Here is a 60,948-nt window from a genome sequence, read left to right as displayed (position 1 = left end):
ATCTCAAACATGGAGTGTGATCACCGTGCACTGGTTATACAAACCTCGCAATGAATTCTTGTTCTGTTTATGAAGACGTCAATAAATGTTTGTGGCAACAAGGCACATTCTTCCAAAAGCGCAGCTTTTAATTCCTGGAGGGTCGGGGGTTACGCTGTGCAATGGCTATTCTAAGACCATCCCATACATGTTCAACAGTATTGATATTCAGGAGAACTCGAAGGTAAATTCATACAACAAATATTCTCTTCTTTAAGAAAATATTTACAATCTGAGTTTTGTGTGACAGCACTTTATTGTCCATGAAAATGACAATATGCATCTAGGAACAACTTCATATAGACTTCAAAAAACTCATCTCTTTAGTGGTTTACGACTGCCAATCTAGACAAGGATTCCTTTAAACACCAAATTTGTGAATTTCTTTGCATAAGAGAGGTGATTCGCGAGCTCCTCGTGCTCACCAGATGAAGATTTGACCAAAATCACTCTATGTGGTGAATCTTCACTCATCACTGAAAAGAACAAGCCTTCATTCTAATTGTGTCCAAGACTGATGTGTTCGGTTACACAACAACCGAGCTTTTCTATTGGATTTAGTCAGAGACATGCATGACTAGACGCCGGGCGTAAAGGGCTCTCTCTGCTAAAAGTCTATATACTATTTGACTACAAATTCTCATTTCAGACACAGCAATAAGATCGAGAGCAAACTGAGGAGCCGTTGCCAGCATATGTAATCGTAGCTAATGCTAAGTAGCGATCCTTATGCTGTGCAGGTATCGTTGCTTTCTGTTGGCCAGTCTTTCTGGTGACAGTATCTTTTGCTTGGAATTGACTCCTCAACCTGGATACCACTTGTAACCATCAAGCCACCTGCATTCGAACGGCTCCCATCTCAAAGAATCATCTAAACAATTATCAGAACTCATTCTCACTGCTAACAGGCTAACTTGGTTGCTTTAATACAATATTCACAAAACTGCAAGCAAAAAATTCCAAATGCTTAAGAGATAATTCTTCAAAAATTAATAACAAACAACTTCTTTTTCTAAACTGAAGTTTGAAACTATGTTACCCTTTTGTCAAAATACATAAAATGCAAATTCTATCAATTTTACTGGCAGCAATTCAGAATTATATTGAAAAACATGTTTGCGACCTTATTCTGAACATGAATGCAGAATACAGTTTCTAGTTATGCTCATACTTATGTGCATACTATTGAAATACTTCTCCATCATATCACAATGTAAAACTACGACGCTCAACTAAAAGTCTCACATTTTTTTAAAAACTTCAATTATTTACATGTTTTACAGTTCGGCTTTTAATTTGGAACAGGGGAAAACCATCAACAATAATCATTAAACACGAATTGAATGCAATGTCATTAGAACTCATTCGTCTTGCGAAACAATGCTTGTTAATTGAATAATTTTTTTACATTTTGTTATACAAACCATTCGTTGTGAGAAGTGCTCATTAAGCGAGTTTTGACTATAGTTTTGTAATATTTTGTTCGTAGTAAAATTCTTTTTTGGCCAAAAATAAGAGAATGGATTTTAAAAATTTATATGAAATTTAATTTTTGATTAAATCAAATTCGTGAATATGCAGATTTGTCCAGGAGCACCTGAGAGTTAGCAGGTAAGAAATTTCATGCTCTTTATTGAAATTCCCTCGAACTCAAACTCGGAATTTAGATGAAAATGCTTTTATTTGTGTATCATATTTCAAAAATCCTTTTATGACACAAATAACTGTTATATAACATAAAACTACACAGTATAGAATTTAGTGGGCATAAAATATGAATTCTAAATAATGTACATATCTTACTGAATATATGCATTATGTATCATTAACATGTACATAGTATAACTAAACACTTGAATCTAATTTTAAGAAAGCAACATATCGATTTTAGATGTTGACACAGAATTCTGAGTGGATGTTGATAATATCTGATCTCGGAACTGCGATATAATATCAATTCTTTTCGCCAGTTCTAAAATTTTGCCATGTAGCTTAGACTGCAGATCTTTATGCTAAAAGCAAAGGTAAGTTTGAATTATTATTATGGACAAAAATAAATATTTTTTAGAAATACAAATACAAATGTTACATATTTCTCAGCAGCTGTACTCAAAGATATATATTTTAAAACAAGCAAAGATAATTAGAATTTTTATTGGTATATTGTTTGATTCATTTAATTTTGGAGAAACAGACAATATTTTTGTAATTAATCAAAACTTTTTATAATGACCCCAAATTTTGATATAAAAATATACCAATGGGTAGTAATCCAATCATACAGTACTAGCAATATAAAAAAAATATTGCTAGTTAACTTTTCCTTAAAAAATAGGAAGAAAAAAAAAAAAAGATACAAGTAATAGTTATAGGACACAATATTATTTTCAATACAGAAATATTTTTAAAAAGCATATTTCAGCAGTCTAACAATTCTAGCATAAAAAACGTTGAATAATTCAAGCAAAATAGAAGACGTTTGCAAATAGAGATTGCAATACCAGCATACCGAATACCGGTATTTTGAGCCATTTGTACAATTTTGTAATACTGGTATTCACAAGTTTAAATACCGTTTTTTCAGTATTTACTAGAAATTTTTTAAATTGTCTCCACTATATGTTCAGGGATCACCAACATAGCTAAATAGTATACGTTTTTGTTTTTATTTCTCCTTAACGGGCGAAATTAATTAGACTGTGAATACAAAGTTGCATCCTACAATCAAAAGATGTGATAAAATATTGTTTGACAACGGATTGTAAAACCCTCCACGCTTTGACGCACGCGTTATGATGGATTTAGTTCGACAAAATAGGGGTGAGAGGAAAGATGAAAGCAGGAGATGTTTACATTTAACAATAAGACTCGCGGTTTTATGAGTTGTAAACATTAGAGATAATTAGTAATACAGAAGGAAAAAGGTACTAATGCACAGTAAAATATTTCAGGGCAATTTTTATTTAATATAAGTGTCATAAACATTAAATTATGAAGAATAAATGAAAAATCCTGTTCTTAAAATTTGGTAATTACTTTTTTACAAAATAATCATCATCTTTTATATATTAAAATGTTTCTTTTTTATTCCAATTCTTACCAATTCAAATCTGATCAAGTTTATAGTAAATTTTCTTAAAATTTTTTACCCACAACCCTATCCACATTCAGAAGAATTCGGTTCAATTATCGAAGATTATGATAACACTAATGTCGTTAGTGAAAAGGAATAGTCTCTTGAACAAAAATTAGAATTAGCGATAAATAAAAAAAAATTCAACAAATCAAAATACAATACAGAAATCAGCTATATCAAAGCCGATCCGACGAGAAATTGATTTATTTGAAGATGAGGGATTTAGAGGTAAATACTTGGAAAAAGTATAACGCGCATTGCTAACAGTACCACCAACTAACGTAGATGCCGAAAGAGCATTTTCGACAGCTGATAATTTTTGCACAAAATTACGTTCCAGGCTTAATAACAGTACAATTGTACAGCATTATGTTTTTTAATATAACATTTCAAAAATTTGTAATAGTACCACAGTCTGAATAATGATATTTACACTTTTTTGTGATTTAAATAAATAAGACGTTCCTTTACTTTTTTTGTGATTGGTTATATAGTGTTATAAGTTACAAATTATTTTTTGTTTTATTTACACTCTCTAATAAAACTGGCAAGTAAAACAAAGAAACACCTGTTTTTTTTCTTTCTTTTTCTAAAATTTCTACTACCGATATTAAAACCCGTATCCCGATATTAAGATCTAAAAAATACCGAATACCGGTATTAAACTTTTGGTCCGATATTGCAATCCCTATTTGCAAGCAAAAGACGTTTCTTTATGTTTAGTTTAAAATTAACCCTGAATTTTTGAATTTTTATAGGAAATATCAATTTATTCATCCTAAAATATATATTTAGCACATTATTTTCCTGAAATGCTAAAATTTATTTAGCTAACATCCTTAGCAGGAGCTAATCATAACAATTGCTAAAGGACGTACTTTAATAAAAACAAGCAAAAATAAATAAATAAAAAATCCTGGAATAATAGCTTAAAAAATATTGTAATAAATCATATGGAAAAAGTAGATTACTATCTAAATTTTTCCCAAACAGCTTTTACTGAATCTTTAGATGTACCTATGTCATTAATGGAGAATAAGTTAAGTACTTGAACACAATTGTTCTTGAAAATATGTAATTTTCAGGTAATTATTACCTTAGGTACTTATTATTATTATTACCTTAACAATTTTATATAAAAAAAAATGTTAAAAGCCACTTTTTTGTCCTATGAATTTGATTGAAACTTTTAGATAACCTCATTTTTCTATTGCTTATAATAAAAATAATCAGTGCATTTAGCAGATAAATTTTAAAAGTATATCAATAATTGTTATTCTATTATGACATTTCACTGACATGTTGAACAGTGAAATATTAACAAGCCATAATCATTCTTCAGTAGTAATAAACCATTTCTAAAAAGCGTTTTTTTTTTTTTTTTTTTTTTTTTTTCTTATTGCTAGGAATTTTGAATAATTAGGAAATCAATTGATTGAGACTCCTCTTTTAAATGTATCTATTTATTTTAAGCTGTTTCTGCTTATTCTTATTTCCTGAACTTCTATAAATTTTCTTATTTATTCTTAATGCCAGAGGCTTTTTTTGTTATTTTACTTAATATTTTCAAAAAATCTTGCTCAAAATTTTGAAGGGGGCATTGCTATATCTCCTCAGCTAATACCATACCTTCAAATGATAAGCTGAAATAATACAATATATTACAATACAAGCTGAAATAAAGTTTGTAAAATTATAATTATGCAACTGAACTGTATGAATTACACATGTTTGGGATTTATTAAATTTTATAAACACTACTCCTCTATTATGTATTTATTAAATAACCCGAACTAATTAAAAAAAACATAGCTAAAAATAAGAAAACAGTTAAAGTAAGGAAATTCAATACAAACATATGATTAAGAAATTACCACTTACATAAGTTTCAATTCCTGCAGCATTTTTACTTCGATAATTTTCGATATTTTCTACTTGCTGTTGCAATTTCTCCATTATACTTTTTGCTATAGTAAAGAATTTCATGACTGCTCTGTAAAAAAATATTTGAAGAAATAAATAATATTTATTTATCAGATAAATGCTTGATAATATATAGGATAGAAATAAACTCATGATTTCATTTCTTATAACACTGTTATGTATTTTTGAATTGAAATTGGCTATTGCACCATTGAGACAATCAAAATAATGGAATTTTTTTTTCTTTTTCTAAAAATATACAAACTTATCTTCTTGAAAAGATAAACAGAGATTTACACAATATTTTAAAAATTGCTCCCCTCCATGATTCTATTGCATTGTATTTTGAATTGGTAAAAACCAATTTCCTAGTCAGATTACAATTAAGATAAATAATATATATCTGTAAATAATTATGATGAAAATATCAAGTCTAAAATACCGTAAAATAGAATAATTTTAAAATAATTATACAAAAGATTACCTAGGTGTATAAATTTAGAATGCAAAGGGAAATGCATACACAATTTATGAGCCTTCTTTTCTAGGAAGTAAAAGAAATTTGATAAGTATCAATCATATTCAGTAATTATTTTTAAAAAGAAGACTACGGCTGTAATTAATATTTGACTTGTGTGTCCAAAATTAATGTTCCAACCCATTTCATCATCAGGATATTCCTATCATCTGCATAGCTTAACGTAAACCAAATGCTTTGACATGTTTTAAGATATTACGCTATAACAGCCAGAACATAGGATCTATGAAACCACTATCAATAATATGAAAAAGCAATCCTTATACGAAAAAGCTCCTGGCTGACCATACATCAGTGTGTGTCTTTAATGAAGATATCATGACAGCACAATGACATAGAAATGATTTTCTTGAATCTTGTGCAAAGTTTTTCTGAGTGAGCAACTACAGATGACTTTTCTTAACACTAAAAGAGGGAGTTAGAATTTCTAATAAAGCAAATAATTCTGAAAATATTAGGTGCTATTTTTTTTATTTAATTTGTATATTTGAAAATTTTTTACTAATATTTTGTTATATCACTATGCTCTGACACTTAATATTAAAAACGCAAGAACAGAATTAGAATAAATCAATTACATGTTTCATGCATATAATCGTAATTTCAAATACCTGCATAATTTATTATACAAATTCACTCACAAATTTTAACATCGTTCGAATATCATGGTTTTTTTACTTACTTCTGACAAGACGGATTAACTTTTAAAGTCCTTTCACATGGTTTTTCTTGTAACACTTGCTGGATTTTATACATTTTATCGCATATTAACACAATGTGATCTGTGGTATTATTTATCTCTTCAAGTACTTTGTCTGAAAACAAGAAGTTAAAATACAGATAGCATGAAATGATTTCAGATGAATAAAGAATTATCTTTCAGATTCAAGTATTTTAAAGTTTAATAAAAAAACTAAAATATGTTTGAGTAAATTAAATAAAGAATGAACGTATTTTTTAAAATTGTCTAACATGTTTATTGTCTTAAAATTATTCCTTATTCAAAATCCTATTATTGTAAATATACATCCAGTATTTTGTTATATATATATATATATATGTGTGTGTGTGTGTGTGTGTGTGTGGGAAGTGCTGGCAGATCCCGTATCCTGTATGGCGCCATGTTGGCCATGTTGCGTCACGTCATTAATCACGTAATGCTTTCCCGCCATTATTGGAAGACGAGAGTTGGGCAGTGAGACTGCAAGACGTGCAGCTCACGCTCATGTATCTTTTATGTTCTATGTAGTAATGTTTTATCTTTTCTCCTTTAATCTTAATAAATAAATTTCACATATTAATGCTGGTCGTTGCCTTCCCCCCATATATATATATATATATATGGATATTGATGCAAATGAGGATATCTGTTGACCTGATCTACGTCACATCTTCTGTACTTAAACGTCGTGTTGGAAACAGCACTGGCATTAGTGGTACGCAAGATGACACGAAATTCAGAGCAGTCTGACTTTCAGAAAGGCGTAATTGTCAAATATCGCCTTAACCATAAAACCTTAAGGGGCATATCCAGTGAATTAAACATTCTAAAATCAATAGTGGCTTTTGTGATTAAGAAGTAGAAGGTGAGTGTTGATTGTCGGAATGTGCTTCAACCCGACAGATCCTCGAAACTAAGAGAATAGAGACCGACGAGGATTGTTCAAAGAAATTCAGAGAAACCGCACCAAACCGATGGTCCACATACTCCAGGAGTTCCAACAAGCATTTGGGACCATCGATAAATACCATTTGGAAGGAAGCACATTTGCTTGGTTTCCATGGTCGTGTTGCCGCCCATAAGCCTTTGATTACAAAATCCAACCATGGTGCTCGGTTGAGGTGGTGCAAGGCACGTCGAAATTGAACCGTAGATAAGTGGAAGCAAGTTCTCTGGAGTGATGAATCAAGATTCAATCTCTACCAGCCGGATGGCGGAGTCTGGGTTTGGCATATGCAAAGAGAGAGCCTTTTGCCAGAATGCATGATACCTCCAGTAAACTTTGGCAGAGATGGAGTTATGGTTTGGGGATATTTCTCATGATACGGACAGGGACCCTTGATCCCAATTCCTGCCAAGCTCAATGCCGACTACTAAATCACTATTCTAGATAACAATGTGCTTCCTACCCTGCGGAAATTTTACTGAATGGATCATTGTTATTTCCAAGACGACAACGCCACTTATCATGTTGTGAGGTACGCTATGGATTGGTATGATGACAATGAGGTGAACCGACTGGATTGGCCTGCTAAGACTTGAAACCTTTAGGACGAGTTAGATCGCCGAAGATCGATTAAGTGTTGCAGTAACCGTCCAAATTCGGTGAAAAACACTTACATATCATCTCCAAGCTGAGTGGAAGAAAATACGACTGTCCATTCTCCAAACAATTGCGGAAAACATGACTCGAAGTGTTAAGGATGCATTTGTCTCAAGTGGGGGCTCTACCAACTACTGATTATGAATAAATTGTCTTTATCTCTTTTATCACAGGTGTCCAATTACTAATTGGCAGACAGTGAATACATATATTTAAAAAAATTAAAGAAAAGATATATATATATTAAGCAGTTTCGTGGTTGAAGATAAAATTTTAAAATTTTGCATTATTTCATCCCTTGAGGCATAATTTATATACAAGTAAGAAGCGAGTCTCAGTCCAGGATACAAGAGAAAAGCGAAAAGAGCACGAAATATTTTTCAAGAGTGATTTTATACTATGAAATTCTGATTCTTTGACACGTGTAAACTTAGGATCTTTAAAAAAAATTTGCTTAGCATGACAGATTTTTATCTCTTTACTTGCAGCGTGTGAAAGTGCTGATTAAAGCATTTTATAGAGCTCGTGTAACATTAATTAAATAAAAAAGGTGGAGTTGGATCAGGAAATAAGAAACTATTTTACAATGAAGTTAATAAGGGTTAAATTAAGATAAAAGTTAAAAAAGTAATTAAGTTTAAATTAGATTTAAAATATCATTACTTACTTACTTACTTACTTACTTACACACACACACACACACACACACACACACGCGCGCACACACACACACACACACACGCGCGCACACACACACACACACACACACATACACACGAGACATAATATATTTGACATCTAAGCATAATATATATGAGATTTTATAGAGCTAAAAATAATCAGTATCAATATATAACCTTTCTTTAAATTAAATTATTAATATATTATGTTTAGCAGAAACACTACAAGAAGAATTATGAATTACTAATTATATATTAATGAATTGAAGAAATATTCACTTTGTTGCTATTATATTTTTAGTAAAATTCATATTGATCTAAGTTTCATTGAAACATATAATATTATAAATTAACCATAATAAGTTAGATTTCAAGAATGTTTAATTCCTTTCATTTTATCAAAATAAAATATTCAATTTCTTTATTAAATAATGAGCTTAGTCATGATATTAGGTATATAAATACAAACATTTAAATTGATTGTATGAATTGAAGTTCGTATTGCTAGTCTCTTCAGGCTACTTTTATAGAATAAGTTTTATAAATATTGTATTGACTTTTGATTATTATTGAATATATAAGTATGAAAATATTTCATTATACAAATTTTAAATTTGAGGGCATAGAGAAACAATTTCTATTCTTAGTAAAAAATGCACCATATGAAAATAGTTTTACTCTCTATTTTCGTGTATGAATACGATGTGTCTAACCTATACAGAAATTCCAGAATCTCCAGGAATTCTGGCGAAAGGTCCATTAGGAGGGATTTGTGATCTTCCGTCTAGAACCTTCTCTGCTTTGTCACGAACACCATTTAAAACGGGATGACCGAGCAGAAGCCAGTCAGATGAATCAAGCTCAAGCGATTAGTCAGTCGTGAGTCAAGAAAGGGGTCGTGGGCCGAATCTTGTAATCAAGTACTGAGGCAGCATCGAGTCGTGAATGAGTTGAAATCGCATGGTCAGGTCAGTAGTGAGCCGGCAGCTAAGTTCAATGAAAGCAAGCAGACGTTTGAAGTGTGTGAATAATCGTGTGAAGTCTCTCTTCTTGCGGAGTTCTCTCTGAACATTTTGTGCTATAATGGTTGCGTAATACTAATTTTCTGCTTGTACACTGATGCTTATTGTGCTGTTCTTGTATACACTTTGGTTACTTTTTTGTTATCTTTGAAATTGTATTGAATAAATGATGTTCTTTGTTGTTGTTGGACTCTGTTTACCGTACATCCACTACACTGAACCCGATGATTTTGTGGGCGTTCGGATTACCGTTATTCAATTATTCGCAACATTTGGTGTCAGAAGTATGATAATGGTTTTACTGTATAAAGTGATGACGAGATCCTAAGCGAAGAGGACTGAAAACATTGATCTAATTGTTTTGCTACTTAAAAAATGGACAAGAAAAATATGTGGAGGGCATTCTAGCTGAACAAGAGAAAACGCAAGAGAAAATGAAGACATTCATCGAGAATCATTTCGGCGGAATTAAAGATCATATTGAACAATTTAAAAGAAGAAAATACACAAGAAGTGAATGAGACGTTCAAGGATGCGAAATCTAGTGTGAAAACTTGACAATAGGCTGCTTTTTTTTATGGTGATGTTGCTGCAAGAGGGAAGGGACAAAAATGCAACGACTGTTATCTTGTTAGATATCAAATCTTCGAGAGAAGACTGTTATTCTTGAAAATTCAAATGTAGTGCAGACGGTAGTTACTCCAGCAAATGGGGTAAACCAAGAAGGATGTGATGAAAATGCCACCAATTGCAAGACAAACGCTTTCGGATGCTGTGATGCCGAAGTAACTTACGCCCAAGGTCTATTTAAACTTGGAAGCACAGATAATGAAAAGGAGTGATGGTGGTGATTTGACATTTTCATATGAAGAGACTATCTCTGGATGTTGCATGCCTGAAGACTGTTCCAGTTTAACTACTGATTGTTATCCTGATAATGCAATTTCTGCTATAGGACCATATGAGAAAGACTGCTTCTCTAAAGGCTGTTCTAATAGAATTTTTGGCTGTTGTCCACAATGTGCAGCTTCGAATAGGAACCTTTCGCGTAAGAGCCAATTCGTTCTCTAACCGACCCTGTATTGAGGGCTGCAGACAATATTCGGGTGCCACGGAAGAGCCCGGAATTGATGAAGATATTGTCATGAAAGTTTTGGCGACAATAGCAGAGGATTTTTTGCAAATGAAGCTAATTGCTGGGGGATCTTGATAATAAACTGATTTTATGGAGGAAGTTGAAAGCGGTCAATAGACCAGCTAGGCAGGATTTCGTTCCAGAGAGTCCTATCACGATCCGATGTTTAGCTCCTTAGATCTTACATTTTAAGAAGCGTGATCAAATCTCTGGATAAACAATCCGAAGCGATGGAAACGTCTGAGCCGAAATTGTGACAATAATGGAAACATTTTATTATCGCCAAGATAAAAATTATTAACGTTAAACGGCTAGCTCATAGCGAGCTACTTATCACAGTTTTTATCTAGGAAGATTGCTGCAGCGTTCAATTTTTGAAGAAGGGAGCAATGTTACGACTTAGTAACATTGCTTCTCAGCGCAGTTGGTTCCATCGTCAGTCTAACAGACGTCTCTTATGGATGCCGAATTAATGACTCCTTGGCTTGGTGACCGTTTGGTGACAAAATAAAAGATTCCAGAATCTCCAATAAAATGAAATCTATTGTTTAAAAACTGTGTAAGAAATATTTTTAAAAGATTGGCAAAACTAAAGAAAGAAACCGCAACGCAATTGAATTGGCATCATTAAAAATTTTGTAATAATGTCAAAATCAGTTTTGTACAGTTTTTTTTTTTTTTTTGGAAGTTATTGCTCATAAATGCTAAAAACTTGCTAAGTTTCTAATTAACTAAAAATTAAAAAAAAAATCTGATGTAAACATTCCCACTCTCCAAGATATATTTATACCAAATCGACTTGTAAAATGCCAAAACACATATTTTCTTTATTACTAGAAAATATATATTTATTCTCTAAAACACTCTCTATCAAAACAAAGTAGCATTCTAAAAGACCATTAATTAATTAACCATTTTTCATGATTTAAAAATGGCATTCCTTTAAATATTATTTTATATTATCTCAGATTTTGGATTTCATTTTAACCATTTTCCTGTTTTTGTTGGCAGAATCCTACAAAGGCTCTTTGTAATACTTGATTTATTAAGCCAATTTATTAGTTTAGTTTTGTGTGTATCAAAGATAGATAGATAGAAAGAGAGAGATTATCTTTAAGAATTCCTCCCTCCGGCAAGCAATATTTTCGCCATTTTTTTTTTTTTTTTTTTTCATTTAATGAAAGTTATCTTTACTGTTATAAAGATAACTTTCAAACGGTAGCATGAAAATATATTAAACAATATTTGGCAATAAAAAACATTCAATATTTAATTCGATACTACCCCCCTGCCCCCCCCACACATATTAGACAGATAAAAGCTGAATTACCAAGCAAAACATAATTTAAAAAGTCTGTTAATAAAGAATGAATCCTAACTTACACAAGCGATTTGTAGAAATAATTTCTTGGGCAATTGGTGATACATCTTTTATGAAGGAACAGATCTGCATCTTAAAAAAAGGCCAACATATTAAGTATATATTAAATAATAGAATTTATCATATATAATATGTACAATGAGTGTATATGATATATTTATGCACAAGTAGTTATTTAATGACTCAGTTTTTGACATTCATATATATATTCTACTTACAAGCAGAAGAACAAAAGAACATTCAATGTAGTTGAAATAATTTACCAACAAAAAATAATGAATAAATTTAACTTATTCTCACTTCAAGATAGCCTTGATTGCTATAAAGAGGCACATTTAATAAAGGTAAAAAAGGGGAGGGAATATTTGGTGCTACAATATTGTATCTCTTTGTTTAAACTGGAACTGATATCAAATAAATCTTATTTAAAAACACCAAATGTTAATGAAAAATAAAAATTAGAAGTTCTCTATTTGCTAATTATTTTAACTTTATAATAACCAGAAAAAATAATATATAAACATGAACATAAGATTTGTAAGTTCTAATAACATAATAAATAAGTTTTAAAAACTATAGAATCTGTAACTGTCAACACATACAATCAATGAATGTTTTTTTTTTTTTTTTTTTTTTTTTTTTTACAAGCAAATATCTTTAGTTCAGCAATCCAAGATTTAATATACAAATTATTTCTTTATGTAAATTTATTAGAAATATTTAAAAAAAAATACTAAATATTTGTTAATTGCAATGTTAATTGGCATAAACTTATTTAATAAAATCATATTTAATGAATTAAGAAACACACACACACATATATATAAGAAAACATACCTCTAGAAAACGATTCTTTTCAATGAACAAATCACACATTATATTGACACACTTCACATCATAGCAGAGAGTTTCATACTTTAAAAGAAAAAATATATATATATGCATTAATATATCATAAAGTTTAAATACTGATCAATAAAAAGCTTCATCAAAATTGTGAAAAAGGAATATTTTCGTTCCCCCCCCCCCAAGATTACTACAGCTGGTAAACCGAAGTACTTGGAAACCTTAGGATTACAAAAGATCACCAAGCACCATTAAACATAATTTAATGATCTTGGCAATATATTTTGGTTGCGTTGAAACTGAAGCTAGGAAAACATTAAAATACTTAAGAACCGGAAAATTAACAGACTTCTTCTAATTAAATTATACTTTTTTTAACAAAGAAAAATTATGTTTTCATTATATAAACGAAGAATCTCACTTAATTTTCAAAAAATCAAAATTTGTTTCGATGGGACTCTATAGATTTAATAAATAGAACAAATTTAAAAATTAAGTTTCTTAGAATGAAAACAATCTGGAAGTTAAGAACAAAATAAAAGCCTTATAATTCTCAAATTCCAAGGGGTTGGCTACAATAGCAATGAGCAAATCCAGCACTTTTTAAAAGCTAGAAACTGAAACAAAATTTTCTTTTGATGCGTGCAGAAAGTAAATCCCATTTTGGCCACACAACTAGTTTGATTGAAGGACAAGATACTTTTGAAAAAAGATTTGCTAAAACAGAAAATCTGATGTTCTTTTTTTTTCTGCAACCTTGAATAAATATGAATTTCTTAGTAATTATATCCAGATTTAGAAATGCATTTTAAATCCTTTAAAATTTGGTTTCCTTGTAGAAATATTTTATATGGTTAATGGAAGTCAACAATATAAATAATAAGTTTTTTTTTTCTTTCAGAAAAATAAAAAATATGATTTATTTAATTTAATAACTTTAATCTAAAGTCATTTTAATTTTAAAAAACTACTGTTAACTATTTTCTTAATTCTTATATAAACAATATCAACATTTTTATATCATGAACTTAACAGAATTATTGCTTAATTTTAAGATGCTTACCAACTGGTCACAAAAGGTGACTAATTACTAATGATAGTAAAGGAGAATTGTGTGTCGTTGACACTTTGTAAGATAGACCACTTGGCCTACAGTAACTAAATTTAGTACAAATGTACCATGTACAAAAAAACATGTCACCTTGAAGCAATTTTTTTGAAGCTTTAATAAATTAAATTTTAAACAAAATGATATATATTTATTTAATTTTACCTCACTATAATTCTAGAAATATTATTGCATATAACCTAAAAATTTAAAGAATTGTCTTTTTAAATGTTTTTGTCATATATTTTTTTAAAAAAATGACAAATATAGAAAAACTGTCACATATTTTGTGAATTTTGGTGATTATTAAAAATATTTTTTTGAATGGATTCCATTGTTGAAAGGAAATTCTCTCTATTTTTATTGTTTACTTGCATGATTTACTTCTATTGTTGTAAACAAAAGGAAAAAAAAAAAGACTATTTAATATTTTTGCGGTTTGCATGTCAAATAAATAAATTACAGTGCCAGGTAAGTTAATATGAAGTTAAAAGGTAGATGTGGCAAAAAATTATAATGATGAGTTTTTTAATAGTAAAATGATGTCATGACATTAACTCCGTTATGATGATTCAAGTGCAAATAGAATAGGTGTAAGTCTATTAATATAATACAACTCTAAAGTCTTCAGGAATTTGATGCTTAATTATATTTTATTCCAGAATTACGAATGAGAGATTTAATTGATACTAAAAAAATTTAAATAGCCGGTTACCAGAAATAACTAAAAAACGATAAATAAAACATATCACTTTTAGATATTGCTATAATGTAAGTAAACACAAAGGAAATTAATTTCCAAATATCAAAAATGGATGTAATAAAAATTAAAATATTCGCAAAGGATAAATGATAATTTATTTGAGAACACAAAATGAAATGATCAAATAAAAAATGTAGATTACAAATTAAGTAAAAATAACTTACCTCCGAATCGAATTTAAATGAATTGTAAATAGATACGAAATTTTCAGAAGCACATGAGAGAAAAGCAGTTACTTGGGAATCTGTATTATCATTGACAGACACATTTTCGGACGAGATCGTAGTTTGCATATCATTGCTAGTTTGTACTGAGTTTGAATTGTACTTTTTATTAATATCATTTGTTAAAGTTAAAGCTTTTAAAATTTCTAAATCGGATTTACTTATAAATGCTAAATCAGCCATTGAATGTTTCAATTAATGTGGAAGTTTGATTCCGCTAAAATTCGTACTGCTAATACAAGACAAAATTGATTTTATTTGTTTTTATAATTACCGCGCATTCATCGACGTGTTTTGTGTTTATATTCTATTGACGGTTAAGGTCATGATAATATGGAATACTAATATAAATAACTTATATTTTTTACAAAGTAATAGCATATGATTTATTTTCTTTAATGACAGTTTTAATTCATAAAAATGAATGTTTTAAAAAATAAAGAAATTATTTTATGTTTCTTTTTTATCTCTATTCTTCTTTTTTTGCTTTCTGGAACCTGTTAACAGATAAATTTTCCATTCAAATTTCTTTTGTGCATGTCAGGTTATAACAGACATGCGCAGTTTAATCATTTCTCTTGACTGACGGTTTTTAAGTATTTGCTTACAGATAAATTTAAGTACCTATTTTGTTTTTCAATTGCCATTATTACATGCTAGAAAACAAATCTTTATATAAATTACGGCATGACTGAAATACCTCCTAACTTCGTTATACCTACGATTAATTGGCAGGTACCTACTTTTTTAATAGTAACTGGCGCAAGTCGTGGTTTAGGAGCAACAATAGCTAAAGAATTTTCGAAGAAACTTGTTGAAGGTAGTTATGTTTTGATAATTGCTCGCGATAAGACTAAGTTAGATGATGTAAAAGCTGAAATTGAAAAGACCAGCGTCGTATTTGTTGAACGACTCGCAATGGACTTAAATTTACTTGATAGCCCAAGCTATGAGCATTGTTTTAGCAAATATACCCACTATAATTTCAGACAAGCTATAATTGTGAACAATGCAGGTACCTTAGGAGATATATCGAAAACAGCTGTTCAAAATACAAGTGGACCAGATATTAAAAATTATTTCGAGGTGAATCTTCTTTCAGCTATTTTTATAACAACTGCATTTCTGAATGCATTTAAAACTGTTGAGCGAAAAATAGTACTCAACATTTCTTCCTTGGCTGCTATTCAACCTTTTAGAGGATGGAGCTTGTATTGTACAGGTAGGATAGGTAGTTTCTTGTTTTTTGATTTATTTTTATTCTTGTAAAGACATTTATACAAATAAGAACTTTTGATTAAAATTATTTTGTTTATAATAGGCTTTGGTAATGCATAGAAACAGTGTTTGATTTCAGAATTATTTATATGAAAATTAAATTTTTATTAAGAATAATTTCAGACAGTTTGAAGCTCTAGCTAATTTTACGCAATTAATTTTAAATTATGATTTTAAATAAAGTGCATATTCTAATATATATTTTATAAAGAGTAAATATTTCAAATTGAATTTTGATGAACCAGAATCAAGTCTATTTTATAATACTTCTCCAAAATAGCTACAACAGAGAAACTCTTTTGAAAGTCATTTTTATGCTGTTATTTGGTATGCTAAAGGCTACTAGTTATTTGCTTAAAAAGCAAATAATTCATGTCAAGTGAATGTCTTGTTATGTTCCAATTAAATCTGAATTTGGTTTTAGTTATGTGCAAACTTTCTGTCATTTTTTTAATATATTTTCATCTTTTGTATTTCTGAAATTAATGAGAATCTAATCATTTTTCAAATGGAAATAGGATGAATTAGTTTGCCTATACCAATCAAAATATTTCTCACTTAGAACACTGTACACTAGCTTTGCTAAGGCATGACAAGTCTCTCCATTACCAATATGGTTATTTTTAGCATCGTCTTGCTTCTTAGCCTTGCATTCTAGTGATGTAATAACAGAATAAATTAATAAAAGAAGTTTCCAGGATTTCTGAATTTCAACTCAAAACAACTATTTATATTTGTAAAATTTTGTTATAAGAACAATGACTTGGTTTCAAAGTTTTAGTTCTGAAGCTAGAAGGTAGTATTAGTGTTTGCTAAATCTGTTGGTATTAAATATCTTTTCATTGGTACGGTTTGGAATTTTAAAATTTATTGCCAGCTGAGTTATCTTCAACACTTGACCATCAAAGTTCTTCAAATATAACGTTTTCAGTAGGGATCTGTGATAATTCATCCATATTTTTAAAAGTTGCAGAAATTAAAATGAGCATTTAATACAAAATAGCTCCCATTGTGGTGCAGCTAATGTGTCTTAAGACATGCTTGAGAGATGCAATGGATTGGATATCATCAAAGTGAAGGTAACTGAACTTTTTATCATTATTGCAATCTATTATTCTAACCTATTAATCTACCTATTATTCTATTATTGTTACCTATCAGAAAAGCAAAAATGCATATATATGACAATTTTTCATCTGAGATTTCTTTTTCTGGTGGGCAAGGCTGGATTTTTAAATAGGCAATTTTACCAAAGTAGGCATTTTTTTTTTTTTTGTATGACATTTTCAGAATAATTTTATTTCTTGAACTGCTCAAAGACTGGGCACTAAAACTTATTCATATTATACTTGGGTTTGGTTTAAATTTTGAAGCTTATAGCACCGATTTTTCATCCTGTGCATTTGATTTGGTTTGTTCTATGAAAAAGGATTCAAAATACTGCTATTTTTACACACTGCTATTTCTATCTCAACAAAACAGTTTCTATGAACAAAATATCCACTACTTGGTAAACCAGTGGATTAAGTGCTTTTTATAATTTTAAAAATAAACAATGTCTAAAAAATAATTTATTTTTAAATATAAGTTACGTCATTTCCTTTTATGATATTGTTTTGTTTCCATTTTATCTGTCTTTAGATATGTAATAAGGGGGAGAATTTTCCATTCAATTGCATCTTTTACTTCCCTAGCATGTAGACCAGAAATTTTATGTTTGTGATAATTTTGAAGTTAAGTTATACAAATATGACTGATAATCTAAGAAATGTGCCCTCTATGGAGAAGCCAAAGATAAAACTAGCGTGAGCATAGCCAAGGCTTTTATATATTTGAGATTGAAATTTTCCGTCAATTGGCAAATTGCAAAATTGCAGCTTTACAAATCTTGTGATTCTTTCAAAAACCTAGATTAATGACACATATAAATTTATAATCATTAGATTTTTAGAGGCCTATGAAAAACCAAAAGTCCACACAATGTAAAAGGTAAAATTTATTATGTTTGAATTTAGGTAATCAGAAAAATAAAAAGATTAATTTATCATATGTATAATTTAATAAATTGACAGCTATTTGAATAAATGTTTGTATTTATTATTTAGTTTTTGTGCACTATTCATATTTGCTTTCCTACAGTAAACTGCTAAATATACTTTTTCTTTAGGTAAAGCAGCAAGAGATATGTACTTTCGTACCTTGGCTGAAGAAGAAAAAGATAGTGTTGTTGTTTTAAATTATGCACCTGGTCCTTTAGTAACAGATATGTTGCCTCAGATCTTGCGAGATGCTTTGCCAGAGATTAAGCAACAATTCCATGGTATGATAATTTATTAACAATTAAATAGAAATTAATTTTCTTATATTTATATTGTAACTACCTTATAAACATATGTTAACAAAACATAATTCTTCAAAAATTTCGGGAAAGTAAAGTGAATATGTCTGGTTTTAAAAATATAGAATATAAAAATGACTATTCAGTATTTTTTAATACATGTGATATAATTATATTGAAAAAAATCTGGAAAGTATATGACCAGAATTTCAAATTATTTTTCTCAACATTATAGTCTTTTTTTTTTTTTGTAAGATGTTAATAATAGCATTATTTTGGCATTCTTTTAATTGCATCAGTAATTAATTATTGTCAACTAAAACCTGCAAAAATTATTTTCGAGGTAAGGTATTGTATTGTTACATACCTGTAATTCCTGTGTAGTAAGTTGTCTTAAGTTAAGGCAGTTTTACAAATAACTTTGCTGGATGTTGTAAGCATGCTGAATCAATGACCCCAGTCTTTGCAACAAAAAATAGATTCTAAAATTGATAGGAATTCCGATGCGAGGTCTATTAAGACATAAAGTATGACTATCTTTCCTTGCCTTATGAATAAATCATAAAAAGCTGGAAGTTAGAGCTGAAGTCAGACTTGTGTTGAGGCAGTAATGAGTCATGTGCTGAACAGTCTAGTGTATATTACTCTACCAAGATGTATAGTCACTTGAGTAAAACTTATGCTAATAGATAAGTGAATTCTCTTGGTGTGCATTGTGCTGCTTATTATTGATTTGCTACTTATGCTCGGCTATTTACTGCAAGTTCTGCTATTGTGTACTCTTTGGCTAAATTTTGTTGCATGTGTTTATGTGTAGAATAAAGCACCATTATTTATTATGGAGCATATTGAACTGCTTTACTATAAGCTCACTGCACCAGACCCATTGATTTTCAGATCAAAGATTTTGAATTTTTCATAAGAGTAAGAATTGGAAAAAAGAAGGGATCTTTAATATTGACTCTGCTATTAATAATTAGATTCTGTTCCATTAAAAATGTTATTGCTGGTTTTTATTTCCTCTGTTTTTTATTGCAAAATCCTTCATGTTCCTATTATTCACAGTACATCTCAAAACTGTAGATTGGAAATCTTGACATTCAGGGAATGAAAAATAGTTCTTTAATAATATTAACTTTTATAAAAAGATTTAATTTTTAATTCCAACATTGGTGATTATTGAGTTACTTGAAAAACTGTACATTTTCTCATTAGTATAGGGAATAACATGCATACCAAATTATAGATTTCAATTTTTTAAATATTTCTTTTTATGAATCTTTTCACTAATCAGTGTTTCCACATTTCATAATGTATAACAATCAGTTCCCATTATAACACTATATTTCTTTTGTCAAGTGACAAAATTATTTACTATCATAGATAATAGGCAATGAAAAAGCTTCTCACATGTATAACATGCTATTTAATTTGGTATATAATATAATATGTGTAAATAATAAGACAGTTTACAAAAACTGAATGCTTATTTTTTTGAGTTGTTTCCGTTGAGCTAACTTTTTTTTACTCATATGTGTTTCAATGTTTCAGAAACAAATGTTGAAAGACAAACTATTAGTCATTATCCATAGGAAATATCTATATCTAATAGTTACTGAAAATTTATAACTTTAAATGGCTAATCTCAGAGTAAAGAAACATAATTATATTGTGAGATATTTCTCATTTTTTATTAACATATTTTTATTATTTACAGAAGCCCAAATGCAGAATAGATTGCTTACAACTGAGTACACTGTTCAAAGATTGATTGGAATCTTAGACAGAGGGCGATTCAAATCAGGGGACCATGTTGATGTCTTTGATGTAAATTACTAAACTTTTGTATATTTTTTGAATGAAACATTCTATTTAGTGCCATTTTATAAATTACAGTTAGTAATGAAAAATCAAAATAAATGCATTTATTTTTTATTGAAAATTAAATTTGTATTTTAAGACAGAACAAAAAATGAAATTCCATTTACCTTTATTTTTTGCTAATAAAAATTTATTTCTTACAAAAAGTTCTGTTTCTTTATTTTATCAAATTGTTTTACAATAAAATTTCTAAGGCCAGGATAGCCTAGTTGGTAGGGCGTTGGATTCGTGTCCCTTGGGTTGTGAATTCAAACCTCGTCGGCTGAAGACTCCCCCCGTGTGTGGTGGCTGGCGATTGTATAAATCTGTCATGGTCACAAAGTCCTCCGTGTTGAGAGTAATACCACTGGGGGGTACTGGATCAGGGGTGATCTTTCTTTGATTCAGGTCTAAATTACGATATGTTAGTGAAATGCATGTATGATATCCGCCCCATGAAAAGGGTTGTGATGTGTGTATGTAGCTAAGTCGTACCCTTGGCTTAAAGTCAGTGGGCTTGTTTATGACAAGTGCCATTAGAAACAACAACAAAATTTCAGCAATGGAGATCATTTTAAAATTCATTAACAGCTATGTATATCATTGGTCATAAATGCTTAGCTGTTCTTCCTCGAAAAAATTAAATGCAACCCTTATAATTTTTTTCATCAGGATAAAAATGATACTGAATATTTTTACTGAAGCAGCTGACAAACAAATTTCATTATTGCAAATTTATAAACTATCTGCATAGTGTTTTCTTTTTTTGTATAGTATTTCTTGGGTAGCAACATAAAATATAATTTTAAAAAATTGTTTTTGTACATTTTTAATGGAATGTATGTATATAAATGACATTATTTCTTGCAAAATGCGTTTGCCTTATCACCTATAAGTATAAAGCCTATTCATTTGAATATTATTCAGTATTGCTTCTTGGGACTTTTTTTTTCTTTCTAATTATCTACTTAGGTTCGTTTTAGAAAGCTTGATTTTGTTATTAACATAAAATATTTTGTTGAATTTTCAAAGGTATTTTTAAATTTTGAAGCTATTTTTCAGATTCTTTTAACCTCACTTATTATTTTTATGTTGATTAGTAATGAAGAAAAATTCACTGAAGTCTCTTTTAACAATTAAAGTTAGTAAAATAATACATAGGCAACATATTGCCATTTCAGGAACAATGATAAAAAATTTATTAGCAGTGTTGTAAATCTATTGTCTTAATACTTCAGTCTGTTTATTATAAACCATTTCGGAGAAGACAATCATGGAAGAGATAAATAACTGTTTAAACATAAAATTAATCGTACTTTTCACTCATTCTTTTGATCTACTTGTTTAACCATATAGAAAATGCAATGGATGCAAAGCCCTTATGTTTCTTATGACAAATAACTCATGAATTTTTGAAATTGTGATATTTAGTAAATGACTGAAACAGTAGAGCTTTTATAGTGTATCACCACACAACTGTTTTAATTATTGTTAACCATATTTTGAAAGGATAGGGTTACTATCTCTTTTATCCTTATAATGTGTCATGTCTGATTTGTTATGATTTTATAATTATTCAGGAAAGTATACATATAAAAACTGAATAGTCGTCTTAACTATCGATCTATCATCTAACTAGCTTGACATTTCAAAATAATATATATATTTTTAATAATTACTGCAACCAATCAAAGATTTTTGTCAATATCTACTTTATATGATGTAAATTTTGTATTTGTTAGTATACTAAAAAAAAACTATATTCAAATAACAAGGCATGCAATTCTCATAAGTAAAGGATTTGTTGTTAAAAAAATCATCAGAAAGTCAACCTTTTTTAACAGACCATTTTCTATAGATATGATATGCTGTAAATTGGGCCTTTAACATAAATATTTTTTTGGACAAGTACTGACATATGCACAAGATAATGTCAATGATTATTTTTTAAATTAAACTTGTAAAGATTTAAACACCTTGCATGGATTATATTCATGAATAATTTACACATGTTTCAAAATGTGAGGACTACTGAGATTTTTCTGTAAATCTGAACAAATTGCTAAAAAAATTATTTTAATTTCTTCCATTAAACAGAACTGTGGAAATTAAAATTTTTGTGTATTTTTTGGACTTTAAAGATGCACAATTACAGAAATATTACAGTAAAAGTGAGAGCAAGACATAAAATTTTGATTTCAAACGGTTATATGATAACTGTTAATGTGCATGTTAAGTAAAGACCGGAAAAATTCCATTAATATTTAATTCACAAGTAATTAATACTTGTTTATTCACATAAAATTCTGCAGAATTTTTTTTTTTTTTTCTGATGTACAGTGATTTCAATACATGATAAAAATATTTTCTTATATACTTCAAAAACTCAGATTATAAATAAATGTTGTCAAATAAAAACTGCATATTTGAAAGTTTAATTTGAAAATGTTAAGATCCATTTTGAACAAAACTGATATTATAAATTTGATGTAAATTAAAAAAGTTACATCGTAAATATATTTTTTATAACTATATTTCTCAGAAAAGCATTTTATTTACAATTTATAGTACAAATTCAACATAAACACAAAAAAACACGTTTTCAGAAAATATTTAGTTATATATATATATAAATAAAAAATAATTTTTTGACAAATTGTAGGAGTATATTTATAAATATAGTTCTATTATGACAAGTATAAGAGTATCTATCAATCTTTATATATGTATATATAAATTGTATATTATATCTTAAACACAAGTATAAATTTCATATTTGTAAATAAGAATATTTATATTATAAATATGTTTGCTATAATGTCTTGAGGATCAGCCTTGAATATATGAAAATTCTATTATAGGTACATATAAAGACTCAAATAATACCTGAATATCTTTTAAGGTTCGTATAAATACATAAAAAATATCTACATTTTACTAGAGTACTATATACATGTAATGAAATGTAATTTTGAAAGCTTATTGAAGACATAACTCTTCTATATTTAAATAAAACCACAAACTTATTAACATATCACCACATGCCAATGGTTCCCAGTTTCTAAATTTTATTCATTTAAATTGTATAAGAATAGCTAGTAATTATTTTTAATAATATCTGACACAATCATGACTAGAAAAATAGAATAACTATTTGCATATTATAACAATGCTGTGAGAATTACCGATATTTGAAAGGAAAAATGTTTGAGTTTTTAAAACATTAATATAAAAATTCTCTTTTATGATAACAATGAGATACAAAACCAAACAAAATAAACCATACAAAAAAAATTGGTAAGTTTTTATGCAACTGAATGCAATCACAACTTTCATCATAGTTATTCAGCCTTAAAAAAATTAAATAAAAAGAATATACATTTTATAAACATCCCGTCTGCAAAATTATATTTAAACAAGCCTTTATGAAAATATGTGGCAACTTCACTGCCAATAATATTTAATCATTAATATCAAAATAATAAGCAAAAGAAAAAAAAAATCACATTTATTATCCAAATTATATAACAAAATTCAAAAATATATTATAAAAGAAAATTATTTTTATAGAAACTTATTTATACATCATCTAACAATTTTATATAAATGATAACTGTAAACATTCTTTCAATTTTGAAAGAAAGATTGAAACATAGTTTGTACAAAGTAAATAGAAAACTTGATCTTCCAAAATGCATATTAAAAAGTAGTATTGTAAAATTTAGTACTATTAGAATACTTTTGGCACTGTGAACATTGACTGAAAATACCAATAAAAATTGCAAAAATAATCTCAATAAGTTTTTTTTTTTTTAAATATATAACTTGACTCTCAGCCCTTTTATGAATGTAAAAAGGTTTTTCAGCATTCCATAATAAAAGAACAAATAAATTTATTAAATAAAATATTAATTTAAGGTAAAAACAAATTTAATTCGATTTATTTATTTAGTCATTTTAATAGCAAAGTTATAAATTCAGACAATATTTAACTAACTTTGAAAAATATAATGGTAGCATTTCTGAAGACTCTTAAAATTCTACTCTGGCTCTCTGAGAAATCACATGATAAAATTTATTTTTCATAATGCTATTTTTTTAGTAAGAGACCCAAAGTTAAAAAAAGTCTTAGTTTGCCTATTGCTTTTTAAATGAAAATTTTCATTACTATAAATAATCTCAGTTAATCTGATAAAATTAACAAACAATTAATACAATCAGTATTTGAAAATTAAACAGACCTTGAAATGCACGACTTCGAAAAGAAAAAAAATCTTCAAAAGTTAATATAAGTTATCTTAACTTTATTTTAAACTTTTAATTAACTTGTATTTGGTTTTTAAATCATAATTTCTAGTTCTGAATTTTTTCCAGAATTAGCATATATATAACTTAATATCATGCTTGATTTTAATAACAGATTAAAGTTCTATCCCATGAAATAATCAAGCTTTACAAGAATGCATGAGTATCCACTTAAAAACAACATACATGTAAATACAAAGTGTGTAAGTTTCCATCCTTTTTTTATTTCTTAATGACTAGCTTTGATATGTATATATTAAAAGAAACCTTCATGAAACTTTTAAAGATGTAATTACAAAATCTTTTTCAGGTACATTTATTTTACACATACTGTTTTATCACATCATTGTCTTATCAATAATTTTCTGATAGTCACCAAGGTTACCAAATTTCAGGACAGCTCAAATTATGCCTAATGACATAAATCTGAGATTACAGAAAATAATTATAACTATAAATGTATGCAAATAATATTATAATAATTTAGAAAATTTCATATTTCAATAAAGTAACTGTAAAAAATCTATAATTTGATATATATATATATATATATATATATATATATATGCAAGATCTGAATAAATTATTAGAGATCAAACTAAGAGATCAATTACAAATAATCATTTAAAAATATTTTAGTATGCTCTTTACATATGTTTTTTGAACTCAAAAGTTGCATTATATTAAATATATTTAACAAAATGTTAACTGATGCAATGCCAGATGTTAAATGCTATAAAATTCCTGTGAAATAAATATGAAATTTATACAAAAATATTAATAAAGCAAATCAATTGATAGAAACCAGTTCATATAAGTGAAATCACTTATTTGTAAAATATAATGCTCCACACTTCTATAATTTAAGTAATTTTTTTAAATAAAAAAAATCTTGTTTACCAAAAATAAATTACCAAATTCTCATTATAAAAACTAACTAACGAACTAGACTAAAGCATTTTAAATTTTTTAGATAAATATTTATGCTATTTAACTAAATATTTATTATTGACAATGATCTGCTTATAAATATGCACATAATGATAATGAACTTAGGTACATTTCATTAAAAACAATCTTAATAAATAAGCTCATTATATTAATAATTATTTCTATTTTATATGTATAAATATCAGAGAATATAGATTTATTTCATTAGATATGTATTAATGAAAAAATGCAGAATGAAACAACTATTACTCATCATATTACTGCAGCATGCAAATGCTAATGGGGGGGCATTAAATAATAGAAAACACAAGACAAATCTTTTTTTTATATTAAACAGATAATGAAGTTCACACTAAGTGTTAATTAAATAGTGTTATTGAACGTTTATTGCTAGTAAAATTCACTCAATGTTGTTAAATACTGAAAAATCTTTGCAGTAGGTATATTACTATTACAGTTATTAAATTTGCAAGGCAAACAGCTTAACAAGGTATAATTGGCATTTTATTATCTTTTTTCAAAAAAAAAAAATATATATATATATATATGAATATCAATAATTTATTTTGTATTAATTGTAATATTTTTATTTGTAAAAAAGAAAGCTATCAAATAAATATAATAGATGCAAGTTAATTTAAAAATAGCTACAGTCATTAATATAAATAACAAAGAATCAATTATGGAGGCTATTAATAAAAAGGCATACTAATAATCAAAATACATTATAAAAGCAGCAGAAGTAGTAACCTACAATTTAAATCTTAATAAGTTTTCCTTCTCTATAGTTACCACAATATTGAATATAGGCGGTAGAAAGGTTATATTATTTGTAAGCAACTAAATAAATATAAAGATATGAAAAAAAAAAAAAAAAAAAAAGACGGTAATTTAATTTTTAAGCACATTTAAAATTTTATAAGCTTTGCCTTTTCAAAATGCTTAATCAAGAACACATAGAATCAACAAACAAGTTTGAAATGCACATGGAAAGAACAAATATTTAATTACATGATAAAGAAAAATGAGGTAAATAATTAAATGGTGATATAAAAATTCGTTATCTTAAAAATATAAATACAACAAAAATATACACATCACAAATGCAGTTGATTCATTGGGATCACTTCACATCAAAACTACCCAAATACACATTTTCAATGTCCAAACAATTGTTTTGTCAAGATTCTAGATGGAAGTACTGAAAAAAAAAAAAAAAAATTGAATATTTCACCATTTATATGAGAGGGAAAATAAATAAATAAAATAAATAAGCATATTTGTGAGAAAAACATTTTTCAGATTAAAAATTTTATATTGAAATTTATTTATACAAAAGAGATAAATTAATCAATTAAAAAAATTAACATAAAAGTTCCAACAATTATGAAATGATTATATCAGACACAAATTATAAGAAAATAATTCCTAAGTACTTCAAAGGCAAAAATAAGAATGTTTTCTGTAAGTAGAAATAAATATAAATTTTTATATTTGGCCAATGAAGTTGTAGTATAACAGAAAATGTGATTTTAATTTATAATTAAATTACTGACTTTTATCACATATCTGTCAATGGCACTTCATTTTGGTCACCATTAGTTAAAGGCACATCAATTTTACATTCAAAAGTTTTAGGTTCTTTAGCTTTTCTCCATCTCAAAGGGGGACCTATAAATAAAACCGCTACATGAATAAATACTGAACATAGATATACTCAATTAAGAACAGTATATGTTAAAGAACAATAATTTGAAGAAATAAATTATTAATAATTAAAAACATAGTTATTATATTTGTATTTACACTGTTATTAGCTATTGGTCTTTTGCTATAAACCAAAGGTATTGTCCAATGACTGATGCTATATTAGATAACAATTAATAGTTCATAATAATTGCAAATTATTATTATTATTTAAAGTTTCATTCTATAACAAGGACCAACAATATATAGTTTTTTTCTCTAAAATATGATTTAAAAAATCTCATAAATACACAATACAAATCAAAATTATAGCCATTTTTAGTTTAATTTCAAACATTAAAATGGCTATAAGTTATGAGAAATATTATAATTTCACTCACCAAAAAGACTTAAGAGGACAGGTAAAAATATGAGACCATGGAGAGTACCAAAAGCTATAATACCAAGGTACATTCGAAAATAAAATACTTGAAATATTTGAGACTTGGCAAAAGCCAGAACTAAAATGCCACAATCAGTCAAAGTGATTCCAGATAAAACCTAAGTTTGAAATATAAAAAACTATTAGTCCAAAAATTTTGAAATAGTTTAAATATGTGAATAATGTATATATCAATGTGATTTCAATAAGCATTATAGAAATGTAATGCAGCAATCATCAAACATTATCATATTGTAAATATCGTATTATATTATTTTTAAATAATAATACACTTATATTAAAAAAATGGCATAATCTATATTTATGATAAGGATTAATGTGCATTGCATGCAAATATCTAACATGCTGCTTTCATATACCTTAGTTTGAAATATTTTAATCCACTAATTTATTACACATAACTATTAAACTAAAATTATTTACAATGTAAAAAATAAAGATAAAACTCCTAGCAGCAAACCTAAAATGTATTTAAAAACATTCTATACAATTTAAATTTTGTATGTGTTTTTTTTAAACACACATTCGTTTTTTTTTTTGTTATTTATTTTACATATTTACACTCAATAAATCAAGATAAAAACCTTTTAAATCCGCTTTATTTATTTTTTGAAAAAGAATCCAAACCAAACATTGTCTATTCTAAAAATACAAATAATAAAAAAGTTTGTTTTGGGGGCGAGACAAAAATATTAATCAAGAATTAACTTACTGAAGTTCCCATTTGACATAAAGCGTCTTGTGCTCTAAGAACACGAGATGGTTTTTCACTTAAAACAAAACTTCTTGTTAGATGTGAACAAAATTCGACAGATATACCAACAGCCTGTAACAAGTACAAAATATACATGATTAGAAACATTAGATATATATATCACATAGTATAAAGTGTTTTTTTATGCAACAAATTGATAATGAAAATCTTGTTTAAATCTATATCTGGACATTTATATTTCATTATAAAAACCTGCACAATTAAATGTACTAATAATTTTTTTTAATACAATACATTTGGATCAATTTCAACAAATTTGATTAGGTTTTGATTTCTTTATGCATTTTTAGCTTATATGAGATTTATATGGCACCTCAGATATGGGGATGAGAAACTGCCATATATGTAAGTAGGTTCTAACTTCCTCAGTAAGTATAGCAATGGTTTCCTCCAAACCTATGTAAGGTTGTAACCACATTGTAGGTGGTATCAACATAGGGGAATCATTTTGTATCCATCATAGTATTTGACTATGCTGTCACAGCAGTTTAATCTACACATTACCCCAGATGCTCAACCTATGGTAGGGATGACCCATTCCAAAAATCATGCATCAACTAAATAGCAAAATTATTAAATCAGATGATTCATGCATCATGTTAACACAGAAGACTAAAGAAATTATGCAAAAAATTTCCTATGGGTTCATTTATTTTTATAAAATATCAGTAATAAAAGTTCACACAACTGGAAAAAAAATGCAATATAGGATTTTAAAGAAGAAATCAGTGTTGTTGTTGATTAATTAATTTTAAAATGCTGCATGTAATTGAAAAAAAAAAAAAGTAACAATTTGAAAAGATTTTGAAAATTTTAATCAAATAACCAATATTTTTCCCTATGGAGAAAAAACTATAGAGAGATATTTACTAAGATATAGGGAGTAAATAACTCTATAGTTTTTTAAATGAAATATTGATTCCATTTTCACGTATAATTAAAGGTAAATGATGAAATGAGTACATTTCATGCAATGAATATTTTAGAAGTCTAACAAGAAAGAATTTTAAGTAATGCACTACATATTGAATCTAAAAGAATTAAAATAATCTAAATACTCACTACTACAAGATTTACTAATGACACAGCATTCAGTGATATATCCCACCAGTACATGAGACCCATAATATTGATCACAATTGAAATTACTGATACTGTAACTATAACAGCAGAGTGCAAATCTAACCCTAATAAAAGGAATGTTGCAACAAATACTGCAGAGGTGGATAAGCCAAGACTTCTCAAAGTATCGGGCCACATTGTTAGGTATTGTTCATAGAAAACATGCACAAGGCTGCAAGAGAAGCAGAGAAAAAGTTAAAGGAAACAAAAAATTTTATAAAGATATATGCTTAGTAATGAAAGAAAAAATTATCATGAAGTAAAAATGTTTCAAGAAATAATTGCCTGATTAAATAAAATTTTTTAATAATAAATGCTATTTTAAAATGTAGAAGACAGTAAATCTATGTATGCGTATAACATGATTTTTAGCAAATTAGTTTATCAAATCTAAAATAAATATATTTTACCCTTTAAAGATTGCTCTTAAAATTCCTTCACTTTTCTACATCAGTTATGTAACTGAACACATTTTTAAAAGTAGATAAAAACGCAGTTTATTACATTAATATGCAAATTGATGAATTAAAATGATTCAAAAGTTAAAGACAATGATTGTAGAATTTAATTTTCAAAACCTTTCTTTCTTTTTTTTTTTTTTAATGAAGTGTTTCATAGTTACACTTTTTAGGTATTTCAAAATAATGCTCAAATTACTTTACATGTATTGTATTCTTATGATATTCATTAATATTTTGATTGAATTCAGTAAAATACAAATAATTAAGAATTCATATAACATTAAGAACATGATAAAACATATAATATTTACATCATTCATACAATGAAGATTTAAATGATAATTTCAGACATTTTCTCAGCTGTTAAACCCTTCTGTTAAAATACAAAATAATCATAATTTCCTTAGGTATAAAATATGAAGTTTTATAATTAACTCTTTGGGTATATTTGATGTATCAGAATGGCATGCATTTGTTTCGATTTATTTGTTTAAATGTTTTTGTGACACTAATTACCTTAAGTTATCTCAGAATTATGTATGAGTATATATAACAAATAATATGAAATGAATGAAATCACATATAAAATCCACTGCCTTTGCTTGCTTAAAAAATTAAATATACTCCAAATGAAATAAGTTTATTAAACAAATGTGCACCCAAAGGTTTAAGTGTAAAAGCATTCATTATAAAATTAACTTTCGTCAAAGTAAAAACTTGGGAGTAAAATAAAATAAAACAGAAAGCAATAAAACTCTAATATCAAACTTAATATTTATTCAAAATCAATACTTGCAAATTCAATATTAAATAAACTTCTCTAAGAATTTAAAATATTTGCAGCATTTTAAATGAATCTATTAAATTATATTCAATTTTCATCTTTGCTCTTTAATTATTTATAAATATTTCAAAAAATATGTGTCACATTATTAATGATATAACCACGATTTAAACATGTCATTGGCATAGAAACTAAAGCATACGATAAATTACTAAGAAAGCAATCAAACTAACCTGTAAGGGAAAACACGAATTTCAGAATTGTCTGTAGCATTTCTAAGAGATTCTGTTAAATTAACAGCAATTTTTCTTGACCAGTCCAGTGCTTCATAAAAATCTTTTGATGTCTTTAAAACCGTATGATAAGTCATAAAATTCGTAGCTAAAAAAAAAAAAAAAAAAAAAGGAATTACATTAACAAATACCTTTTATTAATCAATTTTTAATAGTCATTATCATAAAGAAAGTAAAAGAATTATGCATATTTTCAGAAAAGAAATCATTATGATACAATTAAGCATTATGTGATACACTTTTGCTATAATTAAATAATCACACCAAGGAAATAAAAATTTATATGAAACAAATAACGTTTATTCTCTAATGCAAGAAAACTCTGAAATAACAAAAAAGTAAGTTATTTGAATATTAGTAATATTCTAAAATTAGTGATGCACCAATAGAAGGGAAGGAAGTGGGTCTTTCTTATAAATTTAGATTACTTAATTTCTACTTTGGATTAAAGGTTTGAGATTTTTGTTTATTATAAATTAACATTTTTTAAATAAAAATTAATTTTCTAATGCAAGAATCAATACATATGTTAAAATGCAATTTCTCTTTTAAACAATCAAATTTCTAATAATGCATTCAAGAAATATTTTATTAAATATCGATACATATTAAACATCTTAAAAAATTGTTATTTAATATATATAATGAAGAATAAAAGAATTCCCTTCAGAAGAGAAAAAACAATTTACTCACCACCAATTTTTGTAGTATTCTCTGATGAGATTAATTCAATAGCAGAACCAAACATGGCTTTACCACTGTAAAACAAAATTTTGGAAATAATACATCAATGAAAAATAATTTTAAAAATTTCAACATTATTCTCTATTCTATTAATATTAACCACATTGGAATTATTAAATAAATAACTGTGAAATACTTAAAAATTCTTTGTGTAAACGGTAAAAGAATTTTAGATTCCATATTCACAGTAAAATTAAAAAAGTGAAATATTTTCTACCTAATGCACATAAAGAAAAGATTATAATTAAAACTTAAAAATAAATAAGTTTTTTTTTTTTGACGTGAACATATATTTTGCAAAAAATATAGTTTGTTAAAAGAAAGGCATTATTTAGGTCAGAATTTGTGTTCAATCAAAACATGTAAATATTATAAAGAAATAATAAACTGTACTTCAGAAGAAATTGAAAAGTGTAATTGAGTCATTTCATTACCAAATGATTAATTATGTGCAAGCATAGATATAAATGTTTATGAAATGAAATGTTTTTTAGGCATTTCTTTATTTATTATTTCATAAAACAATAAAAAAATATTTTTGCCACAGAAAAGAAATAATTTAATATGATAAAAACAATGAAAAAAATTTGAAATTTTATTTAAATCAAGTAATTTATGAAAAATTTTATTTGATAATTTATACACAATTACAATTGAGATAGGGAAAAAGATTACAAATAATCATGTATATGCATTTAATTCAGTTAAAAAAAATACTAGGTCATTTTTTCCCCTGCAAAAAATAGTTATAATAGAGAATACAAATTTGGGGGAGGGGAGAGGGATTGAAACAAGCACAAATTAAGAAGTCAGCCAATTTGGGAAAGAAATAAAATAGTTCTTTTTCACGTACAGCAGAAAATGCACATATGAAAATTCAATATACTTAAAAACAATTCAAAGATATATATCTTAAATTAGTAGCACTGAAAAGTAAGCACTACTGTAGATGTCTGCTTATGGATTATAAAGATCTTACAGATTTTATTTAATCTGCTGTTTATTAAAAAAAAGCCTCACCCTTTTGGACACTTTTCCCATGGGGAATCAGACAGGAAAAACTGTAGTCTTCTTATGAATTCTGCTTCTGATAAAGTAGTGGGATCTTTTTCTTGACACGATCTACACATTCCTTAAATTAAGAATAAAAATTCATATAATTAAAAAAAAAAAAAACATGTTTGAAGAATATTTAAGAAACAATAGTTCTTTGAGCAAAAATAAGCAAATTACAAATTTGTTAGATACTTTTGTATTGATGAGCGACATAAGATGGGCAGTGCGTTCCATTACTACGGAATTCATAACAGCACGATTCAGCTTGCAAGTATTCGAAATAATTGTCCAACCAAGACAAAGGCTGAAGAGCAATAAATGTTCTACAAATAATTTTATAAATTTAGAGACAAGTTAAACATTTTTTCAACAATTTAAAGTAAAAAGAAATTTTAATACCTATTTTTTACCATAGCCATTCTTCCCAATGCAGTGCTAATGGAATCGAAGTCACAAAAGCTATGTGCCGAGCAAATTTTTTTCTGTGCCTTTGGATCAGTGTAATTATAACCAGAACTTACACTAAAGTAAACAGGAGGCCCAACAGACAGATATTTTTCTAGAGATTCAAAATATTGCAGCATGTATGAATCCTAGTAAATAAATAATAAATAAAAAAAATCCAAATCATACAAGCAGTTTTATACCTCATGAGAAATGCACTACTTTCAATTCAAATAAATTTTGAATTTATGTAAAAAAATTAATACATACTTCAGGAACAGATAATTTCTGATCAAATCCTATTTCTATTTTATCCAAAACAGCAGCAGATGAACAAAGCCATGCCATAAAAGCTACCATCTATAAAGCAAAAAATATTTTATAAACATTCACTAACTGAAAAGAGACATTTTAAATAAAAGTAATAGAATATACATAAAAAGAACTTACCACAACATATCGAACAGAATTTTTCATAAGAAAAGGCGAGTATATATTTTTTATACTTTTAAACATTAGTCCTTCCTTGAAAGATGATTTTACATTAGAAATATTCTTTGAAGTCCTAATGCAACAGCAAACATCTAATCTATAAGTCTAAAATAAAACAGAAATTTAATTTGCAAAGATTTCAAAAGGTGAAACAATTTCTAATATATATAAAAAAATGTTTATGAAATATAAAATTAATATAGAAAGATCAATCTGAATCTGTGCCAAAATTAATCATGAATGCATTTTCATTCTTTTTCTAAAAAAACTAAATGATAAAAGTTTCTGCAATCTAACATAGATAAGTATTTCATTTATTCTTTACAAATAAAAGCAAGAAACATTGCAACAAACAATTTTGCTAAGTTTTTAAGCTATTGACCCCCTTTGAAATAATTGATATATATCTTTACTATGGAATGATCGTTTATCTTTTAACAAACCATAATCTTTATTTCGGCTGCCAAAAATAATTGCATTGACTGAGCTTACCTTTTTATTTTTATTATCTATAATGGACAATAAATTTAGGCAGAAAGAAAATCTGGCATCATCAGAAAAAGATCAGAAATCAATCTTTCATTATAAAACACACAGCATGCATATTCAAGAAGTTTAATCAATAAGTAGATATTACATTTTTCAAAAAAAAGGGCAATTAAAAGGGACACATATTATCTTTTCTAAAAAAAAAAAAAAAAAAGACAATCATTACGAAGACTGTGTAATTGGAAGTTGTGAATTTTTTTTTATCCAAATTGATTTTTTTTTAAAATCAAAGCACTTATTGAAAATAATATAAATTTACATGAGCTGAAAAGAAAATGAAAAGACATTTTTAAAAAGTCATTAAATTTGGTGAGATAAATAATGTTGATCTAAAAAACAAACATAACCTTACTTATGATTCTTTTAATATGAAATTAAAAGACAAAAAAAAAAAAAAGTTTTAGTTTAAGCATATATTTAAAATTTCCTATAATTAGGCATTTTTGAATTTAAATTGAATTCTTTGGTTTTGGATAGGTTTTGTTTCGTTTGTGCGTAGTGGAAAATATAAAATTTAAAAAATATGGCTTCCCCCCCCCTGAAATTTGTATTATATATAATTTTAGCAAGCATACATTTTTAGTTCTTAGGAGAGTTGGAGGAATCACTTTTGGGATTATATAAAGAATTTTTCATCATCAAATAACAAATCATTCTTTGAATAGTAATAAAAAAATATTATGATACAATTTTTTTTATTTCTAATAATTTATGAGACTTTTTCTAAAATGTCAGATAGCTTATTTCATTTATTAATTCAGTAGAGCATGAAAAATGGAATCTCATTTACTGCATTAATGCACATGACATTAAAAAAATTTAGTAACAAATTATAATTAATTAACTAACTATAAGGCACATTTTTTAACAATACTGATTCTTGAAAACAAATATTCAAATAAGCATACTAAACATACCTCTTGCCTTTTGGAGTCTAAAATGAAAAGCCCTAAGAAACAAGTCATTTGTAAAAAGAAATTCACTAGCAATGCCACACCAGCGTATAATGCAAATAAGCGCACAGCTGGCATTTTGGTCAATGTACCTATAAATAAAGCAAAAAATTCAGAAATATGGTAGTGAAGATTTCACTAGTTTTTATACAATTTTCATTTTTATAATTTATATGTATTTTGAGAGTTCAGGTTACTCTTTTAAAATAAAGTGCTTAACTGTTTTAATAATTTTGTTGCATATTTTTTCATTAGATATAATGTATTTATAGATTTTTTTTTTTTTTTTTTTTTTTTAAGGAAAGGATATTAAGTTTAACCACAGCCGATCATAATTGAACAATGCATAAACTTTGCTAAAGTTAGACATCACTTTATAAATATTGGCAAAGAATTGTTTGACTAGTAATGACATTTAATATTTAATAGTAGAATGTTGATGCATTTATTTTATTATTTATTTTCTTATAAAAAAGCAAATTTTAATAAACTAATTATTTATAGTTTAAAATAGCTCTCTATTTATACACTGGGAAGTTCAAATAGTAATACAACACAAAACAACAGTACGAGTTACTATATATGATTTAAAAATAAAGAGAAAGATCTTGAGCATTTCATTAGTAATGCGTGAATGTTTCCATTCCCAATAAACATAAAAAGCAAATGACTGATCAAAAAGTTAATACACTTCAAAATGCAAAGATAAAAAGGCACGCTTTTAATTATATAACTAAGTTTTTAGTTATTTTCCTTAATATTTAAAAATTAATATTAATATTTATTAATTATGAATTAGAGATAATTTCTAGTATTTCAATCAATTCACAGAATGCAAAGAAACTTTTTGCACCATGGGAATGTGTGGTTTTTTTTATTATAGAATATAGAAATGTTCAGAAAAGAGCTATTTTTGATTAGATTTTTCATACCAATAAAAAAGCAGCTTGACATAGAAATGCTGGATAATAACATGCTTGGAGCAACTTTCCCAACAACATAACCAATCCTTTCTTCTAGTGATTGACCAGGCTTTCGTTCTTCTCTCTATGTTCAGAATGTATAATTAAGTTTTCTTTATTTCAACAAAACAAAATGATAATGTACTAATATATGTTTATATAGAAGAATAAAATCATCAATACCTGAAACGCTTGTACCAGTATGAAAATATTATCCACCCCCACAGCTAACACCAAGAAAGGTATAACCTCGACAATAATCAAGGTAGCTGGAATGCCTAAGAAAGAGAAGAGGCCCAGAGAAGAAATCACAGATATAAGTACAATAAGTACTCCAAAGAAACCTAGAGTAAATTTTGATTCTACCTGCACAAAAAGAAAAAAAGAGGATACAATTAAGAAATCCTAGTTTCAAATGTAATTCTTTAATTCAAGTACTAATAATATTGCTAGATATTTAAATAAAATAATCAAGTAAAAACATTAAGGATTTATCTTTAAATTGAATAAAAACCATTAAAAAAGCAATCAATTATTTGAATTGGCTTTATGTTGTTAGGAATTAGTAAGTTTAAAATGAAAAGTTACATCTTAATACAGTAGATAAAATAACATAATTTTTTTTTAATGTATCTGAATACATAATAAATAATTGTTAGTTGGTTGAATAAGTAAAAATATTTTATTTTAAAAATGTAAATAGATTAACTAAATTAATGTGGGTTTTTTTTTCTTATTTTAAAAAGGGAATAATAAATTAACTTCATTTCATTAACAATGTTTGAATTTTCCCAAGTCACTGATTTAATAATTAGTAAACCGATTTCAAACAAATATAAAATTCAAAAGTCTGGGAATTCAAAATTTAATAATTACAGTGTTTATATACAAAGCAAGAAAAAGAGAAATTATCTAGAAGGCTTAATCTTATCTAGAATAACCTTATTAAATAAGATCAACCCAATTTAAAATGAACTTCATGAAATAAGAAAATATGAAATAAACAAAAATGAAAATAAATAAAAATTTAATACTTCTTTAAAGAATGCATAAAAAAAAACAAATTTTATATATCAGTATAAAGATTAAGGAATATTTTAACAAAATAAAATATTTAATGAAAAATGCTTAAAAAGTAAAAACTTTGGCTAATGTTCATATACCAACAAAGTCTTGCACTGATGATATTCTCCAAGAGAAACTGTGATGTAACCAAACATGAGGATGTAACTGATAGCCACTGTTAGAAGATCAGAATGACTGCCTCTTTCAATTTCATCTTGAATAGATCTCTAAATAAACACAAAAGATTTGTTGGTATTCAATTTTTTTAATCAAAACTACCTTAGTGTTTTAATTTTTTTAAAAAAACGAATAAATCTTAAAAACAAAAAGCAATATTTAGTACTGCAAAAGAAATTATTTTGTTCCGCCTAAAATAAAACTCTTGGCTGAAATTTTTTTTTTCTTTAGTTAAGCATTTTTATCATGCAAAGCATTAATGCATTGTATAAAATAAAGATACAATGATTAAATAAATTTAAAATCTTTAGTAAACCATCTGTTACATAATAATGCATATTTTCAATATTGTCAAATTTATCTAGGATAACTAAAACTAAATGCTATGTGGTGTTGCAAGAAAAGAAAGGAATTGATTCTTTCTGAATGTCAAATATTAAAATTCAGAAGTTAACACTACCGATGATTGGAAAAATCCAATGATACTACTGAACACATGAAACAAAATTAAACGAGTTCAAAAATAGCATTGATTCCTAATTGTAGTTAGCTTTCTTTCACTGAAATTATGTATTAATTTTTTTAAATAAAAATAACTGGATTTAAAATTCTTAAATTTATTTTAAAACGACTACTGTTAAATAAATATTATATAAATAATTGTTACATAAATAATTGTCTCAAAGATGCATCAATCTGTACTGAGAGTTCCTCTCAAGCTGATTTGTCAAAAATTATAAAATTATTGATTGTACTAAAATAAAGATTTTCAAATTTTAATAACTCGTTTAGATTTGGTAGCAGAAGATTGAAATGTCTTTGATTTAAATATAAGTGTCAATATTTTACTAGATATAGTTCAAAGCACAAATAAACAGTATAAAATTCAATTTTCATAATTTTTCAAATATACATTTATTGACTGAAACAAAATGAATTATTAATATCATTTGCATTTATTTAAATCCTTTTGAAAGTAAAATTGAAAACTCAATTATACAACAAATCATAGGAAAATTATGACACATCACACAGAAAGAATACACCTTTGAAAAAAATACATAAATTTAATAAAAAATTTCTAGTACACATAAGACTTCAGCACAGATAGAATTTATACATTCATAATTTTTAAAAAAAAAATATGTTTGGTTTAAATAAAAAACATTGCATTAGTGGAAATTTAATCACTTCCATTTCAAATTTAGGTTCAAATAAAGACAGATGACAAAAAAAGTAGGGAAATGCACAATACAATGAACAGAATGGTGTAAGACTTTTAAAATAGTACGATATATACGATTAACAAAATTTGAAGCTTAAAAATATTTTTAAGCCTAAAATATCAGGCTCCATAAAATATTTAATTGAAAAATTTAATGACTGGAAAATTAGCTCTTTTACTAAAGGTGGCTAATCAGTAATGAAGAATGAGTGTCTGCTGGTTGGCACCCCACTGGCCAGACTATTAAATGATCTAGATCTATGATCTAGAACTATTAAATTTGGCACAAATACACTTTAGAAGATGGGAATGTACAACAGCCAGTGATTTTCATTTTTTTTTTTTTGAAATTTTAAAATTGAAACAAGATTTTAACATATTTAATAATTAATAACATAATAACAATAACAATAAAACCTTTAATAGCAATTTAATTATAAAGCAATTTTTTTGTTTCAATTTTGAAGATTACTTAAATATATTTTTCACATAATTTCCAATAATAAATTTCATTACTGTAAATAAATTAAAACCCTTTTCAATGTTTCATCAATTATTTAATAGCACATTCTATTAATGAAAGCCATGGAAGAAAAGTTTTGTTTAATATTTGCACAATTTATATATGGAACAAGAAAGACCTGTACCATGGAAAACATGCAATTAGAATATTGATTAGTTGGACAGTTATGCCTTTAATATCACTACAATGCCCTAGAAATGGTTTCTATTATTAATTTTCATGTGAACAAGGAGTAATAGTGTAATGGTATTAAATGACTTTAAGGTATATCTTTAATATCAATATTACCTTAATACATGTATTATGTGTTAACCCTTTCGAGACTGATTTTATAAAATTCTCATTGTTTAAATATCCCGTGTGTCTTTAAAGGGTTAAAATGCTTTGTTGCGGGAATCATGAAAATCTAAGTTATGCAAAACAGATTTCATTGATAACCATCAGGATTGCTGGGAATATATGTTGGGTTTAATTTTAAAGGTAACTAGTATAAAATAATGAATTGAAAATCATACAGACTTAAGTATGGGTTATAGTATAATTTTTGTTAAAGAAACATAGTTTAGAAGCAGGAGATACTTTAAATTAGGGTTTAAAAGCAAAGGAGTTTAAAAGCTTTAAAAGTGAATTCAACTACACTTTAAGTCATAATAAAAAAATATATCTACAATAAAATCTTTTTTTTTTTTTTTTAAATTTTACATTCAACAACAATTTTAATTTAAATAGGTGAAGGAAATAAATAATAATACTCACTTCTGCTTTGTATGCAATATTCAGTAATGGATGTGAATAATTCTTAATGAATGACAGGAATCTAAAGAAATAAAAATTTAGATGATAAAAATTCAAGATAAGTATAAAAAAAAAGATATTTTATTAAAACTACATAAACATTTCAGTTCAAGAATTAAATTTATGAGCATGTAGATAAATGTGTTAAAAATAATAATAAAGAAAAACACTTACTGATATTCCCAAATCCTGGCTTTCAATGTCATGTCATAATCATTATAATTTGTGACTGGAATTGTAATAACTAATGCTTGAGCAGAATCATAAGTCTCATTAAATCCTCCGAGAACAACAGCAGCAGAATCAATAGGTCCACCAAATGGAGCAAAACATTTTGAATCTTTTGGAGCACTGTATGAAATAAAAACCAGCCTTAAATATCAAAATTAAAACATGGAATATTTGTGTTAAAGATAAAGGGGAAAAAAATTTACTTAGAACATCTTTTGAAATGTGTTAAATAATCAATCTTCCTTTGGAAAAAATCAGCATTGTTTTGAAAGAATCCAAAGATACTTTGTATTGAACAGGCTGAGTTGAGTGGTTTTAAAGGTGATAAACAAATGTCTTGTAAATGCACTGTTTCATTATTGAATGTGGCAGTCAAATTTTCAATCTGTAATTGCAAGTTTAGAGCCTGGAACAAAATAAAATCATTTAGTATTTTTTTTCTTCTTTAAAATAAAAGTGTATTTTAAAATTACATTTCAATTGATTATAATAAATTTGAAAGAGGAAAATACAATCTAATATCTGTCAACATAGTAAACAATATTATGCCTCACTTACACACATATAAGAAAAGAAGTTAACATTTCAAAAGATCATTTGCATTGAGATTGTTACAATTAAAACAAGAAAACTTTAGATTTATGTCATATCCAAGAGAAAAAGGACTGGAAAACAAGTTTTTGTTTTGTTTTGTCCCATAGAAAATTTAAAAGCACGTTTAAAATAATATGATTAATAATTTTTTTTTTTTTACTTTCTGGAACAAATCTTTAGTCTTACCTTGGCAGAAAATTTATTTGCAATAATTATAATTATTTTTAAAATAATTTATAATGAATGTAGGATATTTGAGAAAACACAAAACATTTATCTACTCCCACAATACTTGTACTGATATATATTTCTAACCACAGAAAAAAATTTACTTACAAATTTTACAATGCATTTTTTATGTGCATTTTTAATTTTGGATTATTAAAGTCTATAGAATTCACAATCACTCTCACTTAAAAAATTTTTTTGTCTCCAAGTCAGAACCAAGATTACTTCCATTTGCTTTAGATATTGTTTCAATATTTCATATAAAACAGAAGGGGGGAGGAAGAACCTCTCTCCTAAACAATGATTGTCTGAAAGCCATAATTCAAATTTAACTCTAAAGCTTGCAACTTTTGCCAATGAACTTTATAATGTATTTTAATCTAAAATTTATTTATTCTTCCATATCTTGGAAAACATGTTAGATCATCATTTACTCCCAAAGATTTAACTTAGAATTGAAAATTTTAAATAAGTCACAAATGCTTATATTGATGCAATCTTTTCCAGGTTTCACATTTGCATTGTAAAAGCACTTTACTAAAAAAGCAAGAAGGATAAATCTTGAATATGTGCTATTTTTTTTTATTTTGGTGCATAGATTTATGGCTTGTAGAAAATGCTATTTTTATTCTTAACAGTTACCAAAAGAGAAAAAATTGAAAACTTATCGTTTTTAAACCCCATTATAATAAGCAACCCAGAATATTTGACCTCCAATTCATTAAAAAAAGATGAAAATTGTCTTTAAGTTTGTAAATATATATCTCCCAATTTTTTCAGAAACATTAACTTATTTTTCATATTTATATTTATCTTTATTCCTCATACTTGCTGATAAATAAAGAACAAAATCCTTGAAATTTGCATTTATAAACTTTTTTTTTTTTCACTGTAAAGCTATAAAACTATTGTTTCTTCAGATAACAAAATGTGCCATCTGCTGATGATAAAGTGAATTTTACAAAAATAAACTGCATTATTACAGAAGTTCACAAAAATAATTTTAAAAAAATTCTTACAGTAGTTGCTATATATCAGGTTAATTCTAATAATTGATACAAAATATGTAATTAAATTATAGACTTTTTTAAACATAATAGATTAAGTGTCAAAAATGCTTTGAAATAAAATAAATTTTCTACATAATTAATTAGAAATATTTCTAAGAGTTTAAAAATTTTAAATAGCAATATTAAATATTAACATATATAAAAATTTTATCTTTAAAATTAATTTTAAATCATAATGTCATCTTCTCACAACTTTTAGTTTTATCTGATATTTATTTGATTTTTATTTTAAGGATATAAAACAGAGTATTTAAAAATATTCTTAAATTATAAAATCAGATTAAAAATATAATATATTTACAAAGGATATCAACGTAAGGATGAAAAATTTATAACTTACAGCCAACAAAAAATCCTGTTGAAAAACAGGGCCCCATGAAATATTTTTTAATTCATGATTCAGAATGACAGGATGATAAAATGATTCCTTATTATTTGGTGTGATGATAATATGTTCTATCCTATAAAAAGGCCTAGAAAAGATATAAAAATTGAATGTAATAAATGAATATAATTTTATTAAACAAACATTATAACAAGACTATTATTGTATTAAAAGTAATGAGTAAGTAACATATTTTAAAAAAAGATGGAATTACAGTTTGGAAACAAAATTTAGTTAATAAGTTTTAATTTGCCAGGTAAATATTTTCTTGTTAAGAGCATTAAAAATCAAACAAAATTATGACATAATGGAATGCCAAATATTTATAAAAAAAAATTAAAAGAAAAAAATATTATAAACAGATGTCAAAACGTATTTGTTATTTGTAAACAAATTTAAAAGATTAGAAAAATAAAACCACATTAAAAATTTGAAATATTAATTATTTTGAACTATAAAACCACTAACCCAAAATGTCTATTATAATCCTCCATATCTTTTCGAGCTTCACTGTCAGATGAAACCCAAAGATCAACTGGATTTGTGGTAACATCAAAATTTAAGAACAAACCAAAAGAAAAGACACTACATATAAAAAGAGAAACAACCATAATAGTTATTGGTTTTTGAGACACATAAAGACCCCAAGATCTGAACTGAGTCTCTAAGCATTTTTCAAACCAACTTCCAAGCTGCTGAAACTTGGATGGACTAGATTGTAACTTTTGGGATCTTCTTGGAGAATTAATTCTTGATACAGGAACTGAATCTGAAATTAAAAAGAAACAAGTCTATAAAAATTTATAAAATGGCAAATTATTAAATTTCATAGTCCCCCCATTTATTATGTAATGTTGCAATAATTCTATAATTCAACAAAAACAAAATCTCAATAAACAATAGATATAAATTAACAATTCAGTGAAATTCATTACAAGTTTCACGAATTGAATTTTCAGATTTTATAAAATAAAAATTGTATCTCACTGATAAAAATAAGGTGATTTGAATTATATAAAGAATCAGCTATTACTACTTTATTTTATTTACAATAATAATTCAACATTAAAAAACAACAGCTAATTTTACAACTAAATGCAGTTATTCCATTTAAAGCCATTTACTATCTCATGGATATAGTAAATGACATACCGGGTATGGCATAAATTTATGCAAACTTCAAAAAATCATAATAAAAAAAGTAATGCTCGAAAAAAATTGCAGTTTGTGGGAATATGTTCAGAGAAAATTTGGATTTTGTTATTTCCATTAAAAAAAGTGCATTTAGAAAATGACCGATAGATGGCGCTCACACGTCATACCGAGACTGTTTATGCAAATCAGTATAGCTATAAAACAGAAGGCTGGAAATGGATCTGTCATTCGACGCCAGTAGCATGCTATCGCTACCGGATCGAGATTTAGTGGTTAAACTGTTCTATAAGAACGGTGAATCCGCGACTAAAGCATTGCGACAGTCACGGACGTGAAAGGAATTAAGGCGAATAAAAACCCATTTCATAGAATGGGATATTCAATTTAGTTCGCTGTTTTGAGGAAATGGGAAGATTAGAGGATCGTCCACGAAGTAGCAGACCATCCGTCATCGCTGACCGAGTCCCTGTTGTCCAAAGGGTCACGAGAAATGTGGCAGCCGAGACTTCAACGGGGAGTTCCAGTGCCCGTAAAGCAGGTAAAATAACAGGAATTCCGGAAAGGTTGATCCGACGCATTCTGCACGAAATTTTGAAACTGCATCCGTACAAGATAGAGGCATTTCACCAGTTGTTGCCAGCAGAATGAGAGAAAAGACAAACCTTTGCAACATGGGTGCTCGCACAAATGGAACGTGACTCACAATGCTTACTGAACATCATGTGGACAGATGAAGCCCACTTTTCATTGCATGGTAAAGTCAATACACAAAACAGTCGTATCTGGGCAGCATCAAACCCTCGTGCGTACACGACCAAACACTACATTCTCCACATGTGACTGTTTGATGTTGTTTTACTGCGTTCTTCATTCTAGGACCTTTCCTTTTTGAAGAGCGTTGTCCTGTATCCGGTTAGAAAACCTGTTCCGTTACTACAGAACGCTATCTTAGGCTTTTGCGAGACCACGTTATGCCTGCTTTGCAGCAATGAGGTGTGTTATCTTCCGGTACCTTCATGCAGGATGGTGCCCCGCCCCACGTTGCTAGTTCCGTTAAGACGTTCCTCCTAGACACATTCACTGAGGACAGAGTGATAAGCAGAGGATGTAAGAATGAGTGGCCCTCACGATTGCCAGATCTTTCTCCAGCGGACTTTTGGTTGTGGGGATACTTGAAGTCTCGTGTCTACCGGGGCTCTCCTGCCACTTTGATGAAACTGAAAGATGCCATTCAATTGACCGTTAGTGGCATCGATGCCGACATGTTACACGCAGCTGTAATAAGCGTAGTTACGCGGCTCACTTAATACCTTGTGGTGGCGGTCATGTTGAGCATCTTTTACTTTAAAATAAAATGTACTATAACGTTACTGATTTGCATAAACCGTCTCAGTATGACAGTGTGAGCGCCATCTATCGGTCAATTTTAAATACATTTTTTAATGGAAATAACGAAATCCAAAGGCTCTCTGAACATATTCCCGCAAACCGCAATTTTTTTCGAGCATTACTATTTTTATTATGATTTTTTGAAGTTTGCACGAATTTATGCTGCACCCGGTATATAATTTTGATAATTCTTAAATCCTTTCAATATTTTTTTTTGTTTTTATTTATCATAAACATGTTTTTTAGAAAGAAAGATTATTTTCCAGAGATTTTGTAAATAACTTTGCAAATAAAACTTGGTTTCCCTTCAAAATAAAAATAACAACTAAAGACCTTAGGATGAAAACTGATATATCAAAATTAATTAATATTATAATATTCAATACCATATACCAGAACTTTTAATAAATTGTAAAGGTTAAAAAAAAAAAAAAAAAAAAGAGAGAGAGATTATTACAAGTAAAAACATAGAATAACTAAAAGAGGCATTTTACAATATTTTTACATATAAATTTTAAAAAAAATTACTTTTTACAATCTGCAATAGATTAAAAGCAAGAATTAGAAAAGATTTCAGAGATCAAGTTTTCGTAAAAATAAGATATTTAAAATAAAATGTAATTAAAAAAATCTTTTAAATAATTTTATGACGATTGGGGGGGGATGATCTTAAATAAATGCAAGGGATTTAAAAAACATTTTTTTTTTTTTTTTGCACAGGAAGTTACATCAACAAAATTGGTGGAGAAATAGTTACAAAGTCACGAAATGCAAGTCTCTTTTATATATGGGACAGAATAATAATTTAATATTTGATGAAAATTGATAAATGGTTTTAAAGCCAAGGGAATAAAAAGATAAGGCAATATTAAAATGTCTTATCAAAGCCATTTTTAGAAAGAAGAATCTTAAGAATATGGATAGATACTTATACAACACAAAAATGTAATAACAGATGTTCAAAATTTGACATTTATTTCCAAATATTTTGATAGGTATTAGCATATACCTTGCATAGAATAATAATTATTTCCCATTTTTCACATAAATAATGAATGCCAGAATAATTATTCTGAATAAAATTTTAAAAACTCACTTGTTTTCGATCGAAGAGGTTCCACTTCTTCTAGAGAACCAAGATTAACACTAGTCGGGGAAGATGTAGAATCTGGCATAGGGAACAATTGTTGATCAGAAGATGTAGAATCTATATGTTGAACAAAGCCATATTTATACCAAAATAAGTAAAATAGACATTCTTGTAAACAGTGATAAAAAACGCAGCCGTGATCATTAAAATCAACTTACGAGAATAGCCAGGATTCTTGTGGCAGCAAAATATCATTGTGATTGTAATAATGGATAAAACAAAAATCAAAGTCGCAACAACTGTTGGACCATCTCTTTTAAAAATGCGGAATGGTTCAGGTATAATAACTAATTCAGGAATAACTGGGGAATAACTTAACTCTTGAACTGAACAAGCTTCTTTACAGTCATAACAGTTACATGCACTCAAATCTGGCCGGGGAGCTTCTGAGCATCTAAAAGAATATTTAATATTTTAAATAAATTTATTAATTGCTTAAATGTTATACAGAAATAAACACTTTAAGGATTTTTTAGTATTTTCCCATTGAAAGTTACAAAATTTAAAGTAGAAACTTTATGATATAACAGTAAAATGTAACTAAACAAAATCATAAAAAAATTGGAAAAGCTTAAATAGAAATTATATTGTTTATCAAAAGTATTTGGTACAAAAAGATAATTAAAGAAGTTTTCTTCAAAAAATTTTTTTACATGAATTATGCTTTTAATAGATATGTGCTTATAATTTTACTACAGACAACTTAGACAAACAATTAAATGATTATCTTGACCATTTTGATTTTAACACTGGGCCTTTAAGGGTAACCTATTGATTTTATAATTAACTTAGTTATATTAATTTACAAAATGGATTATCCCAACAGCTTTAAGGGTTAATGGGAATATAGTTTTGAATGAATAAGAGCATAGTTTCAAACAGGAGGGAAAAAAAATCTTTTATTTGATAATAGTGTTATTAAGATTTTAAAAATAATATAAGAGTTATATTTCATTGATTAGATAAGTGAAAATGGCATTAAAGCTTATAATATTAAAGTAGCTAATCAAAGCTATATATATATATTGTTACAAAAATTTTTCTCTACAATAAATACCGCCGATAAATCGTAATGACGCAGCGCATTTAATCTCTAATAGTTCATTAGTTCAGCAGCTTTCTTGCTGTCTCATCCTCTAATTTCTCTTATTTGTCGGCGACTCCAACCACTCGCACACACCATTTTTGACGATCCACACAACTTCTCCCGATACACACGACACGACTTCTTCCCCGATACAGATTGCCTGTCTTTTATAGTTCCGGGAGGCGGGGCTAGAATGTTCAGACCAATCAGGGCGCAGCTGGCTGTACCTCGTGTCTTAGTGGATGGATCGTGAAAGTTCTCGAACTTTCTGGTATTATCCATTTAGTCGCCAAACTCGCCAAATTTATCGCCAAGCCGCCAAATGCTCGCCAAGTCTGTCGCCAAGCTCTAAGTTCATTGATCTCAGCACGTACAGGACCGATCGTACAACGGTCTTTCTTACGATGACTCTATTCGTGCCGGGTAGCAATATTATAGGTTTGTAACAATATATATATAAAAACCATATAATGATAGTTTGAACAAATTTGTCAGAAATTTAAGCTGAACAAATAAACACATAATTTTTTGTAGTACCCACTTGAAATGAGGCTCCTTCATAGGATAAAATGTGTGCCCATTGATGTCCACTTTATCTTCAACATGCAATATGTATTGACATTTAAAAGGTGAATGACCTCCTTCATATGGAGTTGATCCAAGAAATTCTAACCACCTCTCTGGACTACACTCCTTGCTGCCCCAATAACCACAAGCAAAATCCAAAAATAGGGTACCAGGAATAAAACCCTGTAATTCTTTACACGAGTCAAAAAGACTGTAAGCATATCTAAGTGGATGAAAGAAAAATTAATAATAAATAAATACAATAACATTAAAGTAAACTATAAGTACAAATATTATAAGCTATTAATATTCAAAAACTTTTAATATTTTTTAGAGGATAAGTAGTTTGGAGATAAAAATACATATGCACTACTACTACTGATAATAAAAGGTAATCATTACATTTTCATATAATAAGTATCAATTAATATATTTTTTATAAAAGGTAATTATCAATATCTTTATAAAGATTTTATTTGTTTTTAATGAAAATATGTTTTGTGTAATCTTTACCCCAGCGATTTTATATCAACACTGTCTATTACCTGTGGAATACTGCTTTATATGACTTAGCAGCAATATATAGATAGTGATAAATTAAATCTTAAATAAACTTACAATTCTGATAAATGATACTCTCCTTCTTCAACAATTTCGTCTTTAGATTCATTATCTTTTCCATTCCAGTATGATTTGGTAACAGTAAAAATTTCATTTTGATGAGGTGAGCATGACAAAAAACAAATTAATTGACGAAAATTATGATAACATGAAGGACATCGAGAAAAGCCTGAAACCTCTGCTACATCCATTTGCTCCTTAAAACCAATTAACTGTTTTGTACTGCAACAGACATGAGGATCATCATCTAAAGATATAAAAAAATGTATATAATTTAAATTTTCCAATTGAATAAAATAAATTAATATTAATTATAATATTTTACAAAACTTTTTTAAAACTAATATTTCTAATATACAACTTAATTTTTCTAATACCTGCAAATAAAAAAATAAATATTAAATTAGTGGTAAAATTTCCAGTACTTACAAATGAATTAGAATAAGTAAAACACTAAAAAAAAAATCCACATATTGAAAATAAATATTCAAATATTTGCAACGTGGTTCAGATAAATAAATTTAAAATTATGGAATTATACTTTGCTCAGTTAATAATAAAAACAACTCACAAAATGTTTGTGAACATTAGATTTAAAATTAACAAAATTTATAAGACTATATAAATTGTTTCAAAGCTCCTTCACTTTTTTTTTTTAAAATTTCTGATGCTATTTTCCCACTTTTTAAAAGTTTCACTGCTGTGCCCATGTCTTAAATTTGCAGCATATTATTGATATTATATAATAAAAATGTACCAATTTTCTATGAAACTTCAAATAACTTTCTTTGTTGCATGCTATACAACCATATCTAATGAAAGCTAAATGTTTTAAAGAAAGTGCAATTACAAAACCATAAAATCAGAATTTTTAATGCTTTACATTCCTCATCAATTAATCACATTTTTTTTTCCTATATTATTTTTATAAAGTAAGGTCTAACATTTATTTTAACATGATTTAACTTCTTTAGAACAGAAATTCAAATATGGCAAACATTTCACATAACTTTATCAAACAGATTATGTATCCTACATGCTTAACTTCTACATGTAAAGGTTGTAACATAGTAAATAGTCACATGTACCGAATTGAGTATTTTTAAATATTTATATTTTTTTAATAAAAATAAGAATTTATAAAAATCTTGAGAATTCTATGGACTTTTAATTTCATCAAAATAACATTTTACATTTAAAAAAAAGGATGCCATTTAACCAGATAGAGAATGCAAAATGAAGGAATCGAAATAATCATTCAGCTTAGTAAATTTTATGATTTATAATATTTCAAGATGATTTTTCTTATAATGCACAAAACAAGATTTATAAAATAAATATTTACTTAAAACCTTTAACAAAACAAAACCCGCCCCAAAAAATATTCAAACAAAAGGAAGGAGGGACTTTAAAAAAATTTTTAGAAGCATTATATTATTATAAAACTCTTTTTATGATGATTTTTTTTTGAGTTAGAAATTATATTAGAAATTACTTTGCATTGGTTGCCATTAAACCAGTTGATATGAATATTGTAAAAAGTTTTATTTCAAATTTGAAAAATTGCTTCAAATTTTTAAGAAGGGGAAAAAAATAAATGAACGGGAATACTATGTATTTGCACTTGGATTAGCAATTCATTTCACATAGCTTAAAATTTTTAAATTATCTAACCAATAAATATAAGGTTTGAAATACATTATGGTATTAACTATGGATGATTTTACAAACAAGAAATAATTCTAGAAATTACAAGTCGAAATTCCTTTAAAAATAAGTATAATAGGTCTACTGAGATAACTAATAAGCAAGTATTTTATTTTCAAATTAAAGCAGAATTTATTAAAACATAAAATAAGTTTAGCTTTAAAAAATTAACAAAATTACTTATTTTATATGTAAATTAGGCATTTTAAATCAAACAATTTCTATATATTTTGCCCGGTTATGTATTTTTCCTTTCTTTTCAATTAAAACACCAGTCATTTGAACATTTTTAAAATTAGAAACCAGCTCCCAAATCCAATTCAACCTTTTTTTTTCCCCCTTTACAAATTAATTATAACATGTTTTTTGCAAGAAAAGTTAGTCCAAGGGTAATTTTTAAGTGATGCTGCATTAATTTACACCTATCAGCTTTCTTAAATAAATGTTTTAAAATTTTCATGAAGTTGCAGATTGTAATTTTCTAAAACATGTAACAAAAAAAAAAATCAAAGACATAAATCTTAATTAGAAATACAGCATATTTCAAAAATTAGCAAACCAAATATTTCAGTTTTTGGAAATGTCTCTCTTATTAAATCTGTCTATTTTATGGCACGAAATTATTTGCTTGTCAGCAAAAATCTGACAGTGTGGCAATCAATGTTTCAATAAGATCTTTTGTTAATAAAAACAATTCAAGCTAATTAGTTCCCAATAAATATAATGTTCCAATTTAAAGAAACATTAACTTACTCGTGACAAATTCTGGACAAAGATTTTGAAGAAGCTGAACTGCTGTTATATTACCATCAATAGGAATATCTTTTTGCAATGGCTTTGGTGGTCCATTATAAACACAAGGAGCAGGCCCATAATGTCCTTTACATTGATCATACATCACACACTGTCCATCTTGTTTGGATGATGTCTGAAATCACAAAAACATTTTTTAAAGCTATTTTAAAAATCTAAATCCTAATTTTATTAACATTATGGTAAAGTAAGCAGTTACCAAATTAATGATTGGAATAAACAGGAAATTATATTTTCTTTATACAACACATAAAAATTTATTTAAGAGAAAGTCAAAATCAGTAAGAAAAATAACAACATTGCCAATCATGAAGCAAAAAGATATAAGAAATAGATATTTTAAATAGGAAGCAAATAATTTATAAAATAAAAAAATAAAAAGATACAAATTAAGTAACAAGATGGGAGACAGTATTAAATGGAATACAGTGAATTTAATTTTAACTAATGATAGCAACTTTAGCACAAATTAATATAAAACCTTGTTATCTTGTTTTTGCAGAGGTCCATGTGTTTTGGAAGAATCTGCATCATTAGTTACATTACTTTAGTTAAATTTCTATTTTTGCCTGTTTAAAGTAAAATTTTAATCAAATTCTCTTTATTTACATGCAATTTTAAATTTATAAAGAATAATATTTTAGCAATAAAGCTAATTCTGTTTAAGTTCTGTTGAATTAAAAAGGATTATTTAAATTCAGACTATGCAATGACAAAAAAAAAAAAAAAAAATTGCTACAAACTATGTCAGATTGGGTGCAATGTTATTTATACAATTTATTCAACCAATGCAATTAAAAAAAGAAATCTTCACATCGTAAATTTTATTACACCTAATACACTGCAATTATTAATTAAAACTTTTTTATTACAAATATAAATTACATAATTTTTTTCTCAATTTTATAAAAATTGAAATAGTCCTTTATATTTTTTGCTGGGAATTTATTATATTTCTTTATATTAACAATTTTGTCTAATTAGTATTTGCTTACATTTTGTTTTAAATATTTAAAATCAGAGAACAAAAGAAAGAAAGATAAGCTAAGTGACTAGAAAAAAAATGCAACAAATCAATATTTACATACAATACCACGATACTAATCGCCAACAAAAAAATGCTGGAAATAAATATTACTTCTTTTAAATTCAATCGTATATGTGCAAGAAATCAATTTAAGAGTTTTATTTGTCTGATATTGCAATATAATATGGCATCACTGATGGGGGAAACAAAATGAAGAATTTACCATACCTTGCCTTATAAACTTTTGATGCAATTTAGAAGTTACTTCCTTTAACCTATTAGCCATTTTGAATTCTGTACTATTTGATTAGAAGACAACTTTTGTTTTGGAAATATGCAATCAGTTTGATTCAATTGCTATTCATAAAAAAATTGAGAAACTCATGAATTCTGTGTAAATTTTACATTATATTAAAATGTATATGATTGACACAATTTCAATTTATAAATTTAAAAATAAAATAATTCTATACTCTTAGAATAGCCAAGTAGTTAAAGGCATATCTGTAATTTTCTAATTTATGTTCCAAAGAAGTGAATATTTAATATATAACTTAGAAGATATATGTGATCAGATTGAGAGGAATTAGGAATAGTTAAAATTACGATCTTATGGCTTTTCAATAAAATTTTTTTATAAGAATTAAATTATCAATATAAATAATTAACTAATTTTATATATATTTACAGCAAACTGAAAGAAAATCAAATCTTATTACAATAAATGTTTATTTTTTCAATAATATTTTTAAAAATTAAGCTAATCCTTTTTTTAAAACATAAAAATTAAATATGAAATTACTGATATTTTAAAGTTTCAATAAGTTTTATTCAAAATTCTATCTTTAAAAAATATTTTCTTACAGTTATTAATTTTAAAATACTCCAGGAGCGTAACATATTTAACCAATAATAATAATCAATTTCCAACTAATTTTATATATATTTACAGCAAACTGAAAGAAAATCAAATCTTATTACAATAAATGTTTATTTTTTCAATAATATTTTTAAAAATTAAGCTAAATCTTTTTTTAAAACATAAAAATTAAATATGAAATTACTGATATTTTAAAGTTTCAATAAGTTTTATTCAAAATTCTATCTTTAAAAAATATTTTCTTACAGTTATTAATTTTAAAATACTCCAGGAGCGTAACATATTTAACCAATAATAATAATCAATTTCCAATGAATTTTTAATTATGATAACTTTACTATAATGAATAGTAAATTAATTATTTATATTAATAACAAAAAATTCATATGGAATCTGAAGAAAAGCATGAAAAATTTCTTATATAATATAATGTTCAATTAGAAAAGGAAATGCATATATCCGATCTCCAATAAAAAAAAAATGTATGGCAGAAAGGAGGTGAACTAAATAAACAATTAGATTAACTACAGGATATATTTTAAGTAATTAGAAAAGATAATGTATTTTATTTATAAACTATAAATTATATACATATATATATACAGAGAAAGAGAGATTTTTTAAAAAAATTTTGGAAGTCATAAAAAGATATTTTCTTGAAAAGAGATTAATCAAATGAAATCAAAAACAAAGAGAGTAATTTAATCTAAAGTGTTAAAAGGATTTGATATGAAAAAAATCCTATTATGAAAATAGAATATCCTAAATTATCATAAATAAATTATTAACATTAAAAGAAACATTCACACATAATTATTTTGAATATTACACTGAGCACTGCATTTTAATACCACTTGCATTTTTTAATTTAATTACTTTTTAAATTAAAAATTTAATGAATAAAATACTTTTTTCATTCAAATTATGACAAAAGTAAGAAATTTCTATTCAAGAAGGATTTTACTTTTAAAAAATACAGTAAAATAAATAAATATAATTTATTAAGTTTAATTTACACATGTTCATTACACATGCATAAAAACTTGTGCAACTGCAGTTAAAAAATTAAGAAGGAAATCATACTGTAAATCAGAAATTTTAAATCCGCTTCAATTTATCTTGAAATTCTTATCTAGGAATAAGTTTAACATAGAATTGATTGAAAATTAATATTTAAGCTGTTACGTTACATTTTTAATATTCTAACATAAAAAAAAACAAACCTAGAATAAATAGATATTGAGAAAAAGCAATAAAAGCAAATTTCACAGAGCACCTAAAGATTTTTTTTTTATTTACCAGGAAAGTATATGAAAAAAAACAAATGGTGCAAAACCAATGAAAGAAAAAGAAACCGAATTGCATCTCATAACAACGATGAAAAATATTATTCATTACAACTGGAAATAAATCACTATTTCACTATAACAAGGCATTTGTGAAAATATCATATAATGTGCAAGCATCATTTGACTGCGATATTTGTTTTAAAAAGGGATTAATAAATAAGTTTGCTTTTATTTTCAATCTTAAAATAATTTCGAAGTTTTATTTAAAAGTTTATAGATTTAAAAAAAAAATTGTTGGAATGATTTAATAGTAAGCCAACTCGATTTAATTACATTTGGATCAAATTATTTTTTAATTTGTAAATTATATTCGAAATAAATTTAATTAAAAAGTAATTAAAAAACATATAATTATGAATTTACCGCCAAACCCGGGGTGTTGACCTCACCGTCATGGTACGGATTATATAAATAAAACAACCACAGCTGAGATAACTCAAAAGAAAAAAGTCACACACTTATTTTCAAAAAGTTATATTCGATAAAAAATATATAAAATTTAGCATTTTAATACTTACAGTGAGTAAAACTTGATGAAATGAAGATGTGAAAATGATCAAAAATACTATTGAACACATACTAATATATTTTTTTTTGATAATTTTTAAGCTACTTTAACATCCCGAAGTAAAGAAGTCCGCGGAGTAGAGTTCTTTCCCTCTGCTCAGTTTCATAACTTATGCTAAATCAAAGTAAACAACGACATCAACCACTCCTGGCCATTCACGTTAATGCGCATGTGCCCTTCATACTCAATCTCTTCACCTCATCTAAACAAGCGGCATATGACCTTTTATTTTTTTATTATTTTCATTGCTTATTCTTTTTGATGATTTTCTTTTTCTTGCTGAGAATCGAGGCAAAAAGTTGTAGCGCAATTATCTTATCGTACTTTCGACCAGGCTTAAGGCTATTTTCTGTATCTCTCTCTTTTTTATCTGATGTAATGAAAAGTGAAATCTGAATGAGGAAAATTACTAAAGTGAGTGTGACAATGACAATAAGTTTCAGGCATTCTCGACAGGAAATAGCAGTTTAAAGAATCATTCAAATGAAAAGGAAAGGAATTGAAGTTGCTTGGAGAAGTAGAGCTTTAGAAAGATGCTCGATAGTAAACTGATATCACATTAATCGGAATTCAAGATAAAAATTGTATCTCAATACCGAAACTTAAAAAGAAAGATATTTCAAGAGATAAATAAATAATCGAATGCCTTAAATAACTTTGTTTTATTTTTATTTGTATTCTTCTTAAAATATTTTATTTTTTTACTTGCTATTACTACTTAAGTTTAGTATTTTCTTTTTCTTCATTTCAAGCCAAAATAATCAAGTCATCCACATCCCAAATAATATAATGTTAGTTTATGTTGTAACAATAATTGCCAATACTTATGAATATCGCAAATATGTTTGAGCTACATGAGGAAAAAAAAAAAAAAACCCAGATTGCAGATATACCTTTCCAGAACTATTATGCTGCGTGTAAAAGAATTTTATGTTCCTAAATGTTCTAGGGGTCCTTATGCAATGGAAATCTTGGGTCCCAATTTTTCCTTTAAACATTCAAAATTTAATATTTTTACCAATTTTAATTTAATATTCATGTAAGTAGTTTTAAAAACAAGTTTCGACATGCTAAAATAACAAAACGCTTAATTGCATATCACTTTCTGAAATTTGGCTAAAATATAGCCCAATTAAAATTTAATTATAACTTTAAACACAATAATAAAATAAATTGATAAAACTTTTTTCGATACAATTTGTATAATATTTGATAATAAGATTAAATTTTTTAATTATAAAGCTCCACATTTTTTAAATTATAAAATAACATAATATAAAACTTGTAGACGTTAATTAATTAGGGATAATGTTCCAACATTATTCAAATAATGACCTAGTATGAATAAGCTGCATGGCTTTTACAGTTAAATGAAAGCACAAAATCAAATAACTATCAAAATATTGCAATTTTTTTTTTTTTTTTTTGAAGTCTTGGAGTTCCTTCATTTGAAAAGCCCCAAAAGCAATTGCCCTCTTTATCTTTTTAACAATCTGGCCATGTTTATAGTACAAAATACTCTACCATATTGTAAGATATTCAAAATATGAAACAACATCGTAATGTGTACACAACAATATCTTTTGTTAATAAAGAAAGTGCTCTGAACAAAGTTTTAGGTGCTGTTATAGATATAAACAAGCAAAAATATTTGTAAATCTTTAAAAAAGTTGATGATAGCTCCTTAGTTGTATTTGGGGTTTCCAAATTTTTCCCCCATATGATACAAAAGTAGAAGGGTAAAAAAAAAAAAAAAAAAAAAAAAAAAAAAAAAAGGGTTTAGAAGGGTAAAAACCATCCTGTAAAATGCAGTCTTATCTCAAGAAATTCCTACTTACCCTATAAGCACAAGAAATTATCCGATATCTCCACGATATTGTTCGACATTCTGAATACCGGCCAATATCGTGAAGATATTGTAACAATTTTGTTCGGCATTTTGCACCAATAAGATATATTAACACAAAATGTCCAATAATATCGTTACGAGTTTTTCGTGAAGCTATATAGCATTCAAAATATGGAACATCCATCGAGGAGATATCGTAAAATATCGTCTGCAAATAGGATTACAAGGGAACTTCTATAATGAATATAGCTTTATTAAAGAAGTTAATTATTGTTTAATCACTAGTTTGTGACAAAAATATGTTAATCTGTCTTGATATGACATATGAACATCATTTCATCACTATAATAATCCTTCGAGAAATCGAATATCCATATAAGCACAAAATATTGTACGTTATTTCTGCGATGTTCGATATCCTGAATGGAAAACAATTTCGTGAAGATATCTTAACAAATGATGTTGGTATTCTGCGTTTATTGGGGTATCTGACCAAATTAGAAGTAGGATACTTCTTATTTAAAGAGAACTCAGGGAAGAGAATTTAGGGATATTCAGTCTAAAATAGCTTTCTCAGACCGTGAGGTTATTAATTAGTTTGTGTGTTCCATCTCTGTTTGGCTTTCTCCTCCCCACCCTTTACATATGACGTTTGTCGTAGGGATTTCAATACCGATCTGAAAAATTGAATCAGTCTAATGTTACAGTCAATCCTTCTTATGACCAAGTGCTAAAAAATCAGCCTTTCACTTTGATAACCACGGACATAACCTTTGAGACAGTCCTCCACCCTCCCGAAAAAAAAAAAATGTTGCAGTTATCATGATCTTTGATTCTCAAACTGGACAACGAATTTAGTCGCTAAAATAAGTGTGTAATGAACTCAAACAAACTTTTTGGGGGTGTTATGAGCTAAGGAATAGTTTTGCAAAATCATTTCAAAAATATTATAGCATGAAGATTTTCAAACTGTCAACGAAAACTAGAAAATATAATTTGATTAACTGCTCAATTTCTTCAAAATTCTGAACAACATTGTTTTGATATCTTCATGATGGCATTTAGAATATCGAAGAACATCGGGAAGAAATTCAAATCTTTTGTGCTGATTGGGTTGCATTTTTTAATATTATGTATGCCAAAGTTTACTTCAGAAATATTCAAATCAATTTCGAATTAAAAAAATTCTTGAGGATAGGACAATCTATATTCATTAATTGAATTTTAGAATCGATGGAGCAGTTGTTCAACTCCTCTTTTATTGCATTGATGTATTTATATAATAAATAAATGATTCTAGAAGTGCTGTTAATATATGTTGGTATGTGATGTTTTTTACTGTTTCTCAGGATTTTAAGATGCAGAGCTGTGTTGCCTTCTTTTGCCCCAATACTCTAGTAGTTTTTGTATCATTGTTATTTGGTTTCTACTAAATTATACATTCTTTTTTTTATGAATTTATACTTTTCAAATATTGATTATACAGTTTTTAAAGTAGTTTTCAACTTTCTCCTGCTTTAAATCAGCGCATGATTTATGATTGTCAATTTGAACTTTTTTTTAATGAATGATCCTTTATGGAAATTCCTTTTAAAATATGTCGTATAATTTTGAGGCATCTATAAAATTTACAAAATTCTCATTAAATGAAACATATTTTGTATGGAATAATATTGCGCATAAATTTCCATACTGCATGGAATTATCTTAAAATTAATGAACGGAATTTTTTATATTAAAATCATTCTTTCAACAGGTCTGATTTCGGTTAAAAATTAATAAACTGAATTAAAAAAAAAAAGCATATTCTAATAAAAAATGTCAGGTCAAGCAATAATTACTTGTGAGAATCATTTACTGCTTTTTTCATTGCTATGAAAACTTTACTTTAAACACCATGAGCCTGGAATTATAAGGGAAATTTCGATTACTTTCAGTGCCCTGTAATGCTCTAATAAAAGAGCAGAGGAGATGAGGAGATTTAATCTAACATAATCCCTTCAACCATATAGGCAGGTGTTCCAAGACCATTTCCCGCGCCTTTTTACTAAAGTAAACAGCTGTATGCGTAATTATTCTGTTGCCCCTATTGCCCATTTTTCAAAGCAATATAATCGGAATGAATTAAGAAAATTATTCAAAAAGATTTTTTTTTTAACAATGAAGAATATTTTTTTCCGTATTTATTTAGTTCCGAAATAGATATTAGAGTTCAGAAAATTCTGATCTGGTAGTATGATTTATTTTGGCAGCAATAATGATAAATTCTTATAAGAATATTATGAAGTCAGTTCTTATAAGAATATATTTGGAATACATATATTTAATTAGTAAATTAAGAATAATATAAAGGAGAACTTCAGAAGTTCTTGTACGTTTTGGAAAGCATAAGACTGAGATACAAAAGTTATTATTAAATGGACACTGATTAACGTAAGTAGATCTCATTCTTCTTAACAGAGCATTTAAACAAAAATGTAGGCAAGCGTTTTACAAATTAAAAGCATAACTAGTATGAGCTATGCATATTAAAAAAGAAATTGCAGGAGAGACTAAATCCTCAAAAGTTTTGGATGAATCAGATTATTATAACGAATTATTATATTTTTTATAGACTGGAGCACGATTTGCAAACTCGTCAAGCCATAGATGAAATGATGGAAAAAAAAATTGTTCAAATCATTTTACAAGAAGATAGTTGAATTCAAAATTATAAAGTTTGTAACATAGTTAAATCTTGAGTCGTAAGTATTCTCAAGGGAAGGATTTTTCAAACTTTATATTTCTGATTTAATGAAAAATTAGTCAAAATTTTAAATATTTTTTTAAAATTAATTCGGAGCATGTACAAAACCCCATTATTACAGTGCTAACTATTTTTTGATAATTTTAATAAATTAGAAATATTTGTAAGCATATATTAAAATGTCAATTTTTTTGTTTTAGTTATAGACAGGTGTATTTAGTTCCAAACATGATCCAACAATTTTTTATGTGCAACTTATCGCCATTAAATAACTAAAAGAAATTTTAAAAATACACGAACTAAGCCTAAAACAATAATATGCTATAAAGTTTTACATTAGAGATTTGAATCGCCTTTTTTTTCTTTTTATTTTTTCGCATACTGAATATACAAAGAGAATGTGCTGTAATCTCTAACATATTCGAACTCTTGAGACTTTGACGAATCTCCATGTTTCAGAGCTTCTTTCACGTTTCAGACAAGTTCAGACTGAAAAACACATGTTTGGAATTGCAATGGTATTTCGTTTAACGAGAATAATTCGTTCTTGAATCTTATTTGTAATGCGAAACAATTTTTCCCACCAAATTTCTTGTAAAATAGGACAATGCGTTCCATTTATAAATATATATATATATATATATATATATATATATATATATATATATATATATATATATATATATATATATATTCAAATAAATTTATATGCGCTTGTAGCGCGCATAGCTACTGCCTTATCGGAGTGATGCTTCTGAATGTATGATGCAATAATTTTTCATGCTTACATCCTTTTTTTTTTTTTTTTTTTACGGGCAATTCATTTTTGTGTTGCTTCTATTATTCCTTCCTTTTCTAACCAAATCTCATTCGCAGCTTTTTTCTGTGACACAGAATATAATTCCATAAATTCTTTTGTGTTCTAGTTATGTTTTTCCACCAGACCACCGATGTCATTTGCTATCCATCTCCAGTTCGGCAATCATCATTCGCTTTGACTCTATTGGTCACAGATAAAATCTTATCAATTAAGGCTCCACATGTACTTACTATATGAAACGACTTGGAGTCGCAATTAACAACGCTATTCTGCTAAAACTTCTTCCATGTAG

At 26.9% G+C, this 60,948-nt stretch overlaps 3 protein-coding genes across 4 annotated transcripts; 1 reads left to right on the top strand and 2 right to left on the bottom strand.

Annotated features, from left to right (window-relative positions):
• Positions 1-1,768: 1,768 nt before the first annotated feature.
• On the bottom strand, positions 1,769-15,418 carry LOC129966663 (uncharacterized). 2 transcript variants are annotated; one of them, XM_056081166.1, is made up of 6 exons: positions 15,060-15,418; positions 13,016-13,093; positions 12,181-12,250; positions 6,319-6,451; positions 5,057-5,168; positions 1,769-2,051 (listed from the first exon to the last, which is right to left on the bottom strand). In XM_056081166.1, exons 1-6 carry the CDS (start codon positions 15,300-15,302, stop codon positions 1,905-1,907), a joined length of 783 nt encoding a protein of 260 aa, XP_055937141.1. In that variant the 5' UTR covers positions 15,303-15,418; the 3' UTR covers positions 1,769-1,904. The 2 variants fall into 2 exon arrangements, with proteins under 2 accessions (XP_055937141.1, XP_055937142.1); XM_056081167.1 differs by having other exon boundaries at positions 12,181-12,244.
• A 262-nt stretch (positions 15,419-15,680) lies between these two features.
• Positions 15,681-20,745, top strand: LOC129967002 (sepiapterin reductase-like). Its single transcript, XM_056081633.1, has 3 exons — positions 15,681-16,341; positions 18,565-18,717; positions 20,453-20,745. Exons 1-3 carry the CDS (start codon positions 15,807-15,809, stop codon positions 20,572-20,574), a joined length of 810 nt encoding a protein of 269 aa, XP_055937608.1. The 5' UTR covers positions 15,681-15,806; the 3' UTR covers positions 20,575-20,745.
• Positions 20,746-23,260: 2,515 nt separating this feature from the next.
• On the bottom strand, positions 23,261-55,385 carry LOC129965743 (NPC intracellular cholesterol transporter 1-like). Its single transcript, XM_056079891.1, has 27 exons — positions 55,192-55,385; positions 51,358-51,532; positions 48,895-49,144; positions 48,251-48,499; positions 46,781-47,016; positions 46,569-46,679; positions 43,397-43,697; positions 42,884-43,016; positions 40,855-41,057; positions 40,595-40,771; positions 40,382-40,442; positions 37,799-37,927; positions 36,819-37,001; positions 36,606-36,720; positions 35,638-35,765; positions 34,130-34,276; positions 33,950-34,039; positions 33,635-33,828; positions 33,428-33,558; positions 33,200-33,311; positions 32,129-32,193; positions 31,376-31,523; positions 29,838-30,069; positions 28,713-28,826; positions 27,939-28,098; positions 27,408-27,522; positions 23,261-27,052 (listed from the first exon to the last, which is right to left on the bottom strand). The coding sequence occupies exons 1-26, from the start codon at positions 55,249-55,251 to the stop codon at positions 27,413-27,415; spliced, it is 4,014 nt and encodes a 1,337-aa protein (XP_055935866.1). The 5' UTR covers positions 55,252-55,385; the 3' UTR covers positions 23,261-27,052; positions 27,408-27,412.
• Positions 55,386-60,948: the final 5,563 nt, after the last annotated feature.

This window comes from Argiope bruennichi, chromosome 4 (genome assembly GCF_947563725.1).
Source record: "Argiope bruennichi chromosome 4, qqArgBrue1.1, whole genome shotgun sequence".
Classification (NCBI taxonomy): Eukaryota; Metazoa; Arthropoda; class Arachnida; order Araneae; family Araneidae; genus Argiope; species Argiope bruennichi.
Note: the sequence above shows the minus strand (reverse complement) of the source record. Positions and strands in the feature narration are given on the sequence as shown.

Bases quoted from the DNA above. Each gene is read 5' to 3' on its own strand.
- LOC129966663 (XM_056081166.1), bottom strand. From the start codon at position 15,302: ATGGCTGATTTAGCATTTATAAGTAAATCCGATTTAGAAATTTTAAAA. The intron at 12,251-13,015 runs GTATGTTTTCTT...CCTTTTTTTAAG, and splicing joins AAAAGAATCGTTTTCTAGAG to ATGCAGATCTGTTCCTTCAT. The intron at 6,452-12,180 runs GTAAGTTAGGAT...TCTTGTTTTCAG, and splicing joins TATTTCTACAAATCGCTTGT to ACAAAGTACTTGAAGAGATA.
- LOC129967002 (XM_056081633.1), top strand. From the start codon at position 15,807: ATGACTGAAATACCTCCTAACTTCGTTATACCTACGATTAATTGGCAG. The intron at 16,342-18,564 runs GTAGGATAGGTA...CTTTTTCTTTAG, and splicing joins ATGGAGCTTGTATTGTACAG to GTAAAGCAGCAAGAGATATG. The intron at 18,718-20,452 runs GTATGATAATTT...TATTATTTACAG, and splicing joins GATTAAGCAACAATTCCATG to AAGCCCAAATGCAGAATAGA.
- LOC129965743 (XM_056079891.1), bottom strand. From the start codon at position 55,251: ATGTGTTCAATAGTATTTTTGATCATTTTCACATCTTCATTTCATCAA. The intron at 34,040-34,129 runs GTAAGTTCTTTT...TTTGCTTTATAG, and splicing joins ATTCTGTTCGATATGTTGTG to ATGGTAGCTTTTATGGCATG. The intron at 31,524-32,128 runs GTGAGTAAATTG...TTTTTTTTTTAG, and splicing joins GAATACTACAAAAATTGGTG to CTACGAATTTTATGACTTAT.